Raw genomic sequence first — 72,089 nt, forward strand, 5'->3', positions numbered from 1 at the left:
CCTTTTATATTCTTTTTCTTGTGGGCGGAAACCCCTTTGTTCTTCTGTGCAAAGTCACAGCAACAAGATGGAGTTTGTAGCCACCTGGGCAAGTCACATGTCTATGAATGATTCAGCTTTTTGGAGGCCAGTGCCATTGTTTACATGTTAGTTTGAACAGTCCTAGGAGAGCTCAGATGTGGATTGGCGTCTCTGAAAGTTAATTGTCTGTTAAGTGTTTCTTGATTGGGCACTTACTGAGAATAGTCCTTTCTCAAGAAGCTGACCAAATGCTTCACTGAGGCTACTTAGAATCAAACACACTGAGAAACAAGTACATAGCCAATATTCATAACTTCCAATATGAAAATGATACACACATATAGACAGCATAATCATAACCAGCAAACTACAACCTTTCCACAGACACCCCATTTGACCTCCTCTGTACAAGACCTGGTGCAACCATAGGACCCTGGTTGCAACAATGATCTATACGGTCACAGTTCATGTCAATAACATCACAATATCCAAGAACAAAACTTAAGGGGAAGGGCTCCAACTTTCGCCAACATCAAATTGGTGCTTTGACCCACTTCATGTCAGAAAATCTTGATACAAGGGCAGTCCTGGGTTATTACTTTTTGCAGATTGCACCTTGACACAGGGGAAAGGCATGTGCGTTCCAAGGACCTAATAGCTATGCCAGCAGGAGTTTTAACCCCTGGCAGGGCCAACCAAACTGGACAAGTCCCAGGGTAGGGAACAGAATAAAAGCAGCCCACTGGTCCTCCAAGTTGGGGTGTGGGGGGGTGTGAGTGATAGACCAAGTACCTGGCTTCATAGAGCATTTGTTATAGAAACACAACAAGGTGGCCATCCCTGCAAACTGCATGGTAGACAGGGAGAGCAGAGCCTTCTTTTTACTGTCAGCGATGTCTGATGGCATGGTGGGGATTAAGATGATAGTGGCTTGAGGCCCCAATGGGGATTGGGACCCCATTGTGCAAGCACATCACAAGAGATGGGCCCTGCTCTGCTATCTGACACAATTAAAGCAGACAAGATGGACAAAGGGGAAACTGAGGCACAAAGTGAGGCAGTGACTTGCCCAAGGACATGCAGCAGGTCAGTTGCAGAATTGGTCACAGAACCCAAGTCCGTGTTCTAACTACTAGGCCATGCTGCCTCCCCAGTTAGTTGCGGTGGGCATCACAGCAACACGGAATCTTCAGTGGGAATGTGAATAAGTGGAAGCTGGGGGCAATTTCTTCAGCCCATCTCATCCCGTGCTGGATTCAAGTGATTTTCTTGGGTATTGTATCCCACTGTTAAACCCTGGAGCATCCAGTCCCACAGAACTTGGATTTATAGAGTGTTTTTATATTCAGACTGTAACACAAAGCACTTAGCAGAACGTTGGGCTAAATTGTCCTCTTACGTAGGGGCTGCTCCTGCAGCATGAAAGTCCATCTGAACCCTGCTGGTGACTTCAATGTGCGTAGGATCAGGTTCATGCGGCAGTGCAAACCCAATGACTGCAGTGGCGTTTCAATGCTCTGTCTGGAAAAGGAATTCCTCTCAGTACTCACACACCACATTGGGACTCCTCTTCTGGACAGAGCATGCCTTTAGCACTACCCAGACACACTGTGGGCCATGGCTCCTACCTCAGAAGGGGCCTGGTCCCATTCCCTCACTCTTCTGAGTAGCCCTATTGAAGCCTTCCCTTTCCTCAGTCTCTCCCACCTCCAGAGGAGTCCAACAATCTATCCTTGGAGGAGACCAAGAACCGCAGCCCAGTTTGTGTCCAGAGCTTCCCTTCCCCCAGGGCATCCCGGCCAATCTGTCCTGCTCACCCAGGGGTCAGCCGGTCTGACTGAGCCTTCCCATCCCCTGGTCTCACCAGCTGGATGCCACCCTCAGGCCGGTGACCCTGGTCCACTAAAACACACAGAAGACTGTGAGGTGCTCAGATACTATGGCAGTGGGGGTATGTAAAGGTACAAAGCATACCCTTCCTTTAGGATGTGAGGCCTGCCTGGCTGATTAGCCCCATCCGCTGCACCTGAGAGGAGAGTGGGACCCTAATTAGATGATCCTTACAAAAGAGGGCAGCAGAAGCTGGAGGGAGAAGATGTCAGCACCTTCTAGAAAACAGAGGGGCTGTGTTCCCAATGGATGGCTCCTGGTGCCACTGCAGAGAGGAATTGCTCCAGAAACCAGCTGGACAGAAGGGAGACTGTGGAAAGTCCTTGGTTTCTGAGGACACAGGAATTTGGGGTTGCTGAAGGTATGGGTGTGAGAGGCAGACCTGGTGGGGGGGACTAGTCATCAGCCCATATAGACTTGAGGGAAGAATCTGTGAGGTTGGGTTTATTAGGAAGGGTTTAAAAAAAACAACTAACCCAGCTGGAAACTGCTTGCCTGGATTCTTTGAAGAGAGCCCAGACAGAAATACCCCAGGGTGTGAGCTGGCTCATCAAGAGCAAAAGCTTGCCCAGGAGCAGGAGGGTGCTATAATATAGGCCCTGATCCTTTACAGGGCCATAGATGTACCTAAGGTAGTGAGATCTATGTATGTATGTTCCTCAGATAAGAATAGCTGTCCTGAGGCCCGCCACCTTCCCCTTCAGAGCCTGGTTTTCACAGGGAGGGAGCTCCGTGCTTTCTGAGACTCGATCAGTCCCTCTTACGACATCTCCAGTAGAGTGCCCTAAATCTCTAGTCTTTGAAGTCTTGGCCTTGGTGGTGTTAATATAAACTTGTGCAAGACTGTGGTAAACCAAACCCAGCGGAGTAACAAACCCGAGCCCCTGCCCCAGCCCACCAAGACCTGAAGGGAAGGGATAATGAAATGCTGCCACATGAATGCCTATGGTCCTCCAAGCCAAAGGAGCTGGTGGTTGTGGTATATCGTGTCGCCTGGGGGTCAGACCTTGCCAGGTAACGATATCAGCTTGGCGCTGGCTGATAATTGCTACGAGCTGAGGCGTGTTCAGAGCCTGGCGCTTTGCGGGTGAGGTGCTGGTCTGGTTTACAGCAGACATCAGAGCTACCACAGTGACTGCTCTTGCTGGCGCTCTTGGCACCAAGGAGTGAACGAGCCATGGGGACTGAAATAGTCTCTCCCCTCTAAGAGGGGAGGGCTGGGGGAAGTGTGTTGGGGTTGCGGGGTGGGGGTGGGGATTTCATTCTCGCACCTCCCAGCCTGTCCCTGTTCCGCAAATGAACCGAGGCTCTCAGCCTTGCTGGTGTCAGTTCGGCATTTTCCTTTACCACTACCCTCCCGCTAACAAACGGATGGGAAATCTGCTCCCGGTCCTCGCTGTTCCCTTTCTCATGAGCCATTTTGCAGACACAGATGATGGATTATCAGGACTGTCCCTGGGCCGTCAGCAACGGGCCACTGGGCTGAGTGACAGAACCTTTCCAGATGTGTTACACGAGACCTTGGGAGACAGGGGAACCACACAGCACACGCTCAGGCCAGATCTGCTCTTATTTAATGAAGAGTGAACAACATTTCTAATACACAATCAGGTTGCTGCCGCCACTCTTCCTGTGCGGGTGGAGACCGCAGTGCTCTTTACCCTTTCTTGGGGTGGGTGCAGCAGTTCAGGTGTTTGCAGTCGTAGGTTTTAGACGCCACTTCGTGTTTGGCACATCCCTTGGCACAGCGACCGGGACAGCCGCCCTTATGATACCCATACTGCCCGTAACCTGCACCAGAGAGGGAGAGTCCAGGGTTAGACAGGAGCTATGCTCATGGTTGGTGCCCACAAGAATGCCCCCCCTGCAGTGACTGATGTGGGGCCGTGAGGCAGGGGGAGCTGGGCTTTGGGCTTCCCCAACAGCGTCACAGCAATTATTGAATGTTCACATTCATGCCCAATCCCAAGAGAGGAGACGGACTGGGAAGCTGAATGGCAATTTCTTGCCCTAGAGGAGAAGGGCTGCTCACCATGGTGGGGGCTGCCTTCCTCTTCTTGAGGTCTCTGCCTCCACACACTTAGCATCCCCCTGGAGAGCGCCAATCCCAGCCCCTCCAGGGTGAGATCTGCCCCTACAGGTACCAGGGCTCTAACGGCCTCCTGCCTGATGTCCTGAGAGACACCAGAGTCAGTTATGGGGGGAGGAGCATTGGGGGAGCCCTTGGAAAGTGGATTCCTGCCATTCCCCGAATTTCCAAGGGTGACTTACAGGGAGGCCATCAGTGGCCAGGGGCTGCTGTGTGTGAGTCCTAGGGCAAGTGAGTTCAGGCTGCAGCAGAATGGGGTGATGGTGGGAGGGGAGAGTGTGTGAGGAGTAATGGAAAGGGCTGATGGCGAGAGAGAGAGAGAGGGAGTGATGTGGATGGAAGACAGCCTGGTGGTTTGGGGGAAGGTGAGGGCACAGAGATGGGGGAGGGGAGATTTACGTCTGTGGAACCAGTGACTGGCAGAGCGTGGCACTACACAGCATAATGGGGGACGGGGCAGAACTCAGCTCTTGCCCATATGCACAAACAATTCTGGGAATCTTGTGTACAGGCTGGACACATAATTGCACTGGCTGATGCGCAAAGACAAAACTTCATTGAGTTGAATGGGAGAAGCACTTCCCATGGCTCTGAGAACTATCATTTCAGGCTCTCTGCAGACTCAGAAAGACAACGTTGCATTGAATAACACCCAGTTCATGTTTCAGAGATTGCCCTTAAAATCATAAGGTGAGTAATTCCTTCTCTAGCCCTCCCACAGCGACTCTATGGCTGTTGGGTCTGATCCGTGAGCACACTCTGAGCTGCACTATCCAAGCAGGCTGCTGGAACATTTTTGGCTTACACCCTAATTCAGGCTGAATTTTTGGGAGTGGGAGGCTGGAAGGGCAGCATGGATTCTTTTCTCAGAAGCAGAGACCTCCCTAAAACCAGAGTCCACAAGACACCCCCTGTTCAGTCCTTCTCTTTAGAATCTGAGGCCAGCGTTCTCACACTCGGATGCCTGCTGTCAGGCTCCTAAATCCATATCAAGGCACCTACATAAAAGTGGCCTGATTTTCAGAAGGAACCCAAAGAAGCTGGGGGTGATCAGGGCCTCTGGAAATCAGTTTGGTTTGATATCTGTGCCTAATGTGGATCCAGGTGTTTAACGTTAGGTTCCCAGCCAGGTATGAGAGTGCTGGCCTCGGGTGCCTGAGCTCTGATAGCTGGAGAGAGGATGGAATTCTCTGCTCATCCTTATGGGAAACCTCCTCACACAGAGTCCCGTAGTGACTCGCTAGAGAGGAACCCAGAGAGCCAGATGCTCAAGCCTGTCTATCAGCATCTGCACATCTAAAAATGCACAGACAATTGGGCACCTAATTTGTGCTCCCAGTTGTCGTGTCACAGATTGTCCACAAAACATGCCCCACCACTGAATACAGCCTGAGAGCCTTAGTCCTTAATGTTATCCTCAGATCCGTCATCTCACCTGGAGTGGCCAATGAGACTAGCAGGAGAACAGCAAACACAAGGTAGAGGATCCTCATGGCTGGAGGTCGGCTGGGATCTCAGCAAGTCTGGAGAGAAGAGAAGCAGAGAGAAGCTGGATCTAGGAGTGATGAGGCTGGGAATCCTGGGGTTTTATAGAGAGTTTGCTGACAGGCAGCACGGTGCTGGTGGGGCGGGGGGTAGGAAGGGCCATGTCCAAGGGCCATGTCCATGTTCACTGATGTCCAAGTACATGATGTTGTTTGCTGCATGACAAGCTGTAATGTCGCTCTGGCCCAGTGGGCCCACTCACAATGATGCCAACCTGCCACGTACTCGGGGGCCATTGTTCACTGCCCATGCCACTGCCCCTCATGTGGAATGTGCATGGTTCCCTCCCCCCATCGCCTGGACGTGAGGGGGAGTTCACCCTTCCACACATCTGGCTCAGTAGAGTTAGTTCACAAATGAACAAAAAGCCATGAACCAGAGAATGGGGAGTGTCAAACAGAGTGGTGTGGAGTGGGCTTCTGGGTCAGAAGGATCTGATGGAGTTTTTAAAATTGAATTTGATGGGGAGGGAATCAGCATCCCTAATGCAGGTGTTTGTCTCCTTTCTCTCCACAACAGAGAATTGAGCAATTTTCATATTCCAGGGTCTAGGCTACTGTTCTGTCTGCATTGGCCATTATCCATGAAACATTCTCCCAGAGAGTCATGTCAAGGAAACAAGCTAACTACTGTGTTAGGTACTCAGATTCCATTGAGATGGGCATTGTACGTAAGAACAGCCATACTGGGTCAAACCAAAGGTCCATCTAGCCCAGTATCCTGTCTTCCAACAGTGACCAACACCAGGTGCCTCAGAGGGAATGAACAGAACAGGTCATCATCAAGTGATCTATCCTCTGTCGCCCATTCCCAGGTTCTGGCAAACAGAGGCTAGGGACACCATCCCTGCCCATCCTGGCTAATAGCTATTGATGGACCTCTCCTCCATGAACTTATCTAGTTATTTTTTGAACCCTGTTAGTCTTGGCCTTCACAACATCCTCAGGCAAAGAGTTCCACAGATGGGCCTGTGTGTTGTGTCGGGAAAAAAAGCTTTTTGTTTTTAAACTTACTGCATAGTCATTTCATTTGGTGACCCCTAGTTCTTGTGTTATGAGAAGGAGTAAATAACACTCCCTTATTTACTTTCTCCACACCAGTCATGATTTTGCAGACCTCTATCATCTCCCCCCTCAGTCGTCTCTTTTCCAAGCTGCAAAGTCCCAGTCTTATTCATCTCTCCTCATACAGAAGCTGTTCCATACCTCTAATCATTTTTGTTGCCTTATTCTGAATCTTTTCCAGTTCCAATGTAGGAAAGCTTATAAATAAAATAAACAGTAAGAGCTTTTGTTTTCTTCTGAGGGCTTGACCCTGGTGAGGGTCTTTGATATTGTTCAGGCCAAAGAGTGACTCCAAAATGAATTCACACATTTTCAGCCGCAATTCTGAGCGTGGGTGTTGCTGCATTGCAGCGAATGCCTGCTGTGACTCCTAATCCATTTCACCTCAGGCTCGCACAAGTTCACATCCCGTTTGCCATGGAATTAGCCCTCAGGCAGCCCCGTGTCTACAACAGGGCAGAAGCGTTTGTTCCCACGTACGTGTTTACAAGGTTGTGTACATGAAGTCCCTGTGCTGTCACCCCATATCTCCGCACTCCTGAGGGGTGTGGGTGGAAATGCCTAGCCCATTTTCTGAAGGCTTTGGAAATAAAAGGGTAGAATGCCACCTTTTATAGATTTCCTAGGCTGTGGGACCAGAAGAAGCAGTAGGATCATCCAGCCTGACCTTCTGCTTAGCACAGGCTCTGCAATTCCACCCAGCGATTTCCCCCATCAAGCCCGCTAACCGCTGGTTGAATGACACCGGGCCCCTTAGCAAGACATCCAATGCTGATTGAAAGACTGAGCGCAGACCTCCTGGATCTGGCACCTCACAAAAGACAGGTGGAGGTGAGGTGGTCAGGAGAGTGCGGTTATGCCTATTGGTTCGGGCAGGCTGTTAATTTTAACGGAATAAGTGGGCTCAGGCAGTCCTTGCAACCGGCACTCACCTGGAAGCAGGGAGATCCAAGCCCCTGCTCCATTGACTCCTGCAAGAACACTCCAACAGGAGAGTGAGAGAGACCCACCCCGCTAAAGCTACCAGTAGCTCAGAGGTCAGAGCACTCACCTGGGTAGAGGAGACTTGCTCTACCTGCTTTGGAGCAGGAGCTGGAATGCACATCCCAGTGAGTGCCCTCAGCACTGGGCTACTCGCTTTAATGGTCTCCTCTCACTTTCTGTTTTTCATGAGCAAGTTCTGGGTTTCAGCTGCGAGGGCACCTGCTTTAGTCACTGAACGGCAGGAAAGGGTGTGCAGCTGAAAAACCTGAGCAAGAGCAATGCCTCCCTGTGGCCTGTCAGTCAGGGGCCTTGAGGCTCAAGTCAATGAGAGGTAAGGACCTAAGGGCAAGTCTTGACTACAGAATTAAGTCAACTTAAGTCACGTTGACATACAGCCACTGCAGGAATTCAATTGGTTTGACATGTTCACACTAGGTCCTTCTGGCAGCGGTGCCTGTCCTCACCTGGAGCGCTTGCACTGATTTTACTGACCTGGTGGGGCACTGAAAGCAGGAGCCGCACCACCTGGGAACCGTCAACGCAATGTCTACGCTGACACTGCGTCGACCTAACTACATCGACTTAAGTGCTACACCTGTCCCGGAGATGGAGGTGTTGGGTTGGTGTAGGGGGTGACTTCCAGCAGCAGGAGAAACATTGTAGTGTAGATGCTTGGCATTAAGTAGACATAAGCTGCCTTATATTGACCTAATTCTACAGCATAGACCAGGCCTACGTCCTTTGAGGTGTGGGGTTTCCTTTGCATGGCACTCCTGGTTATTTTAGGCAGCTCAGTTTGTTGGCTGCTGAGAATCCCTTCTTTAGGCATCTAACTCACCCACTGCCTTGGATGGGGAGCCTAGTGTGGGGCTGGGGATTCTATGGGGTAGGAGGGGGAGTCCAACACTGAGTGTTGCAATACCTAACTACCTTTGTAGATTTCAAGACCATGGTCATGTGTATTTTATTTGGTTTAGGGTCTTTTACCGTGCCCATCTCCATGGCATCTGAGAGCCTGAGTCACCTCTACTGCTTCTGGCTTCCATATTGTGATGGCTAATCACTTCTTGACTGTAACGGCAGCTCTTATCTGGGGTTTCTATTCTGCAGGGCAGGAGCTAACATGGGACAATGCCCCTGGAACGTGGCCTTAGGCATGCTGGAGCTGCTGCTGCTGGCCAAACCAGGACTGTGTAATGGTCACATCCTGCTATTCTGTGCTTGTTGGACAGGCCCCAAAATGTTGCTGAACAGAGTGAAATTGTTCCATGACAGACAGAACAAGAGCGATCCTCTGCATTCCTATGTGAATCTTCCTCTGCTGAGTTCACCTATGTCCTTCCAAGTAAAACAGGATTATCTGTCCTGTCCTGACAACAAGCAGGAGCATAGAATTCCTGTGTGCTTCAGCCATGATTGCACTGGGCAATTTGGAAATGGCTTGGCAGAGAGGTGAATTATGGCACAGATCAGAGGGAATTCTGGGCATTTAACCCCAAATACCCATAATTCCCTAAAACACCAGCTGATATTTCACAGAACAGGGCAGGTATCTCCCAGTGCACAATTGCCCCTGGGGCAGTAAGCCTGCAGTCTGTGTGGATGACAGTGGGATATCTACCCCCAGTGCACCCCTCTTGGATCAATACAAAGTGCTGTGGTATAGACACAAGCATTGCCCCATGCTTGTGCACTTGTGACACAGCATGAATGCCCTCTGCCAAAATGTTTTTTCAATTGTCCTATGTCAGCAAAACTTATACGCATGCAACTAGCAGGTGTATCGCAGCCCTGAGGTGAACAGAATGAGCTTCTTGCTCTAGGGCAGCATTTCCAGGCTTGAATTATCCTTCTGGCTCTTCTCAGAATGCTCTCCAGTTTTTCAACATCCTTTGAAAAGTGTGGACACCAGAACTGGTCACAGTATGCGAGTGATTGGGTTACCATGGCTGTACAGAGACGTAATATCACCTCCCTGCTCTTCCTCGATATTCCCCTCCTTCTACATCCAATGCTTGCGTTAGCTCTCTTAGCCACAGTATCACACTGAAAATTTCATGTTTAGCTGGTTACTCACCACGATCCCTAAATCCTTTCAGGGTCCTGGCTCTCCAGGCTACAGTCCCCAGTCCTGCAGCTGTGAAACTACAGTCTTTGTTTCTAGATTTAGGACCTTGCATTTGGCTGCATTAAAACACATTTTGTTTGATTGTGCCCAGTTTACCCAACTTGTACAGCACGCTCTGTAACAGTGACCCGCCTTCAGCATTATTTACCCACCCCCCAAAAAAATAAGTTCAGTTTTCCTTCAAAAAATGAGAACATCACTGAAATTCTTAATACAGTACAATTATTTGTCTTTAAAATTTTCCACAAAAGCTTTTTAGTATTTTTGACCAGCTCGGTTACGGAGGAATGGGAGCTCCTGCCTGGTCAAAACCCTTGGATCTTTCACACTACTGTGTTTAACATAGTTATCATTGACTCGGAAGAAAACATAAAATCATCTCTCATAAAGTTTGCAGATGACACCATGCTGGGGGGAGTGGTAAGTAATGCCGAGGACAGGGCACCGATCGAGAGCGATCTGGATCACTTGGTAAGCAGGCAAAACAATATGCGTTTCAATAACGCCGAACGTAACGTCTTTTATCTCAGAACAAAGAAAGCAGGCCACATTTACAACACTGACATATGCATCTGTAATCCACACACCTCCTGTACGTGATGCTCTGTCCCATGCGGTGGCACCAAGACCACTTAGCTAAGGCTGTCTGAGGCTCATTAATCTCTAACAGGCATGTGGCATTCAGCTCATGCACTAAGCTCCAGATGTCCCAGATTCGAATCTGGCCACGGACTACCAGGGTTCGTTGGTGTTACACATAGCTGGCTCACTTGTGTGAGCGTTGTTAAAATAGGAATTAGATTTAAAAAAATGTGTTTAGAGTCTATGAAATGTTTGTGTGTTGCTGCATGCCTTAATCTCACTCATAATATCGGTATCACATGTCATATGGTAATATTGAAGTGCTTGCTCAGTAACTATAGAAGTACTTGCTCTGAAACTGTAAACCCAGTCAGGAGAGAAGCATTACCAAGTGTGAAATACTAGTTTACCAGAAGAGGGGTCATCTCTTGTCCAACAAAAGAAGGCCCACAGACACCGGAGAAGCCATTGTGGAACACCAGCGGACAAGACTTTGATTGCTCCTTCCACATCCATGAAGAGGAGATGAGCACATGCCCTCGTCCCATCAGCTTGAACTCTGGGGGAGGAGTGGGAGGGAATAAAAATGCTTGTCAAGAAGAAATTGTTATCTCTATGCTGCTGGAACTCTGAGGGACAAAGATTTCTAAGCATAAGCAAGAGTTCCTAGGTGCTTGGCCTGGGTTAGCCCTGAAGGACATATAGACCTTGCTTATTACAGAAACTTCTATTACCTTTTGGAACCTCAGACTGAGTAAATAACTCACTACTTTTCCTTAGTTAATAAATCTTTAGGTTACTTATTATAGGAGTGGTGACAAGCATTGTTTATGGTTTCAGATGTGAGGTACAATTGACCTGGGGTAAGTGACCGGTCCTATGGGACGAGGAGTAACCTGAATATTGTTAGGTTTCAGAGTAGCAGCCGTGTTAGTCTGTATCCGCAAAAAGAAAAAGAGTACTTGTGGTACCTTAGAGACTAAATAAATAAATTTATTAGTCTCTAAGGTGCCACAAGTACTGAATATTGTGATTTTTAGTGTAAGGGACCATCTATCACAAAGGCAGGCTTGCCGGTGCAGCAAGATAGACCGCAATGCCCAAAGGGACTGTCTGTGACTCCATGTTAAGGCTGTTGTAGAGCCTTTGGTGTTTAACACTTGGTACTTGATTAATGAAATCTAAGTCTAGAACTCACAACCGGTGTGGGGTTTGTGCCCTGCTAGTGTGCCCTAGCACTCATGCTTGTGAGCTACTCCAGGCAGCTTGACTGTGTCCAAACGGGTTAATACAGTCCTTGGATGCATGAACACGGGATGAGTGAATAGGAATAGAAAATTTGTATTACCTCTGTATTTGACCCTGGTGAGAGTGCTACTGGAATGCTGTGTTTAGTTCTGGTATCCACAATTCAGAAGGATGTTGGTGTACGGGAGAGGGTTCAGAGGAGAGCCACAAGAAAGAGTAAAGGATTGGGAAAACATGCTTTACAGTGAAAGACCCAAGAAACTCAATCTATATAGCTTTAACAAAAGAGAATGTTTAAAGGGGTTCTTGATCACATTCTGTAAGGCCAAGGCTACACTATAGACTTATATTGGTATAACTACATCATTCGGGGGTATGAAGAATCCACACCCCTGAGCTCTGTAGTTATATCAACCTAACCCCTCCCCACTCATGTTATGTCAGTGGGAGAGCTTTTCCTATTGACATAGCTACCTCCTCTCCTGGAGCTACAGCGGCCCAGCTGTGTCAGTGCAGTGTTTTAAGTGTAGACCTGCCCTAAGTATCTACATGAGGAAGAAATGTGGTAAGAGAACTCTTCACGCTCGCCGACAATGGTATAACAAGGACCAATGACTGGATGTTGACACTAGACAAATTGTCTGAAACCGTGTGGAAATATTTAACACCGAGGGTAACTTAATTGTTGGAACAATTTGGGCTGTGATGGGTCTTTTTCCATCACTGGAAATCTTTAACTCAAGACTGGATGTTTTTCTAAAAGAGCTGCTTAGTTCAAACAGGAATTAATTCAGGGAAGTCCTACGGTGTGTCTGATGCAGGGGCTCAGATGAGATGATCAAAATGGTCCCTTCTGCCTTTATAATCTAGGAAGTCAAGGAAGTGGCACAGGGGTAGGAGTGGGGCCATCATACACGTCATTGGGCCAGTACACTCCTTTATAAATTGTGACAGCTACCATTTTAGCTGACATACCAGGGACCTCTAGAGATAATTAGCACAAGTCTCTATAGCTTGAATTGTAACACAGTGTGATCCTCTGAATAGGGTACAGTGGGGGATGCATAACACACAGCAGCAAGTGGGTTATATAATAACCAAAACAGCCTTTATAGACAGATAAGATATTGAATACCAGCACAGGGGTTTCGTGTGTGAACCCTTGATATATATTGTTTATAACAATGGACAGATCTTCACCTGGTGTAAATCAATGTAGCTCCTTTGACTGTAATGGAGTTGCATCAGTTTATACCAGCTGTGGTCCTGGACCACGATTATACATGAGAACAAGTTTCTCCAACACCTCCAGACATTTACCTTCCATGAACACTAATTCCACTGCAAAGATGAAATTTGAAAATTAACGGCTTTGAGTTACGTGAGGTCACTGAAATTGATGGACATAACGGACCATGGTGATCATCCAGTCTGGTCTCCTGCATCATGCAGATGAGAGAATTTCACCCAGTGATTCCTGCATCAAGCCCGATGACTTGTGATTCAACTATAGCCTGTAGAACAGAGACATCTCTGAACATATAAAGCTGGGAGCTGATGCTTTGAATGGAAGTCTGGGTCCCTCTCCAGCCTTCCCCTCAGTAGGGATCCCAACTGTGGAGAAGCCTTGTGAAGTCAACATGTTGCTCTTAGGAGATATTTTAAATATAGGCTTTTCTATCATACTCATCACTAGAACATATGACGATCAAGCAGGGTATTTAGCTACGCTCTCTGTCCCTTTGGAGACAGCTGTTCTGCAGTGTCATTCATTAATAATGGCCGGTGGAACCAGGACACCAGCCCAGACCTATGGCAAAATTTCTCTCATGGAGGAGAAATACAAAGGCCCTCGCATTTGTGATGCTGATCCCTTCCCCCATTGCACTCATGCCTACAAATCTCCATCAAGCCCTTCTGACCCAGCAGCCCACTCCAGGTCACCCCTCATCCATTAGCGCTACAGTGGTGGTGTTTTGTTTATTTAGGAGGGAATGTGACATTTGTTAAATTCCCTCTAACCCCAGAGAGCCGGATGTGAAGGATGGTAAATTCCACCTGCACGTCCGGGTGCTGTAGGCAGGGAACTGTGCATGTTCCACGTGGGGGACAGTGAACAATGGGTCCTGAGTACGTGGCAGGTTTGCATCATTGTGAGTGGGCCCACTGGGCCAGAGCGACATTACAGTGTGTCAAGGAGTGAACAACACGTACTTGGAGATCAGTGAGTTCATGTTCCTCCCTCAGCACCCTGCTCTCTGTCAGCAAACTCTCTATAAATACCAGGATTCCCAGCCTCACCTCTTCACCACTCCTAGATCCAGCCTCTCTCTACTTCTCTTCTCTCCAGATTTGCTAAGATCCCAGCCGACCTTCAGCCATGAGGATCCTCTACCTTGTGTTTGCTGTTCTCCTGCTGGTCTCCTTGGCCACTCCAGGTGAGATGTCAACCTGTGTGGAGTGGAAATAGGGATAATGGAGGGGATCTGAGGGTAACATAAAGGATTCAGACTCTCAGGCAATATTCAGCGGTGGGGCATGTTTTGTGGACAATCTGTGACAGGACAACTGGGAGCACAAATTAGGTGCCCAATTGTCTGTGCATTTTTAGATGTGCAGCTGCTGATAGATAGCCCTGAGCATCTGGGTTCCTCTCTAGCAAGTCACTATGGGACTCTGTAAGGAGGTTTCCCATAAGGACAAGCAGAGAATTTCACCCTCTCTCCAACCACCAGAACTCAGACACCTGGGCCAACTGTCTCACTCCAGGCTGTGATCCTAATGTTAAACACCTGGATCCATATTACTCACAATGATCAAAAAGGCCTGATTTCCAGAGGCGGTGATCACCACCAACTCCTTTGGGTTCCTTCCGAAAATCAGGCCACTTTTATGTAGGTGCCTTGATATGGATTTAGGACCCTGACAGTGGGCATCCGAGTGCAAGAACACAGGCCCCAAATTCTAAAGAGAAGGACTAACCAAGGATGCTCTTTACTGCACTCAGGGGTGTCCTCTGAGCTATGATTTCAAAGCTGTCTCTGTTTTGGAGAAAACAGATTAATTCTAGCAGCCTCCTTCTCCCAAATTCATCCTAAATTAGGATATAAGCAAAAATGTTCCAGCAGCCCCCCTCCCAGCAGTTCAGAATGTGCGCATGGATCAGATCCTGCTTCTCTAGCATCACTGGGGAGGGCTAAAGAGGAAAAGTCTCTCTTTATTATTTTAAAGGTAACGTCTGAACCATGATCTGGGTGTAATTTAATGCACTGCTGCCATCCTGAGTCTGCAGAGAGCCTGAAACAGTGGCTCTAAGAGCAATGGAAGTTCTTCTCCCATTCAGCTCAATGGCGTTTTAACGATTATCTATTTTTGTTAGACTTGAAGAGCTAGTTTTTCAATTAATACAATTGTGTGTTTAATCTGCACATATGTTTCCAGGAATTGTTTGTGCAGCTTGAGTTTTCATAAGTTCAAATGGGCTGGAGCTGGATTTTGCCATCTCTGTTGTATTTCAGTGTGACAAACTCTCTGCCATTGGTTCCATAGATGTAGTTCTCCCCTCCCCCATAACTTGGCCCTCTCCTTCCCCAAGCCCCCATTGTCTCCTCTCTGCCCACCCGCTGCCCTTCCCCCTCTTCCATCTCGCTTTCTTCCGTTGTCTCCTCCAGCCGCTTCCACCTCTCTCTACTCTTTCTCCTTCACTCTGCTGTCCCCTTCCACCTCTCCCTCTCCCCACCAACCCGCTCCCATCTTCTTTCTTCCCTCTTCCCGGACTCCTGACCTGTCACCATCCACACTGAACCCCTCCCCCATCTTCATTTCCCCTTCCCTTCCCACCCACCCCCAGATCCCTCTCTTCTTTTCACAGTCCTTTCCCCTTCTAGCTCTTCTCCTTCTTCTCTCATTCTTCCCACCCCAACACCCCTTCCTCCCCAGACCCAGATCCTACAGCCACCCTCTTCCTCTCTCCACCAGCCCCTTCCATCACTCCTTGCTTTCACTGTCTCCATCTCGGAAGTCCCTCCTGCTTTTGCCTGTAGCCTGCTCTTACCTGCCATGGGACCCTCACACACACCAGGCCCCTGGCCAGTGAGTCTCGCCTAGTGAGATGCCATCGGACCTACAAGAACCCACTTTCCTTTCCAAGGGGCTCCCTCATTACCCCTCCACCCATAGCTGACTCTGGTGTCTCTCAGGACATCAGGCAGGAGGCGGTTAGAGCCCTGGTACCTGTAGGGGCAGATCTCACCCTGTAGGGGCTGGGCCGGTGCTCTCAAGGAGGACGCTAACCCTGTGGAGGGAGAGGCCTCAGGAAGGGAAAGGCAGCCGCTGGCATGGTGAGCAGCCCTTCCCCCGTAGGGCAAGAAATTACCATTCAGCTTCCCAGTCAGTCTCATCACTTCGGACTGGGCATGAATGTGAGTATCTGGGAATGGATGTGATGCCGCTGGGGAAGAAACCGGGCTCTTGTCCTATGTGGACTCAAGCCCAAAGCCCAGCCCTACCCATCAATGCTGTGTATGAACCGCTGGGAGGGGTGTGTGTAGTGGTGGGCACTGACTGTGAGTGCAGTTTCTTTCTCTTACCTAACCCTGGACTCTCTCTCTCTCTCTCTGGTGCAGGCCATGGGCAGAAGAAGGTCTGTCCTGGTCGCTGCACCCTGAAATGTGGCAAACATGAGAGGCCGACATTACCCTATAACTGCGGAAAGTACACCTGCTGTGTCCCCGTGAAAAAGGGGAAATGAGCGCGGAGGGCTTCACCCGCCCTGGAAGAGGAGCGGCTGCAGCAGCGGGTTCCCGACTGTTTAGCGGAAATGTTGTTCACTCCTCTCATTAAATAAGAGCATTTCTGGGCTTGGCGTGTGTTGTGTGGGTCACGCGTCTCTCAGGGGGTCTCGTGTGGAGCATCAGGGAAGTCCTGTTCTTTAGCCCAGCCCAGGGGCCCAACAGGACTGTTGTTGACAGCCCAGGAAGGTCTCGATAATCCCTGAGCTGTGTCTGCAAAACGTCTCATGAGAAAGGAAACAGCAGGAATGGGGAGCGGATTTACCCTCAGTTTGTTAAAGGGAGTCTAGTGCTAAATCCTCAGTTTATTTTCAGAAGAGGGACAGGTCAAGAGGTGTCAGAATGAAATTCCCCCTGTGCCCACTAGCCCTCCCCGGTTGGGCCCCTCCCTAGAAAGGAGAGAATAATTCAGTCCCCATGGCTCATTCAGTCCTTGGCCTCTGCCAAGTGCACTGAGTGTAGTCACAGGATTTGGGGGTGCAGTCCAGACCAGTGAGGGGTTGTTTCACCACCTGCCTTGTAACTAGGGTGGCCACTTTCTAAAGTCTGAAAACCGCCCCCCCCCGACCCTGCTCCTCTTGCCCCCGAGGACCTGCCCCCTGCCTCGCCTCTTACCTCCCCCAAGGCCCTGCCCCCTGCAACCCCCTTCTCGTGAGGCCCTGCCCCCCCCCGCTGGGTCCTCTCCCCCACTTCCTCCGCGCCACACCCCCACCCCGTCGTTTGCTGCTCTCCCCACTCAACAGTAGCATGAGCAGACCCAAGCGACTTGCAAACCCCAACTCCAGCAGGCCGCCTGCGGTGCAGGTCAGAAGAGCGCTGCGGCCACACAGGAGCAGCCAGGCAGCCCCGGACGAGCTAGGACACGGCCCTCCTGCACGGCAGCCCCGCGCCACCCTCAGCGCTGCCTGCCCAACCCTTCCCTGCCCATTTGAGCCCTCCCCACCCCACAGCTGCCTGAGAGTGTGGCCAGGGGAAGCGCCGGCTGGCGGGGCAGCTTGCATTCCTTCCTTCCTGGCGAATATCCCATGCCCACTGAGAGCCCTTTACCCCACTCGCCATGGGTCCCAGCACTCTGTCTTTCACCGCAGCCCTGCAAACCATACTCCTCAAAGGGGCTGCCTGCATGCTGCCACTTCAGGGTCAGGCTACAGACTGCCATTACCCCCCTGCCTACGGTAACCAGACTTTTAGTGTCCAGTCAGTACATCTGACTGGACACTGCCAGGTTCTCTTTCTGACCGGACTTAATAATAATCACGAATGTGTAATAGGCTTTCATAAAACACCTTGTTGGATAACCTGCTATAATGCAGTAATACTGTGTACAATCAGTTCGTTCAATTGCTTATCACTTGAGGTTCAGACCCCCTTGTCTCAATAGCCTAGATAAAGTTTCTCTTCCCTGCAGGAAGCTGTCTCCTGTCCCCCTTGTTAGCATGAGAGCTTTCAGAGTAACAGCCGTGTTAGTCTGTATTCGCAAAAAGAACAGGAGTACTTGTGGCACCTTAGAGACTAACCAATTTATTTGAGCATGAGCTTTCGTGAGCTACAGCTCACTTCATCACGAAAGCTCATGCTCAAATAAATTGGTTAGTCTCTAAGGTGCCACAAGTACTCCTTTTCTTTTCATGATAGCTTTGTTTACCTAATATGTAAATGGCCATTCATTGTCCCTGCCTGACACCTGGGCTGATCAGAGAAGCAAACACATATTCCTTTGTCTAGGGCAGACCCATTTACTAACTCCCCGGACTTTCCCAGCTTAAACACATTTTAATTATCATTCCAGCATATATCCATAACACTTAATGTCACACAGCCATCATGCAGGAATATTAATGATCAGTGAGTTAGTTTTCCAGTGACCTATTATTGCATAGTACACACAGGTAACAAAGCTTCATTAATGAGTTCTTGGGTTTGCTCATTCAATTGATGGGCAGTACTTTTGCGGCTACCTTTTGCTGAAATCCTTGGTCATGTTCCCACAGTGTTTTGGTTTTTTTTTTTTTTTAACACTAACTTTTAAAAAAAACACTTTAGAGCTTTTACTACCCAGGACTATTTAGTCCCCTCTGAGCTCTGAAGTGTTAATTTATGCAAAAGCTATGGGTTTTTTAGCAGGCCATACCCTTTTTTAAATTACTCACTTCAGGTTTTCACTATTTAGTAAAACACTTTTAAAGACCCTCATTAGCTTCTAAACTCTGGGACCGTATCTTTTCTCTCTTATTTTGTAGAACAACACATTTGTAGCCAACTTTTTCTCGGCAGCATGAAGCTTATTTTTTATGATTTTTGCACTTCTTTCTTAACTTCATACACTTTGCCTGCAAAGCCATACCCACTAAATACCGTTCTCGAAGGACAGCTGCTTTTTACTTTGGATTTAGGCAACCAACAGCCACGGTTTTCTCCCTGACCTCTCAGGAATCTTTTCCACTTCGTTTGTTTCCTCCTCTACAGTGCTGATTTGCTTTTTGAATTCATTTCTCAAGGTGGTTTGTACAGTTTTAGCCACCAGAAATACTCAATATGAAACTGCTGCTTCGATTTGGGCTTTCTTTGCCTTAGGATTAAAAAAAAAAAAAAAAAAACACCCTAGATATATTTTTCCATGGGTCTTATTTGTTGAAAATGTCAGTGGCATTCATCAGACCTCCACTGTGCTCGGCCAATAATTTATTTATTTATGGCATTTAATGGACCCAGGCCAGGCTCTACCAAGTATTTTTTTTATCTACTACCGCTCTCTGGAGTTCCTATTTCACCCCGTCCCAGTTTTCCCCTAATACTTTCCAACCCATTTGAAGGGGACACACAGCTCAATGAGTCTGCTGTTTCCCCAGATAAATGAAAGGGAGCAGAAGTGAATGATCTAAATTGGGCTCATAAGCAGTTACTTCCCCATACCATCTCCACTTAAATTCCTCCCCTTCTAATCTCCAGCCTGAATTTGTTTGTGGCCAGTTTATATCCATTTTTTGTTGGACCAACGTTGTCCTTTAGCTTAAATAGCTCTTCACTCTCCCTAGAATTTATCCCCCTAGCGTATTCATAGAGAGCAATCATATCCCCCCGACAGCCTTCTTTTTGCTAGACAAGCCAAGCTCTTCTAATCTTCCCTCATAAGATAGGTCCTCCATTCCTCTGATTATCCTAGAAGCTCTTCTCTGCACCTGTTCCAGTTTAAATTCATCTTTCTTGAATACAGGTGATGAGAATGTGCACAGTACTTCAAGTGCGCTCTTTTCAATGCCTTGTACAATGGCATTAATACTGCTCTATCTTTACTGGAAATGCCTCAACTAATACATTCTAAGATCACGTTTGCCTTTTTTCACAGTCACGCCACATTGGTGGCTCAGAGTCATCCTGTGATCAGCCCACACATTCATGTCTCTCTCCTCCTCTGTCGTTAACAACTGATGAGCCTCCAACTGGTAGCAGAAATTCTTATTATTAGACCATAAGTGCATGACCTGTTGCTGTCACTCCAGTCTTCAAGGTCATCCAGATCTTCCCGTATAATGTGCTGATTGTGGTCTGTATTGACGATACTTCCCAACTTAGTGTCATCTGCAAATTTCATTCCTACTTTTTTGTACCAAGATCATGAATAAAAATAGTGAATAAGATTTGTCCCAAGACTGGTCCTTGAGGAACTCCACTCCACACCCTCCAGTCTGATAATTCACCTTTCAGCACAACCTGTTGCCTTCTCCCCTTTTCTTATTCACCCAATTCCTTATTCACCTTATACTGCTTCTCATCTTATACTGATGCTCATCTTCCCTAACTTAACTAATAACTGATGTGGCACCATGTCAAATGCTTTACTGAAATCCAAGTATATTAGATCTACTGCACATCCCTTATCTAAAAAAATCAGTTATTTTCTCAAGAAGGAAATCAGCTTAGTCTGGATGATCTACCTTTGGTAAACCCATGTTGCACTGCATCACCTTTATGATTTGCCTCTATGAATTTAATAATTCTTTCCTTCACAATTTGTTCTAAAACCTTGCATACTACTGAGATGCAACTAACAGGTCTGTAATTACCTGGCTCACTTTTCCTCCCTTTCTTAAATATAGATACAATGTTGGCTGTTCTTCACTCATATGGTACTCCCAATGAATAGACAGATTTATTAACGTAAGCAGAGTCTGAATGAGCTCTCCCCTTACATCTAGTGATGAGCTGGGGGAAAAGACGTCAGAAACAGGCTGTGTTTACATAGACACACCCACTCCACCTAGGTGCACAGCATGATGGAACTACTTTGCCAAAATGATCACTTTTGAGTGCAGAGGTAATGACAAGTTATCCTTATTGTATGAGCAAAGGGCAGTAGAACTGTACTTAGCCTGCCCTGAATGAGGAGGTCACCTTAAACTGAACCTCACTTGCTAAGCAGGGTGTAAGGATGCCAAATCCCAGCAAAGGAGACATAAAATTACCAGAAAATTCACGACAGGGAGGTGCTTCCAAGTATGACTATCATACCATGCCTTCTGTTTAGATAGTCCAGTTTTCAGATAGTCAGCATTTATTACATTTTCCAACCTCTTCCTGTACCAAAGTATGTGTTCAGATACAGGTTTTCTCTTCTCTTTAGTAAAGGTTCTTAGTTCATTTATGTTTTGGGGGCAATGGGGAGGACAGGGTGTAAGGAGACCTTGCATGTTACTGGCCAACTCCCTGTGGAGCTGCATGTCATCTCCAGGGCTAAGCCAATGCAAAGAATCAATCCATCACTCCTCCTGGGCTTCCTTTGTGTTTCTCACTCCCATTACTCAGCCTGGTAAATGGCTGCCTCCTCCCCTTTGTCAGGTGGGTCATTAGCATTTTCACTGACACCTGAGTTCTTGGAAAGACCCTCTACCTGCCTTAGAGAGACAGAGTTAGTTTTTACAAATACATCAGGAACAACATCTTGCAAAAGTGGGACCTGGATTGGGGTGCACTCGGTCATCCGTCTCGCTGTTCCCAAGAGGTCCATTGTATGACTGCTCCTCTCCAGGACGTCAGTTACACAGTTCCGTCTGAAGACCTGAGCCACTGGTAGGGTGCCTGGGAGCACAGATGCAGATCCAGAAAACTTCTCCTGGCTAAACCCTTCCAGATAATTAGTGAGGAGACATTCTTGTACTTCCCCACATCCCTGCGTAACTTCCCTCTCTGGGCCCCCCTCTAAGGCACACACCTTTGTGCTCTGTGGAGTGGTATCTATCCCCTGTGCAGCTGTGGGCTCACAGCTAACAGCCAGAACAGACCTTTCACTGGTAAGGACTGTACTCTCCTCCCTCTTCGAATTGGGCTTGCCTCCAGTTACAGAGCCCATGGAATCTTCACCCGCCACAGCAGTCTCTAGGATTCCATCACCCTCCTCTAGGGTTCCCTCTAGGACACATATCCCTATGCATTCTAGAGCGAGGTCTATTCCATGCTTAACTGCAACCTCCTGGTGGCAGCCAGTAACCTGGACAGTCTTCTTACAGTCAGGAAAAACATTCCTATCTCCAAAGGAAATAGCCACCAGGTATAGGAGCTGGTCTCAACCACACCCACCCTTGGTAGCAAACTGCTTTTCACAGCTGCAGAGGAATTAAAGAGACAATCTCCTATTTCCCTAGCAGTTTCTGTGACTTTACTCTTTCCCTCTGGGGCTTCAGAACAAGATCCCTCCTTGTTGCTGACAGACCCCTGGACAGCCTGAGCCACATTGAAAAAGATGTTCCCCAATAATATTTTGGTTGGGTTATGGGTAACAGCAGCAACTGTTAATTCAGATTGCAAAGTCTCAGTTTCCATGTGCACTTTAGCCAAAGGCACAAGGATTTTGTGATCTCCTACTAACAAAAGCTCTGCCATCTGTCCTGGCAGTATGTCTTTCTCCGGAACAAGGTCTCTCCTGACCACAGAAATTTCTGCACCAGTATCTCTCCATCCAGGGAGCAATTTGCCATTTACTTTGACTGCCTTTATGTGCTTCTTGCCAGTCTATGCAGTGGCAATCTTTACAAACCCTGTATGATAATTGGCAGTTGCCTCGGTGTAGGCGTGCAGGAGGGTGCAGGGGAGGGAGCGGGGCGCGGCATGTTAAAGTCCATTCACTGCGGGTGGTGCCTCTTCCTGGCCATCCTGGCAGAGGTGCCAACTTTCTAATCGCACAGAACCGAACACCCTTGCCCTGCCACCTGCCTCGCCCTTTCCCCGAGGCCCTGCCCCTTCTCTAAGGCCCTATCTCCACTCACTCACCCTTGCCAGCTCCCCTGCCTCCGTCACTCACTCACCCCCACCCTCACTCGCTTTCACTGGGCTGGGGCAGGGGTACAGGAAGGGGTGAGGGCTACAGCTGGGGATGTGGGCTCTGAGGTGGGGCCGGAAATGAGAGATTCGCAGTGTGGGAGGGGGTGAGGGCTCTATCTGGGGCTGTGGGCTCTGGGGTGGGACTGGGGATGAGGGGTTTGGGATACAGGAGGGGGCTCTGGGCTGGAGCCAAGCGCTCTGGAGTGCGGGAGCGGGCTCAGGGCTGGGGGTTGAGGTGCGGGAGGCAATGCAGACTCTGGCTGGGGGTGTGGGCTCTGGGGTGGGGTCAGGGATGAGGGGTTTGGGAGGGGGTGCAGGCTCTGGGAGGGAGTTTGGGTGCTGGAGGGGGTTCCAACCTGGGGCAGGGTGTTCAGGATGCAAGGTCTGGGAGGAAGTTAGGGTGTGGGAGGGGGTTCCAACCTGGGGCACAGGGGTTGGGGTGCTTAGCCCCACTGTGCCACCAACTGGGAGCTGCCTGAGGTAAGGCAGGCTCCCTGCCTGCCCTGGATCCACACTGATCCCAGAAGCAGCCGGCACGTCTGGCTCCTAGGCAGAGGCATGGCCAGGTGGCTCTGTGTGATGCGCTCTACCCGTGCCCTCAGGCGCCACCCCCGCAGGTGCTGCCCCCACAGCTCCCATTGGGCTCAGTTTCCGGACAATGGGAGATGCGGAGCCAGTGCTCAGGGCAGGGGTAATACACAGAGCTTCCCTGATCGCCCCTGCGCCTAGGGGCCAGGCATGCCAGCCACTTCTGGGAAGCTCCACAGAAGCAGGGCAGGCAGGGAGCCTGCCTTAGCCCCACTGTGCCATCGACAGGATTTTTAATGGCCCTACATCCTGGCGATTAGCTTTGACAGGCGTTGCAGCTCCCCTCTGATGGTGTCTTCACCCATCTCCTCGTCTCTCCTCTCTCCATGTCTCGTCCTGCAGTGGCCCCTTCCATTCCAGGAACTTCAGCCTCCTCTTTGTGATTCAGCCCTCTGGCTAGGTCACAATACATGTTCCCCTTCCAGGAGGATGTAATAAAGTCTTTCCCAGACAAACTGTCCCAGGCTGTCCACTGTCCACTTCCTGACCTGTGCCATGTCCACAGTGGCTGGTAAGGAAACCCAGGATGGCCCTCTACTCTGGGTTCCAGCTCAGGACCCTCCGGTCAGCAGCCAAGGCCTGCATAGTCCTATCTTGCTGCTTTCCCTCTGAACCTTCTCCTATCTTCCTGGCATCCCCCCCTCTCTGGGTACACCAGACTCCCCACTCATCTTCCAGGGAGTAATTGTGGACTACCCTCTGTATCCCAAACACACCTCCCTCCTCACAGGGAGTGACTGCATCCTATTTCCCTGCAGCCCCCTTCTGTTGCCAGCTTCCTGGCTTTTTATAAGACCTGACTGTTCCTCCTCAGCTGAACGCTGTCAGCAATTAGGTCCCAGCTCTCCCTGGCTTCTCCTCCAGGTGCAGCCTCGGCAGTTAATCAGCCTACCCGGCCACCTTAACCCCTTCCAGTCTTGCATGGGGTAGAGCCCGTATCACAGACTTTCACACCACAAGGTGAGAAACTGAGGCAAAGGACACTGCCCAGTGTACTGTGGGGTTGGTGTTTGCTCATGGTCATATGCTTTCAGATCATGGTTGTGGTATTGTCCCAAATTAATGCTGGGTTCCTTTTCCCTTTTAATTAGAAGTTTTCTTTGCTATACACAGATTCAGTGCTTGCGAGAGGGGAAATATTACCTCTGAGAGGCACCCAGGGGTGGTGTTTAATTTTCCCGTATTACTGGGTGTGGGCTTAAGCCAGTTCTATGTTATATTGTCAAGAGGAACCCCTAGATATTGAACCCAGCCTTGTTGCTGCCAACTCCACTTGGCAGAAGGGTTACAAAATCATGGAGCAGGTCCTCAAGGAATCCATTTTGAAGCACTTGAAGCAGAGGAATGTGATCAGGAACAGTCAACAAGGATTCACCAAGGGTAAGTCATGCCTGACCAACCTGATTGCCTTCTATGATAAGATGATTGGCTCTGTGGATATGGGGAAAGCAGTGGATGTGATATATCTTGACTTTAGCAAAGCTTTTGATACGGTCTCCCACAGTATTCTTGCCAGCAAGTTAAAGAAGTATTGTTGGACTATAAATGGACTATAAGGTCTATAAGGATAGAAAGCTTGCTAGATTGTTGGGCTCAACAGGTAGTGATCAACGGCTTGATGTCTAGTAGGCGGCTGGTATCAAGTGGCGCACCCCAGGGGTCTGTCCTGGGGCTGGTTTTGTTCAACGTCTTTTTTAATGATCTGGATGATGGGATGAATTGCACCCTCAGCAAGTTCGCAGATGACACTAAGCTAGGGGGAGAGGTAGATATGCTGGAGGATAGGGATAGGGTCCAGAATGACCTAGACAAATTGGAGGATTGGGCCAAAAGAAATCTGATGAGGTTCAACAAGGACAAGTGCAGAGTTCTGCATTAGGAAGGAAGAATCCCATGCACCGCTACAGACTGGGGACTGACTGGCTAAACGGCAGTTCTGCAGAAAAGAACGTGGGGATTACAGTGGATGAGAAGCTGGATATGAGTCAGCACTGTGCCCTTGTTGCCAAGAAGGCCAATGGCATATTGGGCTGTATTAGTAGGAGCATTGCCAGCATATCGAGGGAAGTGATTATTCCCCTCTATTCGGCACTGGTGAGGCCACACCTTGAGTATTGTGTCCAATTTTGGTCCCCCCACTACAGAAGGAATGTGGACAAATTGGCGAGTCCAGGGGTGGGCATCAAAAATTATTAGGGGGCTGGGGCACTTGACTTACGAAGAGAGGCTGAGGGAACTGGGCTTATTTAGTCTGCAGAAGAGAAGAGTGAGGGGGGATTTGATAGCAGCTTTCAGCTACCTGAAGGGAGGTTCCAAGAGGATGGAGCTAGGCTGTTCTCAGTGGTGGCAGATGACAGAACAAGAAGCAATGGTCTCAAGTTGCAGTTGGGGAGGTCTAGGTTGGATATTAGGAAACACTATTTCTCTAGGAGGGTGGTGAAGCACTGGAATGGGTTACCTAGGGAGGGGTGGACGCTCCATCCTTAGAGGTTTTTAAGGCCTGGCTTGATAAAGCCCTGGCTGGGATGATTTAGTTGGTGTTGGTCCTGCTTTGAGCAGGGGATTGGACTAGATGACCTCCTGAGGTCTCTTCCAACCCTAATGCTCTATGATTCTATGACTAAAAATCCTTGCTACAAAACTAGCAATCTCAGGTGCCAATCTCTTCACTGTTCTCGTGTGGAAGTTATCCAGTCTCGTGTGGAAGTTATCCATATGAGCACATTAAGTTCTTTAAATTTTTCTTCCACCTCAGATGTGGGAATTTCCATTTCTCATTTTCACCCGCATATTGCCCGCATGTACATGGATCATTGTAATTGAAAACCAGGCAAAGTTTTCGTTTAGATTTTGGGCCATGCCTAGATTATATTTAATCTCCTTCCCATCCCACACAACTCTCTCCCTGAGGAGAGGATGAGAGAAAGAATGAACCACACATGACACTCGTTAGTCATATGTGGTGTTGCTGTAGCATATTGGTCGCAGGATATTAGAGAGACAAGGTAGGTGAGGTAATAATATTGAGATCAGAAGAAGAGCTCTGTGTAGCTTGAAAGCTTGTTTCTCTCACCAACAGAAGTTGGAGCAATAAAAGATATCCCCTCCCCCACCTCATCTCCGATGTTAGTCATGTCATTTAATGAGTTGCTGGAAGGTACTCAGATACTACAGTGATGAGAATGGTAGAACCTACACAAACTAGAATACCAATGCGGTTTACACATCTCTAGTACTTCAGTGGTCAGTGACAGAGACTTGGATTCACTAGGCACAGAGATAATCTCTGCATTGCAAATATTCCTTTCAAGGGTCCAGAGAAAATTAATTGTGTTTTTTCCAAATTATCAGGATTAAAACTATCTATTTTCCACATGCAGATTGGAATTTGCAAAGTCACCTCTTAAGAGCTGGCCAATGTCCTTTTGGGCCTGCACATGCCTATATAACGCAGGTTCATAGGGAGAACTGTGCTTTTCTGTATGTGGAGTATAAGAGGGTTCAAAAGCGAGGGAAGTAGAAAGAGCAAAGAGACACAGGGTCTGGGAAAAGGGATGATGGTCATGTGCAGACATCCCCTCACCAAAATACCTCTTAGCCAAGGGAAAGGAGAACTGGGCTGGGAGCCAGGAGAACATGGGTGCAATCCCGGCCCTGTCAAAGTCAATGACAGAAATGCCCATTTATTTCAATGGGACCAGGGTTTCTCCCCTGGGGTTCTATTCGGTACTGATGCAGGGGAATAATCACTTCCCTCTATCAGTTGGCAATGCTCCTACTAATACAGCCCAATATGCCGTGAACATGAGCATATAGAAATGGTGGAAGAAAATCACTGAGCTGACACAGTGAAGACAGATTTGGTGGTCTCAGCAGAGAGGCCAAGCACTGAGTAAGCCATGGAGATGGAACTAGCCTCTCCCTACTGGAGAGGAGCCCTCTTGAGGAGAATTGGGGCACTTTGGGGGGCAGGTGGGGAAGCATGTACCTGAACTCTCCTGGCCTCTATCCCCACAGTGCAACTGGCAACCTTGTTGGGGGGCCCAGCAGGGCAGTGAAGGCCTGAGTGGGCTTTGAAGACTGAACTCTGCCCTGTGCCCTTGAGGTGATCCCACCGGGTTAGAGCCCAGGCACATTGGGCGGGGGCAGGCCGTGTAAGGGAGCTTTTCCTCACACAGCCTCTGTCCATCCAGCGCCTTCCACCAGCACCACGTTCATGGAGAGAAAGTGAGGGGACAAAGCCCACAAGTTGTTTTTCTTTCCCATGAGCCATTTTGCAGACACGGATCCGGGATAAACTGGCCCTTCCCTGGGCCATCGGTAACAGGCCTGTTAACGGGCCATTGGGCCCACTCTGCGCAAGACCCCTGAGAGACGCGTGACCCACACAACACACGCCAAGCCCAGAAATGCTCTTATTTAATGAGAGGAGTGAACAACATTTCCGCTAAACAGTCAGGAGCCCGCTGCCGCAGCCGCTCCTCTTCCAGGGGCGGGTGAAGCCGTCCACGCTCATTTCCCCTTTTTCACGGGGACACAGCAGGTGTACTTTCCGCAGTTATAGGGTAATGTCGGCCTCTCATGTTTGCCACATTTCAGGGTGCAGCGACCAGGACAGACCTTCTTCTGCCCATGGCCTGCACCAGAGAGAGAGAGAGAGAGAGTCCAGGGTTAGGTAAGAGAAAGAAACTGCACTCACAGTCAGTGCCCACCACTACACACACCCCTCCCAGCGGTTCATACACAGCATTGATGGGTAGGGCTGGGCTTTGGGCTTGAGTCCACATAGGACAAGAGCCCGGTTTCTTCCCCAGCAGCATCACACCCTTCCTGGACCCTCACATTCATGCTGAATCCCAAGAGATGAGACTGACTGGGAAGCTGAATGGCAATTTCTTGCTCTAGAGGGGAAGGGCTGCTCACCATGCCAGCAGCTACCTTCCCCTTCCTGAGGCCTCTCCCTCCACATGGTTAGCATCCTTCTTGAGAGCACCCATCCCAGCCCCAGCTCCTCCAGGGTGCGAGCTGCCCCTACTGGCTGGTGGGAGGGGTTTGGGGATGGAAGAATGAGAGAAAAGGGGGAAAGGTGGTGAGGTCTAAGGTGGAGGAACAGGGAGTGGGAGGGGGAAAGGAGAGGAGGCTGACGAGAACAGACTGCAGTTAAAGCAGGGGGGTCTTCAGAGATAGAGACAGAGCAAGGAGTGATGGAAGGGGCTAGTGGGGAGAGAAGGGAAAGAGAGGAAATGGTGGGGGTCCCAGGGCTGGTGGGAAGGATGTTGGGATGGGAAGAATGAGAGAAAAAGGGGAAAGGTGGTGGAAAAAGAAGAGGGAGTGGGAGAAGTCTGAGGTGGAGGAACAGGGAGTGGGAGGGGGAAAGGAGAGGGGGCTGGTGGGGAGTGGGAGAGATGGAAGATGCCCAGAGTGAAGGGGAGAGAGTAGAGTGAGGTGGAAGGGGTGGAAAGGGTGGAAAGAATGGAAAACAGGGAGCTGGAAGAAGGGGAAGGACAGTGGGTATGGGAGAGAGGAGAGGATGGGCAGGGTTTGGGGGAAGGCGGAGCGATGTTGGGAGGGGAGATTCACTTCTGTGGAACCTCTGGCAGATCTTGGTACTACCAGCACAGTGATGGTGGCAGAACCCAGCTCCTGCCCATTTGCACAAACACTTCTGGGAATCACGTGGGCAGGCTGATCATATTAAGTGAGGCATAAAGTTAAAGCTCCATCCAGAGGAATTGGGGGAGGGGGGTCCCCATGGGTCTTACAGCTGTCTCAGGGTCTGAAGACACAGTGAGGCAGCATTGTTACACCTGGTTCGAGTTTGAGATGTTACCTTTAAAATCATAAGGCGAAAAATTGCTTCTCTTGTGCTCCCCCAGTGACTCTATGGCTGTTGGGTCTGATCCGTGAGCACACTCTGAGCTGCACTATCCAAGCAGGCTGCTGGAACATTTTTGGCTTATACCCTATTTCAGGCTGAATTTTTTGGGAGTGGGAGGCTGGAAGGGCAGCACGGACTCTTTTCTCTGAAGCAGAGACCTCCCTAAAAGCAGAGCCCACAGGACACCCCCTGTTCAGTCCTTCCCTTTAGAATTTGAGGCCAGCATTCTTGCACTTCAATGCTCACTGTCAGACTCCTAAATCCATATCAAGGTACCCACATAAAAGTGGCCTGATTTTCAGAAGGAACCCAAAGAAGATGAGGATGCTCAGGACCTCTGGAAATCAGGCCTGTTTGATCTTTGTGCCTGATGTGGATTCAGGTGTTTAACGTTAGGATCACAGCCTGGGGTGAGAGTGCTGGCCCTTGGTGTCTGAGTTCTGATGGTTGGAGAGAGGGTTGAATTCTCTGTTCGTCCTTATGGGAATCCTCCTTACACAGAGTCCCATAGTAACTCACTAGAAAGAACCCAGAGAGCTAGATACTCAGCTGCACATCTAAAAATGCACAAATAATTTGATACCTAATTTGTGCTCTCAGTTGTCCTGGCACAGATTGTCCAAAAAACCTGCCCCATCACTGAATACTGCCTGAGAGTCTGAATCCTTTATGTTACCCTCAATTCCCCCTCCATTGTCCCTATTTCCACCCCACACAGGTCGACATCTCACCTGGAGTGGCCAAGGAGACCAGCAGGAGAACAGCAAACACAAGGTAGAGGAACCTCATGGCTGGAGGTCGGCTGGGATCTCAGCAAGTCTGGAGAGAAGAGAAGTAGAGAGAGGCTGGATCTAGGAGTGGTGAAGAGGTGAGGCTGGGAATCCCGGTATTTATAGAGAGTTTGCTGACAGAGAGAAGGGTGCTGAGGGAGGAACATGAACTCACTGATCTCCAAGTACGTGTTGTTCACTCCTTGACACACTGTAATGTCGCTCTGGCCCAGTGGGCCCGCGCACAATGATGCAAACCTGCCTTGTACTCAGGACCCATTGTTCACTCCCCATCATGAGGAACGTGCATGGTTCCCTCCCACACACGCACAGCACCCGGACATGCGGGGGGAATTCTCCCTCCTTCACATCCGGCTTCCAGAGGTTAGGGGGAATTTGACAAATTTTGCGTTACTTCCCAAATAAACAAAACGCCACCAACTGTAGCTCTATTGAAGTGGTGGAGGCAGGAGGTAGAGGGGGGATGGACAATAGGGAGCTGTTTGGAGCAGACTGCTGGGTCAGAAAGACCTGATGGAGATTTGTAGGTATGACTGTGATGGGGAAGGAATCCGTGTCACCAGTTCAGGGGCCTTTCTCCTCCTTCACCTCCGTAAGAGCAACTCAATCAGTCCATGTGTTACAGGCCTGCGTTGCTATGTTGGCTGTGTTCACCGTTGTTAATGGTGGAGAGACTTTCCATGGAGGCTCTGCAGGGCTCTGTCCTGGTCCCTTTCACATCACCTTTTCTCTGGGTAATGTCCCCCACGAACACAAATTCATGTACCAATTCTAGGCTCATGACTCGCAGATCTACCTCTCTGCTCCAGACCTGCTGTCCAAAGGCACATCTTGGCCTGTCTCTTCGACATTGCCTCGGGGATGTCTGTCAGCTCAAGCTAAATGTGACTAAATCAGAGCTTCTAATCTTTTCCCCAGTACTGTGCACAACATCACCATCATGCTTGGCATTCAGGCCCCAAATCGGGGAGTCAGTTTTTGACTCAGGCCTCTCTCTAGATCAGGGGTTCCCAAACTTTAACAACCTGCAAACCCCTTTCACAAAAATATCAAATCTCGCGAACCCCCACCTAAAAATGAATATTTCCAGGGATTGTCTCCTTACCTGAGCAAAAACGATAGAAGCAGTGATCTTGGAAATAATTTTTTTTTTATTACACGCTTATTGCACACTATTTATTAGTACATTATTATTTATCATAACATTATTAATTTTATTACATTATGAAAACGACAACACTCTTCCAAGATTTCACTTTTGTTGTTCATATCACTTCGATTAAGCCTCCTACATGTTTCATCAAGGAGTACCAGATGTGAAACAGCATGAAGGTATTTAAGAAGCCAACTCAGTTAAAGAATTCCTTCCACAAACATACGGGTCTTGAGCAGTCCAGGCAAACAACGCACGACTACAACAAAGCTTAAACTTGTTCTGCCAGGAATTCATGGTCCCAGGGCTTGGGCTGCCAGCCTCCACAGGCCTCGAGCTGCCGGCCCTCATGCCTGGGGTCCCCAGGGATGGCTCTGTCCACCATTACAGAATTTTTTTCTGAGAACCTCCTAATACATCCCCAGTTTGGGAACCACTGCTCTAGATCTTCCCATCTGGGCTCTGTCTAAATCCTGCCAATTCTTTGTGAATAACATCTCTATGATACAGCCTTTCCTATCCATCCACACTGCTAAAACTCTCTGCATCTCACACCTCAATCACTGCAACATCTTTCTTCCTGGCCTCAATAAAAGCAATCTTGCCCTGATCATCTCCATTCGCAATGCTACTGCAAAGATCATGTTCCTAGCTCGTCACTTCGACCACTCCCTCTCTTGGCATCCCTCCATGGGCTCCTCCTTCTTTAGCCCATTGAACATATGCTGCTTGGATTCACTTTCAAGGCCCTTCATAGTCAATCCCAAGCCTTACCTATCATCTCTCATTCACTATCAAGATAATCAACTCTTGCCTCCGATCAACCCGGGTTGCCAGCCTCCATCATGCACTTGTTAAACTTATGTGCTTTTTCCCACGCTGCCCTTCACACTTGGGAGGAGCTCCCTGTAATCATCTGGAAAGCCCCCTCATTAGCCACCTTCAAATCCCTCCTCAAACACTCTCCTTTGCCATGACACCTAAAACGGTTACGCTGCTGGTGTGAAGAGACTGCTGCCTGTCACGCTGATCGTTACTGTCTCATTGTTTCCTTGTATCAGAGGGGTAGCCATGTTAGTCTGTATCCACAACAGCAAACTCCCTTCTTCAGATGGGGTTTTTTTACCCACGAAAGCTTATGCCCAAATAAATCTGTTAGTCTTTAAGGTGCCATCAGACTCCATATTGTTTCCTTGTACTCCGCAATCAGACTATCTGTTGTCTCTTGTCGGATACTTAGATTGCAAGCCCCTTAGGGTAGGGACAGTCTTTTTGTTCTGTTTGTACAGCACCTCAAACAATGGTCTGTGACTGGGGCCCTAGGTGTTAAGCTAGTAATAATTAATTAATTAATGAATAGTAATAAGACTCTCAAGCTGTGACAAGGGGACAGTGCGTGTAACTAGTTTTCAAATCCTTTAATCTTTCTCCTGGCTCTTCTCTGAACCCTCTCCAATTCATCAACATCCTTCTTGAATGGTTGCCACCAGAACTGGAGACAGTATTTCATCAGTGGACACCTCAGTACCAGATACACAGGTTATTTTGCCTCTCTTCTTTCACCCTATTTATGCATCCAAGGATTCCAGGAGATCTTTTGGCCACAGCATCAGACAGGGAGCTCTTATTCAGCTGACTGTGTACCATGAACCCCAAGTCTTATTCAGAACCATGGCTTCCCAGGACAGAGTCTCCCGTCCTGTAAGTATGGCCTGCATTCTTTGCTCCTCAGTGTGTATACATTCACACTTAGCCATATTACAACATTACTGTTTGCTTGTACCCAATTGCCCAAGCAGTCGAGATCCCGCTGTATCAGTGACCTGTCCTCTTCATTATTTACCACTTCCCCATCAGTGTGTTACCTGCAAACTTTGTTTTCTTCCAGGTCACTGATGATGATGTTGAATAGAGTGGGATCCAAGACCAGAAGTGCATGGCCAGGCTGGAAATCCTGCCCCACCACAGTAGGGCTAGTCAAAATTAGTAAATAGATTTGGTGAATTTTTAAAAGTATCCACATTTTCAGTGATTTTTCTTCATTTTTTAAAGAAACCCGAAAACAGAGCTTGGAGAGCCTGCAGTCTAAGAGAAATTAGAACACCTTAGAGGGAGGGTTTTAGGGGGAAACAGTGACCGTTGGTGGGGAGAAAGCTGTGACCCAGAGGGGAGGAAGGAAGAGTGGGAGGGGAGCAGAGGGATGCAGCCATGGAGGCTGAGGATGGTGGGGAAGGAAGCAGGGACCAGCAGAGTGTTGAGAGGCATAGTGGTTGTGGTAACCATAGATGGAGGGTGAACCACCAGCTGGGGAAGGCTAGCCCCTGGCCACCCCATCCTGCCCGAGGACCCACCCCCCATCTCCCCTGGAGTCCCTCCTCCCTGAGGCTGCCAGCCCCCGCCCAGCCCCAGAGCGCTGGGCGGGCGGTGCGCAGCCCATGAGCACAGGGTGGGCGGCACGCAGCCCCTGAATGCAGGGCGGGCAGGGTGCGGCCCCCCAGGCCGCCGAACACAGGGTGGGCGGGTGACACGTGGCCCCCCCCCGCCCCCACAGCCCCTCAAGCACAGGGCACGTAGCCCCAGCGCCTCCAGCCCCCCGCCCCCCGAGTGATGGGCAGCGCAGCCCCAGCCACCTCAAGTCCCGGCCACCCTAGCCCCAGCCCCAGCACGCCTCCCTGAAGAGCAGCCTGCCTGGGCCGGGGCGAAGGGCAAGCAGGAGGGGACTTTCGGGGAGGAGCATGGGTGGGGCCACGCCGGGCTGTTTGGGGAAGCACAGCCTCCCCCAGCCTATGAGACACACTGCCCATGGTGGTAACAAGAACCCAGAGGGGAAGGGGGAAGTGGTGTGTATGTCGGGGGGAGGGGGAAGCATCAGCTGCCCGAAGGGTTGGTGGGTGAGCGAGTGGGAAAGCAGCAGGGGTTGTGTGAGGGGAGAGGAAGTAGGGACTTGCAGGGCCATGGAGCGTTGGGGTGGGGGGAGGAAGCAGGGACCTGGAAGAGGGAAGTGGGTGGATGGAAGCAGCGACTTGGTGCAGGGGAAGATCGGTGGAGGAGCTGGGACAATTTCCCGTGAACTCTGGGTTTAATCCGTTTAACCTCCCCGAATACTGACGCTGGAAGGAGACAGCGGGGGGATGAGGGGGCAGCGATTCCCAGCCAGGGCTTGGTGGTAGTGGTGAGGGGCGTAAAGGAGGATTCGGAGGGAGACGGGGGAGAAAAGAGTACATTTCTGGAGTCAGGTGGGACGGGGATGGAGGGCAGGTTAAAGAGTAACTGGAGGATAAAGGACTGCGCAGTTCTGAGTTCAGTGGATAGATGGTATCTATAACCTCACCATAAACCCCATCTCCCCCCAGCCCCGGTACCCTCCCCTAGTCCCCACACATCCCAAACAGCTGTCGTTAGAGGACTCCCTAGTGCCCCCTGCTGTTGCCTACGCACATTGCAGGCAGCAGCTGAACATGCGACTCTCTCCCACTGGGTGTACCGCTCGTATGACAGAGGCAGCCAAGCATGCAACTGGCTAGGGATTCATATAATTACAGGTTTCAGAGGAACAGCCGTGTTAGTCTGTATTCGCAAAAAGAAAAGGAGGACTTGTGGCACCTTAGAGACTAACCAATTTATTTGAGCATGAGCTTTCGTGAGCTACAGGTGTCTCTTTTTATAGTGCAGGTCTCGATGAGTAGAACTCTATTGTACTGGGCGCAGTAAAAACGTATTTCAGCTAAGCTACAGAGAGGCTGGGGGAACTGGGGTTATTTAGTCTGCAGAAGAGAAGAGGGAGGGGGGATTTGCTAGCAGCCTTCAACTACCTGAAAGGGGTTTCCAATGAGGGTGGAGCTCGGCTGTTCTCAGTGGTAGCAGATGACAGAACGAGGAGCAATGGTCTCAAGTTGCAGTGGGGGAGGTCTAGGTTGGATATTAGGAAAAACTATTTCACTAGGAGGGTGGTGAAGCACTGGAATGGGCTACCTAGGGAGGTGGTGGAATCTCCTTCCTTAGAGATTTTTAAGGCCCAGCTTGGCAAAGCCCTGGCTGGGATGATTTAGTAGGTGTTGGTCCTGATTTGAGCAGGGGATTGGACTAGATGACCTCCTGAGGTCTCTTTCAACCCTAATCTTCTATGATTCTATGATTCCTTACTGTCCATGTCCTCCACCCCACCCCCTTCTCCCTTGTCAGGCTCCTGGGCTCTAGATAGTTTAAGAAGGCACCATCCATCTCCGTTGTATGAAAAGTCCTCCAAGATCTCTCATAGCTCCTGCCTTATCTTTAGGTTGTTATTCATTGGGAACTCTTGGTAGGTCACGTGGTCTGCTGTCCCTGGGGCAGCTGAGAGACCATCACACTGTGTAAGACAGCAGCGTTGCCAACCCCCCCAGGGTTCCAAAATCATAAGTCTGAGCCCACCACAAAAAATCATGAAATTGTCACAGAAACCATGGGGTTTGTTACATGATTATATTGGATTTTCAGTCCGTCAGTTGACTTTTGAACTCCCACCTTGCCCCGCGTGTGTGTGACAATAAGTGTTGCCAAAGCTTCCACGTTTATTAAGGTGATTTTGGCCTCCGTTGTAGGAACTCTCACCCCCACGTCTATCGGTCCCCCTGCCCAGCAATTCTGCCCCTCCCCCAATCAATTCCCCTCCCCACCTGCTCTGCTCCTTATCTCTGCTCCTCCTGTAGCTCTTGGGGGGTCCCCTCCTCCAGGCCCTAAGGGGTGCTGCTGTGGGGTCCCCTCTCCCCATTCCTAGGAATGATGGGAGCAGAGGAGCCATCCCATTGCTCACAGGAGATGGGGGAGGAAGGAGTGGGGGTGCCCTGAACTGCTGGCTTTTTCTGTTCCCTACTGCTCCCTCCCTCATGTGAGTATGGTACTAGCATCAGAGGAGAGGAGGGTGATGATAGCTCTGCCTGCCTCCTGCAGCAGCCTTGATTGGCTGCTTTTCCCCAGGAGGCGGGGCAATCGTGAGACTATCTCCAGCCCCAACCAAAATCCCATCACTCACTAAAAAAAACATGCAAGTTGGCAACCCTGAATAGTCCAATTTTGTGATATTATGGGGATCAGCTGGCGCCAAAGCAGACACACACAATGGGAAATAGCTCATGAACAGATGGGTGCATAAGTTACATTAGGTTATGTGCTATTGCTCCTGGTCCCCGCCTGGGTGACTCACGAAACTAACCAAGGCGGTGCCAGTTTCCAATTGGGCGATCAAATATACAATATTGACATTGATGTCTGGAGAATAGTAATGACTTCAAGCTGTGCATTAACCAATGTTATTTGCTCCTGTGAATAAAACTGGTAAATAATGGTGCAGGCAGGTCACTTTTACAGAACAATCTGCATAAGTTTGGTAAGATGGGCCCATTCAAATAAAAGGTGTTTTAATACTAGGGTAGCCAGTTTTGCTTGGACGTATTCCTGGAGGTTTCATCCCATAAAATTAATCTTTAATTCCTGGAGGGTTGGCAACCCGATATAATACAGCTAAATGAAAGGTCACAAGTCTAGGCGCAAAGACCACTGGTGACATATACGGGATGGGGGATTGTACCCTGTAAAGAAGTGACTCTGAAACACACGTAGGGGTCGTGGTGGGTAACCAACTAAACATGAACTGTCCGTGCGATACCGTGGCTAACAGGGCTAACGTGATCCTTAGATGTACAGTATAAGGAAGTGAATATCAAGGAAGAGGAGGGTGGTGCTATTACTTGTCTGAACAGCATGGGTGACCCCCATCAATGGAATACTGTGCTGAGTTCTGCTGTCCACACTTTACAACAGAAGTTGAACAATTGGATCGAGTTCTGAGAAGAGCCACGAGAACAGTTCAAGGGCTGGAAATGCCATCCCAGTGTGAGAGACTCAAGGAGCTCAGTCTACTTATTTTAAGGCCTGGCTACACATGGAAGTTGCACCGGTATAAGATAGACTGGTGCTTGCAAGGTGGAACCAAGCTTCTTAAAACAAAAACAGAGGTGACTCAGGTGTGCACATACCATGGTGCTTGGCCCAGTGTAAGACCTGGATAGACTGGACCATGGTGTCTAACCGCTACATCCAAGAAGGTCTATAGATGCTGCAGTGTTCAGTATTGCAGATCCTAAGTCTTAGACACCCTCCCCCATGACACTACACCCCATATTCTTCATAGAAATATTGTTATAATATGATTATGGCATAACCATGATATGTTTTGTGCAAGATAAGTCATATGAGATATCATTGGAAAGGTTATGATTTTCTGAATGTGATTATCCTATTTGTATACGTGTATCATTTCTGTATCTAAAGTCAGGAATATTGACTATGTATCAATTACAAAAGTGTTTGCACTTGGGGAACACCAATCAGACAAAGTGCAGTCAGTCTGGCTGGTTAGCTGGGGACAAGTCTTGGAGGAGAGGAAGCTGATCAGGAACAGCAACATGGATTCACCAAGGGCAAGTCATGCCTGACCAACCTGATTGCCTTCTATGATGAGATAACTGGCTCTGTGGATATTGGGAAAGTGGTGAATGTGATACCTCTTGACTTTAGCAAAGCTTTTGACATGGTCTCCTACAGTATTCTTGCCAGCAAGTTAAAGAAGTATGGACTGGATGAATGGACTACAAGGTGGCTAGAAACCTGGCTAGATTGTCGGGCTCAATGGGTAGTGATCAATGACTCGATGTCTACTTGGCAGCTGGTATCAAGTGGAGTGCCCCAGGGGTCAGTCCTGGGGCTGGTTTTGTTCAACATCTTTATTAATGATCTGGATGATGGGATGAATTGCACCCTCTGCAAATTTGCAGATGAACTAAGCTGGGGAGAGGTAGATACGCTGGAGGGCAGGGATAGGGTCCAGAGTGATCTAGACAAAGTGGAGGATTGGGCTAAAAGAAATCTGAGGAGGTTCAACAAGGACAAGTGCAGAGTTCTGCCCTTAAGATGGAAGAATCCCATGCACTGCTACAGGCTGATGACCGACTGGCTAAATGGCAGTTCTGCAGAAAAGAACGTGGGGATTACAGTGGATGAGAAGCTGGATATGAGTCAACAGTGTGCCCTTGTTGCCAAGAAGGTCAATGGCATATTGGGCTGTATTAGTAGGAGCATTGCCAGCAGATCAAGGGAAGTGATTATTCCTCTCTATTCGGCACTGGTGAGGCCACACCTGAAGTATTGTGTCCAGTTTTGGTCCCCCCACTACAGAAGAGAAGTGGACAAATTGGAGAGAGTCCAGCGAAAGGCAACAAAAATGATTAGGGGGCTGGGGCACATGACTTACGAGGAGAGGCTGAGGGAACTGGGCTTATTTAGTCTGCAGAAGAGAAGACTGAGGGGGGATTTGATAGCGGTCTTCAACTACCTGAAGGGGGGTTCCAAAGAAGATGGAGCTCGGCTGTTCTCAGTGGTGACAGATGAAAGAACAAGAAGCAATGGTCTCCAGTTGCAGTTGGGGAGGTCTAGGTTGGATATTAGAAAACACTATTTCACTAGGAGGGTGGTGAAGCACTGGAATGGGCTACCTAGGGAGGTGGTGGACTCTCCATCCTTAGAGGTTTTTAAGGCCCAGCTTGACAAAGCCCTGGCTGGGATGATTTAGTTGATGTTTGTCCTGATTTGAGCAGGGGATTGGACTAGATCTCCTGAAATCTCTTCAACCCTAATCTTCTATGATTCTATGAAGTTAATGAACCATTAGGGGGGACAATAGGTCTTTGAAGATGCTAATCTCCCACCTTTCTGAGAAGCTTCGTGGGATGCTACAAATGCCCTTTGACTCATGGCTGCAGGGTCATGTGATCTTGTCACACAAAGGATTCCCACCATATGTAAATCCTATTTAAAGGAGGGAAGGGAGTTAATCAAGGTTCATTCTTCACTGAATCCCCACCCAGGATGATTGTTGGAAACATCTAAGAAACAAGGACAAAGGGTGGGGAGGACTGAGCCCAGGCCTGTGAAAGAAATACCTAGAGTTTTTGAGCTGCAAGCAAGAGCAGCTTGTCTTTAAGAACCTCTGCAAACTGCCATAAAACAACATTTAGGGTGAAAAATTACTACTTGTAACCAATTTCTTTAATGTATAAAGCTTAGTTTGTGTGTTTGTTTTATTTGCTCAGTAATCTGCTTTGATCTGTTTGCTACCCCTTATAATCACTTAAAATCTATCTTTTGTAGTTAATAAACTTGTTTTTGTTTTCTCTGAAACCAGTTTGTTGAATTCATAACTAGGGAGGGGGGGCAAAAAGCTGTGCATATCTTCCTCCACATTGAGGGAGAAGGCGAATTTCAATAAGTTTACACTGTATAGTTCTCTGTGCAGCGCAAGATGATATAATTTTGGGTTTGCACCCCTGAGGGGGACTGCACTTGAGAGCTGGGCAATTCCCTAACTTCCCATGCAGAGCTGATTTCAGTGTCTGTGTCTTTCTGTAGCTGGGTGTGTCCCTGGGTGTGCAGCTCGAGGAGGCTTGAGGGCCTGGCTCATCAGGACAGTGTAAGGGAGCCCAAGCTGATGGAACAGGCAGGCTCAGTGGTACCCCAGTATATCAGGTGGCACCCTGGAGGGGGGCAACCCATGACACCCCCTTGCCACCTCCTGGGATCCTCATCGTAAATTAGGCACCAAGGCTCCCTGCCCAATGCAGGGAGAGAAGTAGGTCACAGGAAGGGACTCCCAGAAGACAACAGACTGAGCTATGATATGCCTACACTAGCCAGGACTGAAATGCAGAGGAAAGGCCTGGAGCCTAAACCCGCCCCTGGAAGGGGCTGCATCCCAGCTGTTCAATGGTATTTAAGCATCTAACTCTCATTGAACCAAAGGGTGTCAGGTGCCTAAATACCTTAGAGGGCTTGGGTCTCTAGGCACCTGAGTGCCTGGCCAGAGGGCAGTATCTGTCTCAGGAGGGATTCTTAGCCATGAAGCCTGGTCCTCCTGTATCCTAGTAGATAAGCCAGAGAGAGAGAGAGAGAGAGAGAGAGAGAGCTCCATCTCCTTGCAGCCAATAGCTCAGTGGGAAGGGCACTCATCTGAACCTCTTTCAAGTTCTGCTTCAAATCAGGGACTTGAACCCAGGTCTCCCACGTGAGTGCCCTGCCCACCGGGCAATGGGCTGTGCTGGGGTGAGTCTCTCCTGTCAGAGGTGTTCTACTTTGCATAAATAAATAAACTTTCCTCAGAGCAGGGACTAGACCTTGCATATCCCCCTCTCCTAGGTGAGCGTCTGTTGTAACAATTCTCTGGGCCCATTTAGTCCCTTGAAATTCAAACAGCCTTCCCTAAACACTAGGCATGTACACATACACTCTCCTGACCTGCTCCCCTCCAGCTGTCTTTTGAGACAGGCCCACTCCTGTAGGAGTACTCTGACTACGCCTACAGGAGTGTTCCTCCCTGGAGAGGTAGGTGCGGGAATACCTAGCCTCAGAATCCTACTTCAGCTTCAGTGAGTTCTCCGAGCAGCTGAGTCACTGTAGGGGTGGCACCAGCGACTTAGACGACTTTGTGCATGTATCCGGTGGGAATTTAGGTGGCAGCAGAGCATTGGTTTGGGGGATGTTGGTGGTGCCTTAATGGTGGATTTAGGCACTGAAATGCCTCAGTGGATCTAACTCTCAGGACCTACACAGTGAGACCCTAGCCAATGCCAGAGGGCTCTTTAGTCTAGCAGACAGAGGCACAGCATAGCAAGGTCCAGTGATAGGAAGTCGAAGGTAGAAAGATTCAGACTGTAAATAAAGCAAATATTTGAACGCTATGGATAATTAACCAGTGAAGCAACCTACCTAGGTGTAAGGGTGCGTTCTCAATAATAGAATCATAGATTTTCAATCCCTTGAAATCTTTAAATGACTGTTGGATGTCTTTCTAAAAGGCACATTGTAGGTCACCAAGAAGTATTTAGGCTTGGTGCAGGATTCAGTGGGTGAAATTCTCTGGCCTGTGCTAAAGAGGCAATCAGACAAGACGATCACAATGGTCTAGCCTACCCTTTCAGATGATCTCCAAACGCAACTTGTGCAACACAGTCACCATAAAGCTGGGATATGCTTCTCAAACCCCACCCTTAATCCCGAGGATTTCATGTACACAACCTTGCAAATATGGTTTATAATATTATTTTTTGGGCACCAATGTTCTTCTCACACATGACAGACAAGAGCCTGCCTGAGGGCTAATTCCATGGCAAACGTGATGTGAACTTGTTTGAGTTTGCAAATGGAATGGATTATGAGGCACTGGAATGCACCTGTACTGATGCTAAGAGCTGCAGCTAAGAGCATGTATGAGAATGGGTTGTCGGGTTATCATTCAGGCCTGAATGATATCAAAGAGCTTCACCAGGGTCTTTATTTATCAGCTTTCCTACAATGCCCATCATGATATGATCTGAGCAGCCAATATCATAGTTAGCTCCTTTCCTTCTGTTCCTTGACATGACTGTCTTGGAATCTCTTTCATTGATAATGGCCAATTCAGACAAACATTAACCCAGACCCTGTAATAAGGAGATTGCTCAAGTCTCTGTTATGGAGGGACGAGAAGAGAAATATACCTGCATGAGTGATGCTGATCCCCTACCCATTATATTAAAATTACAATTTCCATCAGGTCCTCCTGACTCAGAAGCTCATTGCAAACTGCTGCTTACTGCCAGATCCCCATTCATCAGCACTTCAGTTAGTGGCTTTTTGTTTAATTAGAAAACACAGTGTAATGTGTCAAATTCCCCCAAAATCTGGGGAGCCGGATGTTTGGGAGGGTGAATTCAACCCACACATCTGGGTGCTGGGGGGAGGGAACCATGCACGTTCCACATGAGGGCAGTGGAAGGGCAGTGAACAATGGGTCCTGAGTACATGGCTGGTTTGCATCATTGTGAGTGGGCGCACTGGGCCAGAGTGACATGACAGCGTGTCAAGGAGTGAACAACACGTACTCGGAGATCAGTGAGTTCATGTTCCTCCCTCAGCACCCTGCTCTCTGTCAGCAAACTCTCTATAAATACCGGGATTCCCAGCCTCACCACTTCACCACTCCTAGATCCAGCCTCTCTCTACTTCTCTTCTCTCCAGACTTGCTGAGATCCCAGCTGACCTCCAGCCATGAGGATCCTTTACCTTGTGTTTGCTGTTCTCCTGCTGGTCTCCTTGGCCACTCCAGGTGAGATGTCGACCTGCGTGGGGTGGAAATAAGGACAATGGAGGGGGAATTGAGGGTAACATAAAGGATTCAGACTCTCAGGCAGTATTCAGTGGTGGGGCAGGTTTTGTGGACAATCTGTGCCAGGACAACTGGGAGCACAAATTAGGTGTCCAATTATTTGTGTATTTTTAGATGTGCAGCTGAGTATTTAGCTCTCTGGGTTCTTTCTAGTGAGTTACTATGGGACTCTGTGTAAGGAGGATTCCCATAAGGACGAACAGAGAATTCAACCCTCTCTCCAACCATCAGAACTCAGACACCAGGGGCCAGCACTCTCACCCCAGGCTGTGATCCTAACGTTAAACACCTGAATCCACATTAGGCACAAAGATCAAACAGGCCTGATTTCCAGAGGCTCTGGAAACCACAGCTCCTTTGGGCTTCTTCTGAAAATCAGGCCACTTTTATGTGGGCACCTTGATATGGATTTAGGAGCCTGACAGTGAGCATTCAAGTGTGAGAACACTGGCCCCAGATTCTAAAGGGAAGGACTGAACAGTGGACTGTGGACTGGTTTCAGGGATGAAATTCAGTGCTATTCTTCCAACCTCCCTCTTCCAAATTCATCATGAATTATGATATCAGCCTAAAATGTCCTAGGCACCCCATGGATAGTGCAGTTCTGAGTGTGTTCATGGATCAGATCCTGCTTCCATACTGTTACTGGGATTTTAAGGGTAACATCTCAAACTCGAACCAGGTGTAACAATGCTGCCTCACTGTGTCTTCAGACCCTGAGACAGCTGTAAGACCCATGGGAACCCCCCTCCCCCAATTCCTCTGGATGGAGCTTTAACTTTATGCCTCACTTAATATGATCAGCCTGCCCACGTGATTCCCAGAAGTGTTTGTGCAAATGGGCAGGAGCTGGGTTCTGCCACCATCACTGTGCTGGTAGTACCAAGATCTGCCAGAGGTTCCACAGAAGTGAATCTCCCCTCCCAACATCGCTCCGCCTTCCCCCAAACCCTGCCCATCCTCTCCTCTCTCCCATACCCACTGTCCTTCCCCTTCTTCCAGCTCCCTGTTTTCCATTCTTTCCACACTGTCCACCCCTTCCACCTCACTCTACTCTCTCCCCTTCACTCTGGGCATCTTCCATCTCTCCCACTCCCCACCAGCCCCCTCTCCTTTCCCCCTCCCACTCCCTGTTCCTCCACCTCAGACCTCTCCCACTTCCTCTTCTTTTTCCACCACCTTTCCCCTTTTTCTCTCATTCTTACCATCCCAACATCCTTCCCACCAGCCCTGGGACCCCCACCACTTCCTCTCTTTCCCTTCTCTCCCCACTAGCCCCTTCCATAACTCCTTGCTCTGTCTCTATGTCTGAAGACCCCCTTGCTTTAACTGCAGTCTGTTCTCGTCTGCCCTGGGACCCTCACACACAGCAGGCCCCTGGCCAGCAAGTCTCTCCCAGTGAGACACCATCAGAACTACAGAAACCCACTTTCCTTTCCAATGGGGCTCTCCCAATACCCCTCCCCCTATCTCATCACTGACTCTGGTGTCTCTCAGGACATCAGGCAGATAGAGGGACAGATCTCATGGAGGGGCTGGGCTGGTGCTCTCAATGAGGACCCTAACCATGCGGAGGGAGAGGCCTCAGGAAGGGGAAGGCAGCCGCTGGCGTGGTGAGCAGCCCTTCTCCTCCAGGGCAAGAAATTGCCATTCAGCTTCCCAGTCAGTCTCCTCTCTTGGGACTGAGCATGAATGAGAGGGTCTTGTCCTGAGTGGACTCACGCCCAAAGCCAAGCCCTACCTATCAGTGCTCCACATGAGCCACGGCGTGGACTGTTCAGGTGGGCACTGACCGTAGGGTTTCCAGGCGTCCGGTTTTCAGTCGGAACGCCCGGTTGAAAAGGGACCGTTAAAAGTCCGGTCAGTGGTGCAGCAGGGCTAAGGCAGCCTCCCTGCCTGCCCTGGCTCCACATGGCTCCCAGAAGTGGCCAGCATGTCCCTGCAGCCCCTAGGCACAGGGACGGCCAGGGAGGCTCTGTGCACTGCCCCGGTCCTGAATGCCAGCTCCACAGCTCCCATTGGCTGGGAACTATGGTCAACGGCAGCTGCGGGGGAGGGGCCTGAGGGTGCTGGCGGTGTGCAGATCTGCCTGGCTCTGCCTCCGCCTAGGGGCTACAGAGACTTGCCAGCCACTTCTGGGAGTTATCTGAGGTATGCACTACCCAGAGCCTGCACCCCGAATCCCCTCCTGCATCCCAAGCCCCTGCCCCAGCCCTGAGTCCCTTCTCACACCCAAACTCCCTCCCAGAGCCCGCACCCTGCACCCCCTCCACACTTCAACCACCTGCCCCAGCCTGGAGCCCCCTCCTACACCTTAAACCCCTCACCCCTGGCCCAGAGCCACCTCCTGAACTCCAAATCCCTTATCCCCAGCCCCACCCCAGAGCTCGCACCCCCAGCTGGAGCCCTCACCACCTCCTGCACCCCAACACCCTGCCCCAGCCTAAAGCCCCCTCCCACACTCTGAACCCCTTGGCCCCACCCTCCAGCCTGGAGCCCCCGCCTGTACCCCACACCCCTCATCCCCAACCCCATCCCAGAGCCCGCACCCCCCAGCTGGAGCCCTCACCCCTCCCACATCCCAAACCCTTGCCTCAGCCCAGTGAAAATGAGCAAGGGTGGGGGAGAGTGAGCAAAGGAGGCAGCCGGGTGGAGTGAGTGGGGATGGGGCCTTAGAGAAGAGGCGGGATGGGGGTGGGGCCTTGGGAAAGGGAAGGGCAGGGGCAGGGGCAGGGCCAGGGTGTTCAGTTTTCTGCAATCAGAAAGTTGGCAACCCTAACTGACTGTGAGCGCAGTTCCTTTCTTCTTACCTAATCCTGGACTCTCTCTCTCTCTCAATGTCTGGTGCAGGTTATGGGCAGAAGAAGGGCTGTCCTGGTCGCTGCACCGCAAAATGTGGCAAACATGAGAGGCCGACATTACCCTATAACTGCGGAAAGTACATCTGCTGTGTCCCCGTGAAAAAGGGGAAATGAGCGTGGACGGCTTCACCCGCCCTGGAAGAGGAACGGCTGCGGCAGCGGGCTCCCGACTGTTTAGCGGAAATGTTGTTCACTCCTCTCATTAAATAAGAGCATTTCTGGGCTTGGCGTGTGTTGTGTGGGTCACGCGTCTCTCAGGGGTCTTGCGCAGGGTGGGCCCAATGGCCCGTTAACAGGCCTGTTACCGATGGCCCAGGGAAGGGCCAGTTTATCCCGGATCCGTGTCTGCAAAATGGCTCATGGGAAAGAAAAACAACTTGTGGGCTTTGTCCCCTCACTTTCTCTCCATGAATGTGGTGCTGGTGGAAGGCGCTGGATGGACAGAGGCTGTGTGAGGAAAAGCTCCCTTACACGGCCTGCCCCCGCCCAATGTGCCTGGGCTCTAACCCGGTGGGATCATCTCAAGGGCACAGGGCAGAGTTCAGTCTCCAAACCCCACTCAGGGCTTCACGGCTCTGCTGGGCCCCCCAACAAGGTTGCCAGTTGCACTGTGGGGATAGAGGCCAGGAGAGTTCAGGTACATGCTTCCCCACCTGCCCCCCCAAAGTGCCCCAATTCTCCCCCAGAGGGCCCCTCTCCAGTGGGGAGAGGCTAATTCAGTCCCCATGGCTTACTCAGTGCTTGGCCTCTCTGCTGAGACCACCAAATCTGTCTTCACTGTGTCAGCTCAGTGATTTTTGCTATAAACTCAGACCAGAACCTCACTGTTAATGTAATGGCCAACAAACTCCCATCTGATGCTAGCTTTTATCAGCCACTGTCATTTAGGCCAGAGTCAACCTGTCAACAGAGAGGGGAGAGACTCCTTCTCAGCCCAGTGCAATGAGACAGGCCTCAATGTCCCCGTTGTTCCTCCTTAACAATAAGCCAATAATGTGTCAGATTCGGCCATGTCACTAGTCTCTTTCCAAGAACCTTGTTTCAGGAGGGGATTGTCATTAGATGCCACCCTACTCTTTGCCGCTCCCACCCTCTATCCATGCCAGACTGGGATCTTCTCACCCTTTGTGCAAACGACTCTTGTCAAGAGGTTCCCTTTCCGCAGGCTGTCCAGTACGTACACTAGCGGTCAGCAGAGCTCTGGCTTGGGGCATGGTGGGCGGTTCTCGTTGTCCTCAGCTGAGAGCATCAGAGCAGATGGGAGAGAGAGATGAAATGAAGGGCAAAAGTAAATAGATCATTCTAATGGATAAAAGCCTTGGCTCATTAAAGGTGGCTGAAAAATTTTCATCAGCTCCAAAACCTACAAGAAATCACTATTTACAGCATAGGACTCCAAAGGCAGCAAATGGCAATGTTAAACCTGTCTGGGCAACCTTAACGCCTCTCCCTCTTGCATATGCATCTGAAGACAGTGTCCTCAGTGGGAGAGGTGTAGAACCCCTGGGCTTTCCCTGGCCCTATATAAATCAGTGGGAGTTTTTTCATTGACTTTGGCAGGGCCACGATCGCACCCTAGTTCTCCTTTCCTTTGGCCAGGAGGCGTTTTGGTGAGGGGGTGTCTGACGATGACCATCCTCCCTTTTCCCAGACCCCGTGTCTCTTTGCTCTTTCAACTTCTCTCACTGGAGAAGAGTCATTTTTGTTTTCATGTATTGAATTATTTTCTTAACTTTCCATTTGACAAAATCCCTCTGATGCAGGTAGCTGGATCTGAAGCAGGGAGAATTGTTCCTGCATAGTGCTGGGACTGTGAAAATTTCAAGTGACTATCCAGCCATTGGATCTTACTACACCTTGTCTTCTTGACTGAAGAGCCCCTCATCAATGTTTTCTTCCCCATGTAGGTATTTACGGATTGTGATGAAGTCACCCCTGAACCTTCTCTCTTTTTAGCTCCTGATTGAGCTCCTGGGGTCTGTCAGACTTGTTTTCCAGTCCCTTAATAATTTAATAATTTCTCTGAAATCTCTCCAATTTATCGACATTTCCTTAAGAACAAAAGGGCCCAGCTCCTCAAAGGTATTAAGACACCTAACTCCCATTGATTTAAATGGAAGCTGGGTGCCTAAATTCCTTTGAGCCGAAAGACACATGTAGATCCACCCTTTAGCTGAATTCAAGCTGCCCTTCTATTCCCAGGACACGTGGTGTCTAGTCACATGCTCCTAGCACAGAATCCTTGGACTCAGAGATTTTTAAGGCCAGAAGAAACCTTTAGATCTTTTGCAAATCATCTGGACACCTAGCAGATATTAGCATAGACTTGCCAGGGGCGTTTACACATCTAGCTGTCATCTGCGCATCTTGAAAATCTCCCCCCCCCCCCCCCATTTTCCCATAGACAGCTAAAAACTCCCTTCTAGTTCCCCCCACAACCTGTTTCTTGTGTCAGTGGCACTGTGCAATGCCTATGGGAACCCAAATGGACCCTTCACCGGACCCTGCCCAGTTTAACTGGCTATGACAGGAACTGCAATGAGGCTGGACGGCTCAGAAACATTGGGTTGATTCAGCAGTTCCCTTCTACTCCAGGGGGAGCTTAGGTCCACGGAGTCTCCTTCCCTGGCTCAGTGGAGCTGAAAGAATACAGCTGAGTTCCAAGCGTGTCACGGTCGGAGCCAGCAGCTAAGCCCCAGAATGTAAGCAGTGGGTTACAAGAAGGCAGGTTACCTCAGGGGTACAGAGACCGGGGCATCTCTGCAGAGAACAGGTGGTGGGTGAACAGCTCCAGAGTCAAGCTGGAGCTCAGCACGTGCCCAGGGTGTGTATCCTGGACAGCCAGCCCTTGTATCATAGATTCATAGATTCATAGATATTTAGGTCAGAAGGGACCATTATGATCATCTAGTCTGACCGCCTGCACAACGCAGGCCACAGAATTTCACCCACCCACTCCTGCAAAAAAACTCACACCTATATCTGTATCCTTTGTTTGTGTGACTTCCCCAAAGGCTGAGGAATGCAGGACTCAGAGACAAGCCCACTGGCAAAAGCCTGAGGAAGGACAGGACTAGAACCCTGCACCAAGAGCAGGGAGCCCAACTAGGAAGGCTGGGGGTGGGGGGATGTTCCCTTCTGAACTTTCTATTAACCAACCAGACCCCAAGGAGGGGTGATATTTGACACATAAAGGCCTATGGGAAGTTGTGGGTGAGCCCAAGAGGGTGAAAGCAGCAAACAGACCTCAAGCCAGGCTGGATAAGTCCCTGCTACACTGCCCCTCCCCAGCTCCACTGTCAGAGTTCCTTCCCCACTCTGAATTCTAGGGTACAGATGTGGGGACCCGCATCAAAGACCCCCTAAGCTTATTTTTACCAGCTTAGGTTAAAAACTTCCCCAAGGTACAAACTTTGCCTTGTCCTTGAACAGTATACTGCCACCACCAAGCATTTTAAACAAAGAACAGGGAAAGAGACCACTTGGAGACGTCTTCCCCCAGATTATCCCCCCAAGCTCTACACCCCCTTTCCTGGGGAAGGCTTGATAATAATCCTCACCAATTGGTACAGGTGAGCACAGACCCAAACCCTTGGATCTTAAGAACAATGAAAAATTAATTAGGTTCTTAAAAGACTAATTTTAATTAAAGAAAAGGTAAAAGAATCACCTCTGTAAAATCAGGATGGAAAATGCTTTACAGGGTATTCAGATTTAAAACACAGAGGATCCCCCTTTGGGCAAAACCTTAAAGTTACAGAAAACAGGAATAAACCTCCCTCTTAACACAGGGAAAATTCACATAAAACAAAAGATAAATTAATCCACCTTGCCTGGCTTACCTATACTGGTTGCAAAATTGGAGACTTGGATTAGGATGGGTTGGAGAAGATGGATTTCTGTCTGGCCTCTCTCAGTCCCAAGAGAGAACCAACACGTAAACAAAGAGCACAAACAAAAGCCTTCCCCTCCTCCCAAGATTTGACAGTATCTTGTTCCCTTATTGGTCCTTTGGGTTAGGTGCCAGCCTGGTTAGCTGAGCTTCTTAACCCTTTACAGGTAACAGGATGTTGCCTCTGGCCAGAAGGGATTTTATAGCACTGTATACAGAAAGGTGGTTACCCTTCCCTTTATATTTATAACATCCACAGAATCCTATTGGGAGGCACATATAATTAGGCTGCAGGGACCTACGGGCACAGATATCCTAATGAGGGCAGCCTCCTGTACGTGTGTCCTGGGGGTAGGGAAAGGGCAGCCCACCCATCTCAGTGCATCTACACCAGGGGCAAACGTTTTGGCCCAAGGGCCACATCTGGGTATGGAAATTGTATGACGGGCCATGAATGCTCACGAAATTGGGGGTTGGAATGTGGGAGGGGGTGAGGGCTCTGGCTGCGGGAGCAGGCTCTGGGGTGGGGCCAGAAGTGAGGAGTTCAGGGTGTGGGAGGGGGCGCCGAGCTAGGGCAGGCAGTTGGGGTGTGAGGGGAGGGGAGGGCTCCAGCTGAGGGTGAGGGCTCTGGGGTGGGAATGGGGATGGGGGGTTGGAGGTGCAGGAGGGTGCTCCAGGGTTCAGAGGGGGTTCAGAGGGTGGAAGGGGCATCAGGGCTGGGGCAGGGGGTTGGGAAATGGGAGGGGATCAGGGGTGCAGGCTCTGGGCGGCACTTACCTCAAGCAGCTCCCGGAAGCAGTGGCATGTTCCCACTCTGGCTCCTATACGGAGGCGCAGTCAGGAGGCTCTGCGCGCTGCCCCATCTGCAGGTGTCGCCCCTTCAGCTCCCATTGACCATGATTCCCGGCCAATGGGAGCTGTGGGGGCAGCGCTTGGGGTGGGGGGCAGTGTGTGGAGCCCCCTGGCTGTCCCTACACATAGGAGCCAGAGCGGGGACATGCCACTGCCTCCGGAAGCCACATGGAGCCATGGCATGCATGGAGTGGGGCAAGCCCCCGACCCCGCTCCCCGGCTGGAGTGCCGGAGCAGGACAAGCCCCAGACCCTGCTCCCCGGCAGGAGCTTGAGGGCCGGATTAAAATGTCTGAAGGGCCAGATGCAGCCCCTGGGCCATAGTTTGCCCACCCCTGACCTACATTGTCCTAACTGGGGGCTGATAGTCTGTCACTCATAAAGATTTAAAACTCTTGTGATCTCTTCCCCATACAGCAATCTGCAAGGGGATTTGAACACGAATAAATATCCCAGGTGATCCTCCCCCCAGGAGAGATTTTCCCTCCCCTGAGTGGATGATTAAAGGTACCTTCTTTAATCACACTTTAGAATAACTGCAGGAGCTTCTCGGATTAGATTTAAAAATGGTGTTATCTTAATATCTATAGAATCAGAGTTTGTCAAAACATCAGGCAAATTCTCATTTCCAAGATGTCCCCGGCAAGTCGTTAAATAAATCAGTTGTGGGATAATCGCATCTTAATGCATCCCCAGTGCTCCTAACAGTTGTATGAACAGTGATAGGGAAAATGGGACTACGAACAAACCTGCTCTGCTATTCCGGACTTTGCAGCCTGATCTAACGCTCACTGAGTTCAAGGAGAGGCTCCCCTTCACTGCAGTGGGCTTTGGATGGAGCCCATCTGTCTGTAATTGTAATAAACCTCACAGAGCTGATGTTCAAAGGCAGGTAGGCCCCTACCATATGGCCACTAGTTTTCAATGGGAGTAGACACCCAGAGCTAGATCCACAAAGGGGACTTGGGCTCAGCATTGCAGTGCCTCACTTTCGGCATCCTGCCGCCTAACGCAGGCCGGAGCCCGGACACAGGTGCTCAGGCTCCCTATATAATACATGGGGAGAGTTAAATCCACAAAAGCCAGCAAGCTGAATAGAGAGCTGCCTAAGATAGACAATAGGTAATACAGAGCAGAGGGGTGTGGCCTAAGCTCCACCCCTCAAAGGGTTTTAGGGGTCCGAATCCAGGCTGGAGAGGCACACCCATCTCTGCTCAGGATTCACAGCCATGAAACCTCTCCTGGAATTAGGCACCAAAACCCTGGGGGGAAAAAAGAAAAAAAGGGATACCTGTAGTGCCCCTTTTAGCCTAGAGGCTACTGCACTCACCTAGAGTGCAGCAGGTTCAAATCCCACCTCGGCCTGACTTGGAACTGCAGTCTCCCCCATCTTGGGAGCATGCCCTTGCCATGGGACTGTGAGCTACTGCAGAGATCGGCTCTCCTGTTGAAGCTGTTCCTCTTTGTATGAATAATTAAATATTCATTGGGCCAGAAGGAGAGTGAGAATGTCTCCATAACCCGGTGGCTACGGCACTTCCTAGCAAAGTGGCAGGTGTGGATTCAAATCTCTGCTCAAAATCAGGCCAAGGATTTGAAGGTTGGTCTCCCACATACTGGCTGAGTGCTCTGACCAGTGGGCTAAAGATCAAAGAGCAGACTCCTCCTCTGCTTTATGCAGGGTGGATCTATTAGGTGGTCTCTTAGAAATCCTACTGGATCAGGCCCCACAGGTGAGAGAGGCGGGGGAATACATAGTGTGACAATCCCACTGGGGGTTAGGCAGGATATGGGTACTGGGCATCAGGACATAGGCAGATATACATGCGCTCATGGATAGATTTTTAGGGACTTCATTGGTGGAAACACAGATGCCTAGAGAATCTAGGTACCTACAGTATTAGGGGGTAGCTGAGCAGGGGTTTGGAGGAACTAAATTTTGGATTTAGGTGCCTAGAGTGGTAGTGAGCTGCCTAAATGTCTCTATAACTGCCAATTGTGCCTTTGAAAATCTCCCCTGAGTCATCTGGGTGGAATCTCCTTCCTTAGATATTTTTAAGGTCAGGCTTGACAAAGCCCTGGCTGGGATGATTTAGTTGGGGATTGGTCCTGCTTTGAGCAGGGGGTTGGACTAGATGACCTCCTGAGGTCCCTTCCAACCCTGATATTCTATGAAATCAGAGAAGTGATGGTCTTTAATACAACACAGTCACACTAGAGCTCCTTGAGGTCTCAGCTTGAAGAATTATTATTATTAAATATATTATGAACTTCAATTAAGGATCAGGACTTAGGGGGCTGAGATATATAAATAAAGCAGAAACGGGTAAAGTAAATACAGTCCCTGAACAAGAGGGTCTGTGATTCTGAGAAGATGCAAGAGGTGGATAAACAGACACATATGCCCATCTGGCCACCAATGGCGGGAGGTTCTGGTGGCTTCAGCTAGAGCCCCAAAATCATCAGATCTATGTTGGATTATTTTGTGATTAAGGACTCTGACTGTTTTTAGTATTAAACCCAGCCTAGAAAAGGGTGCTATAAGCCACAACAAAGACATTCTGTACTTCTTAAAGGACCCTGAAGATGGGGGGAAATAGAAGCAGGGTTCTGTAAAGGCAACACACACACACACACACATGCAGCCTGAACATATTATTGTTCTCTGGCAGCTGAAAAGTTTAAGTGGAAAATCACCCAAAAATTTTATTTTACCAAAAATTATTAGCTTTCAATTACTTAAAACTGCCTATTTTTCAGGTTTTGTGTTTCATTATTTTACAACAAACACTTGAAAAATCTCTTTGACAATGGACTTTTGTCAGGCATATATCTATTTCAACAAGTCAGCCATTTTCTATTGACAAAACTTTGTGATGGAAAATGTTCAACCTGCCCTAGATGGTGTCACGAACCAGGACATGGATGGTCAGGCCTGGTGGTTAGAGCAGGAGTCAGGAGCTGGAGCCAGTGCTCAGAATGGAGTCAAGGAGCCAGTAACCAAAGCCAAGGGGTCAGAGCCAGAGTCAGGAACTCAGCCCTGAAGCAGGGCTGGAGCAGACTGGGCAGGACAGAAGCAAGGCTGGGAACAAAGCAGGATCAGGTCTGGAGCAAGACTAGGAGCAGGGCAGGCATTTGTGTTGAGCAGCCAGCAATCAGTTGCTGCTGGTGGGCTTAAGAGCAGACCTGCTGACTTCTTTGGCCAACCAGCTGTGGCCCTGCTGTGCTCCGAGGCTGCCTGGAGACTGGGCAGATGCCACTGCCAGTCCTCATCCCTGACAGATGTCTCCTGTGTGGAGGGCAGAGGAGGAGGAAGGGGCTTGGACACTAATGCCTTCTCCCTCATGATCGTACTCTGCAAGTCTCCTGCATTGCCCAGTAGCACCATGACAAAGTGTGACCCATTTACACCCTTCATGTTACAGGCACAATTTATGTTGCTGTTGTTTTAATACAGAGGTCCCCAAACTGTGGGGCACGCCCCACTGGGGGTGTGTGGAGAACCGTTTGGGGGGCATGACTGGGGCCATGGTCAGCCCCCACGGGAGACAGGGAGGGAGCACCACCCAGCTCCGCTACTGGCCCCGGCTACTGGTCCTGCATTTGGGGTCCCAGCTGCCAACCCCATGCTCCACTGCCTACCCAACGCCTGGGGCTCTGCTGCCAGCCCTGCGCCTGGGGCACTGCTCCCGGCCCCGGCTCAGGGGAGAGGGCATGGACAGGGGTAAGGGGGGGCATGAGGTAAAAAGTTTGGGGACCTCTGTTTTAATGGGAATCAAATTTGCAATTTCTCAAATTTCTCCAACTCCAGAGAGCCGGATGTTCAGGAAGAGCATTTCCCCTACTTATCCAGCTCCCAGGGGATGGGGAATTGTGTGAATGTCACATGGGAAGGGCCCATGAACAATAGATACTGAATAAGTGGGAAGTTTGGATTGAAAGCTGACTCGGATCACTGGGGCAGAGTGACATTAATGGGTAATCAGCTGCTAACAATGTGTAATTCAAAATCAAGTCATTTATTCTCATTCCTGCACCCTGCTCTCTACTGGGAAACCTCCTATAAATACAAGGACTTCTCTGCTTCATCCCTTAAAGACCTTCCTTTCCTGACTCACAGAGACTGCTGCTGGCATCCAGCTATGCAGGTCCTATACCTTGTGTTTGCTGTTCTCTTACTGGTCTCCATTGCCACCCCAGATAAGATAAAAGTGTATCAAATGGTAAACGTGGAGTCTAGAGGGGGGTTAGGATAATACATTATGATTTATTCCAGGAGTGAATGAGAATCCCAAGAAGTATGTCAAGTGGTCCATATCCTGTGAACTGTCTGTGCTCATCTAAGGTGAGTCACGTCATGGGATTGTAGTGAAGGAGGTTAGCTACATGGGCAGGTTAGGGCCAAATTCTCTTCTGGTTACACCAGCACAACCCCCATTGACATGAGTCCATGTAACAGAGAAGAGATTTGGGTCCATCAGTATTAAATACAACTATGCATTCCTGCGTCTCACTGTATACTGCGGTGTCAGTTGTCTCTGAGTTAGGAACTTAGCTTGGGACCCACAAATGTACTTAGGTGCCTAAACTCCAGACATAGGTGACTAAAACTCAGGTTTAGGCTACTGCAATCAACAAACTCCTGCCAAACCTCATAGGCATCTAAACTCACTCAGCGTCTAAGTTTTCAGTGTAAAAGTTCCCTCAGAGCCTCAGTTTGTGCCTCTGGGCATGTGTCCTGCTGCCTCGCTGTAGGCACCCAGGTGCCTGTCTCCTGCCCAATCTCCAGAGCAATCAATGAACCAGGAGAAGATGGGCATGTACCCGCCTAACTCACAGGCCAGGCCCAATCAGGGAGCTGTGCTCAGAGGCTGACTACTGGATTGGGTCCCATTCAACACCTGGCTGCTGCAGGAGAAGGAGGCAGTGTCTTCTGGTGGGATAATTGGGTCTACAAATTACTGTACCTGTGAAAGTTCATAAAGTGTCCCCATACCCTATGACAATAAATGTTGATGGGAAAAGTTGCAAAAGGGAGACAGATTAAATAAATCCAAACAGAAAGGCTTACTAATATAATTCAAGGACTGTGTTAAGTTTGTGACTGGTAAACAAGAACAGCGTGAGACCAAAAATCCATGAACCAAAATTGGTATGTCGGAAATTAGTGCTAATAAGGGGACACAATAATGAGAGGATGAGCTATTCTGCCTGTTGTGACCTTTTTGGGTCCTTAAAAACTTTGGGAAGAAAAATTGGCTCCTGGAGTGATCTTCACCATCATTGGTGCCACCCTAACCATTTCCTGGGACCCCAGACCTTCTTTGTCCTAACCCTGAGACAATGTACCTGACCAGACCTGGCCAGAGAGAGGGAGCCAGATGACATCACCACCTCCACACCAGCTGTGGCTGAATCCCGAACAACACCTGGGATGTGAAGTATCAGAGGGGCAGCCATGTTAGTCTGGATCTGTAAAAGTGGCAAAGAGTCCTGTGGCACCTTATAGACTAACAGACGTACTGGAGCATAAGCTTTTGTGGGTGAATACCCACTTCGTCGGATGCACTTTGTCACATACCCCAAACCCCCTCATGTATCCTTTTCCTTCCCTACCTTATTTCTTCTCTTTCCTAGCCTCTCCTTTTGCCTTCTGCTTAGCCGTCCAACACTGCATATTTTGCAAAAGTGCTGTGAGCCTTTGATCAGAGAGGTAGTTAAAAGCAATGCCTTAAACAGTCCAATGCTGGCGCAAGTTGGCAGGTCTCGGAGTGACTGATAAGGCCGTGTGTGTTTTTCCAGCAGTGAGGCTGCAAGTGAGAGTCAAGATCAGAGACAACAGCTGTATTTTCTATCTTTGCAGTTAGTTTCTTTCCCCTTCTGCATGTGTTTACCTTGTTTTGTCTTCTAGGAAATGGGAACAGACTTTAACAACAACAGCAATGACAGCTCCAGCCCATTTCAACTAATTTTGTTTCCCTAAAAAAGACAAGGAGTACTGGTGGTACCTTAGAGACTAACTAAGTGCCACAAGTCCTCCTTTTCTTTTTGCGGATACAGACTAACATGGCTGCTACTCTGAAACCAAAAAAGACAGTCATCATAATCTTTGATACCATCTAAAAGACTGTCAAACCAGGGGATATTTCCTCTAAAAACTCTAAAACTACTATTGAAAGAGGTTGTTAAAATGAAAGCCTTACTGAATACTTTACATTTCAAATGCTTTAACTGGTTTTCCTGTATCTTTAATAAAAGGCTAAAAGGATTTTTAATGGCGTGTTTCCCATGGTGCTAAGCAGGCTGATGTCTCTGTATATCAGCCCCCACACCTTGTTTAACATTGGTTATGTTGGAGAGTGACTGTGTTGACTCTTTGGGCCCCATTTATTTCATTACATTAAAACGCCACCACCTGAGAACTTTTAGCCCAATGGTTAGAACTTGTGGGAGACTCCATTTAACTCCCTCTCTCTGGCTGATGGGAGAACGGACTTGAAGAGGGCTCTCCCACCTCTCAGGAGAGTGCTCTAACCACTGAGCGATGGGGTCTTCTGATGCAGGGCTCCCTCAGTCTCTCCTGTTGAAACTCTTCCTCTGTGAATAAACAATGAGCAGGTGATGGGAGTCGGGGGATGGACCCTGGGTCTCCCAACCACTGGATACAGAGTCTTTCTCACTCTCTGAGCCCATTGACTCTTTAAGTACGTGTCCATAGTGGGATGGCGAGAGACAGAGAGAATGACTTCCTTGAATCAAAGTAGTTACTCCAGATTTCATTAAGAGACCCAGACTGCAAACATCTGCCTACCTTTAGCTCTCACCTTAGAGATCACCTGAACAACAAATCAAAAAGAGTCACCAAGAGATATAGATGACTTCAAATTTTCCTCCCTGATCAGATCCTTCCTATAATCAGGGCCTGGGAGGAGGCTAGAGAAGGATCGTATCTGCTGTCTATGAATGGGACTGAGCTGAAGCAGCTGGGGTACTTTGAGAACCATCCCAACATGAGCATCAAAGAGAGAGGGAAACTCCAGGCATGACAGGTTTGTGGGGAGCTGCCAGGAGGAATCCCCCTGCAGTAGAAGGGCAGCTGTTATAAGCAACTCTGAGTTACTGCCCTTTCCCCCATCTAAATGCTTCATAGTCATTCAGGCTGCTTCTGCTCACCAGGGCACAGGCAGGGATCTAGCTCACAGGGTATTAAGTGAGTAGGTAAAGACAAAACCTCTTCTGATTCTCTACCTCCTCATTGGGATCTGTCATATTAATTTAGAGGGAATAAATGTGTCAAAGGTGTTACTATAACCCAGTCACTGTCCAACATTAAACAGTATTAAACAAGGTTTGGTATAGAGAATCATAGACATGTAGGGCTGGAAGGGTCCTCACGAAGTCATCATGTCCAGCCCCATGTGCTGTGGCAGGACCAAGTAAACCTAGATTATCCCTGACAGGTGTTTGTCTAACTTGTTTTTAAGAACCTCCAATGATGGGGACTTCACAGCCGCCCTTGGAAGCCTATTCCAGAGCTTAATCGCCATTACAGTTAGAACGTTTTCCTAAAATCTTACCTAAATCTCCCTTGATGTAGATTATGACCATTGTTTCTTCTCCTTCATTTAGTGGACATGGACAATAATTGATCACAGTCCTCTTTATAACAGCCCTTAACATAGTTGAAGACTATTATAAGGTCCCCTCTCGGTCGTCTTTGTTCAAGAAAACATGCCCAGTTTTTTAACCTTTCCTTCTAGATCAGGTTTTCTAAACCTTCTATCATTTTTGTTGTTCTCCTCTGGACTCTCTCCAACTCATCTATGTCCACCTAACGTGTGGTGCCCAGAAGTGGACACAGTAGTTTGTGATCCACTATATCCCCCAGATCCTTTCCAGCAATGCTACCACCTAGCCAGTTAGTCCCCATTGCGTAGTTGTGCATTTGATTTTTCCTCCCTAAGTGAAGTACTTTGTACTAGACTTTGTTGAATGTCATCTTTTGAATTCAGACCAATTCTCCAATTTGTCAAAGTTGTTTTGAATTCTAATCCTGTCCTCCAAAATGCTTCCAACCCCTCCAAGCTTGGTGTATTTGAAAATTTTATAAGCATACTCTTCACTACATTTCCAAGCCATTAATTAAAATATTGAATAACACCAGACTCAGGACCAACCCCAGCAGCACCCCACTAAATATGCCCTCCCAGAGAGGAAAAGACCTCAGCCTGCTTAGCACCATGGCAAACGTACCAGTAAACGTCCTTTTAACCTTTTTTTAAAGATAAAGAAAAAAAGGAAAAACAGATAAAGCATTTGAAAAGTAAAGTATTGAGTTAGGCTTTCATTTTAACAACATTCCTTGTTCTCTTTTGTTTTAGAGCCTTTCAAGGAAAAAACTCCTTGTCTAATGGTCTTTTACATGGTATCAAAGATGTTCATAACCATCCTTTTAGGGGAAAGGAGAAGCAGTTAGTTGAGATGGGCAGAGCTGTTATTGTTACTATTGCTGTTAAAGTCCAATCCTGTTTCCTATGAGGACAAAACAAGACAAACACACACACAAAAGGGGGAGAGAAAAGAACTGCAAAGATAGAAAATGCAGCTTTTGTCTCTGATGTTGACTCTCACTTGCAAACTCACTGCTGGAAACACACAGGCACAGCATACAATCTTATCAGCCACTCGGAAACCCAGCAAACCTGTGCCAGCATCAGGGGGCATCTTCCTGGTCACAGGCTCACAGCACAGTTGCAAAATGTGCAGTCTTGGCCAGCTAAGCCAGACTCTTATTAAACAACAGGCAAAAGGAGAGGGATAGGAAAGAGTACCAACAAGGTGCGGAAGGAAAAGGACACACAAAGCGGGGGTGAGGGACATGGGACAAATCTCACATGCCAGGTCATGTTTGGGATTCAGCTGGAGCTGATAGAGGAGTTGATGTCATCTGGGTCTCTCTCTCTGGCCCCTCTGGTCAGGGCATCTCTCAGGATTAGGATGAAGAAAGTCTAGGGTTGCAGGAGATGGTGGGGGTGGCAGTCATGAGGGTAAAGTTCACTCCAGTAGCCTCCATCTGATCTTCTTCATTTCCCCCTAAAAATCTCTTTTGCTAAGGACCCCAAAAGGGAGTGATGGGTGGAATAGCCCATCCCCCACTATTTTGTCCACCTAGTTTCCAACACACCAATTGTGGTTCATTAATTTCCAGACCCACATTTTCTTGTTGACCAAGCATGATCTCAGCACAGTCCTTGTGTTGTATCAGGAGGCCTTTTTGTTTGGATTGATCCAGTATGTCTCCCTTTTGTACCTTTTCCCATCAACCTTTGTTATTATAGGGTATTGTGTCATCTTATGAACTTTCACATACTTTTTACAGTTAAACTCACAATTAGGGGAAATTTGTAGGCCCATGTAACAGGACAGGCTCCTCGCCCACCTGGGAGTTCCTCACAAACACCCTCAGATGCTTTTTTGGTTGGTTATCACCCGTGCGAGTTTCATTTACTACCCTTATCCTATCACCATCATAACCCTGTGCAATAAACCTATTTACAGCTTTTTCGAATCCTCGGCCCTTTCTCCAGAGAGAGGAACAGGCAAAGATCTATCTCACCACCCTGACACCTTTCCTCCACTGGGCTTTGCTAGCCTGCATCCCTGTGCATTTCCTTCCTGTGTTTTTATCTAGCCTCTCCAGCTGGTGGGATACCTAGCTCCTATTCTCATCAACCCCATGTCTGCTACGGCAATAAGTACTCTCCTCCTCCATCAGGCTTTTCCTGGTACAGCTAATTAATGCTTGAAGTGATCAGAGTGCTGTGCCAGCTACTGACTCTCAGCACCACATCACAGTCCAATTATCGCAAACGATCCTGCACATTCTAGAGCCTTGGAGAGAAGAAAAGTATCCACAATGGGGAGCAACACATCCTGTCCAAGGCCAGAAGTGTCCCCGGATTGAGATACCTGGGAAACAATAGCATCTACCCTGAGCTACCGTGCATATCCAGCATGGTGTCACTGTGCCTCAGTGGGTCACAGCTGAGAATGCTATATTCAGGACAAACTGCTGAGAAATAGGGCAGATTCATCCCAAACAGGTGGTTATTCTATCATTAGATTATACCAAACCAGTAACAAAAGTAAACTTCTGTCTCACCACGCTGGTTAACAAGAAGTCAAAAATGCAGTCTCTTTAGGCATCACAGTCCTTGTCTCACCACCCAGACACTGGACTCTCCGATGAGTGGTTACTGAAAACCAATCTCATCAAATATAGGGCCCTTCCAATCTCAAGAGATCAGCCGTGTAGCTAGGTCAGTAGATAACTCAGATCTTACTCAATAATCATGCTAGTGCCCATCCTTTAGTAACTAAAAGCTAAAGGTTTAATAATAAAAAAAAGAATAAGAGAGTTAATAGTGGTTAATAGAGCAGATACATATAAATAATTGCAAAGTCCTTATATCAAGTTTGTAGCAGTGATGGTATAGACTGCTGGCTTGTAAAGTCTCTCTGTTAACTTCCAAAAGATTAGAAGGTCCTCAGTCCATAGTTCAAAATGCTCCTTTTAGTTGTAAATCCATAGTCCGGAGACTCAGGGCAGGAAAGAGGCAAAATGGAGGTGTCTTGTATCTTCTGCCATGTGCCTAGAAATTGACTGTCTCAGACAAAGCTCACAGTTACCTGAGCATATCACATGTCTTTACATGCTTTGATGACTCACGGGGGCAGCCATTGCCCAAACTCTTGCTGATGTGTCCACAGGAAGGCTTATTAGGCAGGACGAGTTTCTTCTATGGCCCATTGTTGTCCTTAATGGGCCATCAACACATAGCGGTCTAGCCTTGACGTAAATCTTATCTAGTGGGTGTTACCCAGAAATGCAACACATGTGGAAGATAGAAATCCACACCCAATATTCATAACTTTAGATAGAAAGATGATACATGCATATAAACAGGATAATCTTACTGAGCAAATCATAACTTTTCCATCGACACTTTACATCAGTGGTTTTCAAACTTATTTTCTGGCAACGCAGTTGAAGAAAATTGTTGATGCCCACAACCCAGTGGAGCTAGGGATGAGAGTTTTAGGAGGGGGAGCAGGGCTGGGGCAGAGGGTTGAGGTGTGGGGGTGAGGGCTGCAGGGTGGGGCCGGGAATGAGGGGTTCAAGGTATGGGAGGGGGCTCTGGGCTTGGGAAGGGGGATGGGGTGCAGGAGGGGGGTCAGGGCTCTGGGCTGGGGGTACAGGCTCTGGGGTGGGGCTGGGGATGAGGAGTTTAGGGTGTAGAAGGGGGCTCCAGGTTGGGGGGGCCTCAGGGCTGGGGCAGTGGGTTGGGGAGCAGGGTTGGGGCATGGGCTAACCTCCAGTGGCTCCCGGTTAGCGGCGCAGCCAGGGTGCAGAGGCAGGCTTCCCACCTGTCCTGGCACCATGGACCGTGCTGCGCCCTGGAAGTGGCCAGCAGCAGGTCCGGCTCCTATGCAGAAGTGTGCAAGTGGCTCTGCATGGCTCCCGCCTGCAGGCACCACCACCCCAGCTTCTATTGGCTGGGAACCAGCCAATGGGTGTGTGGAGCCTGTGCTCGGGGCAGGGGCAGTGCATGGAGCCCCATGGTCCCCCTGCCTAGGAGCTGGATCTGCTGCTGGCTGCATCCAGGATGCAGCATGGTGTCAGAACAGGTAGGGACTACTAATTTTTACTGGCCGGCTGCCGGGGTCCCTGGGTACTGAGCAAGGTGACCCAGTGCCTTGCATTCCGCAACCCAGTATTGGACCCGAAGTTTGAAAACCGCTGTTCTACATGATATGCTTTGTACAAGATTTGTTGCAATTGTTTAATAGTGGCAATATCAACAATATAAATGGTCACATTCAATCACAGAGCATCACCCTGGGAAAAACAAATTCACTCCCCTTTCGGCTCAGTTGTGACCTTTGAGCCAATGGCCCACATTGAGAGTGGGGTGGTGCTGCAATTGCCCCAGGTGGACCAATAGCGAGCATTGTGCATCAGAGAGAGCTGCGCGTTCGCAGAACTGCCCAACATGCAGGGCTTGTGCACCTGCTGTTATACCCCCGCGTGGCTGACAGGCTCTGAAACGCCACTGCAGAGTAGGATGTTGTGGCCTCTACTCCTCTCCCTCTTTGGAGTATCTAGTGCACTTGGAAAATAAGAGAGACGAGCCCCTTTGCTCAGGAACCCGGGGTGTGCCATTCCACCTGGCCTCTCTATCACTTCATCCCTGTGCCATGTCATACTGCAGCTGCCTGTAGAATCAACTGAGCGAGCCCCTTCTGTGGACTGTGTTTACGTGTTGCTCTAGTATCTAAAGGGCCATAATAATTAACTGTGTATTTCCTTTCCCTTGGACAGGCTACGGGATACACCTGGACACACGTGACTGCCGGAGGAGACGTGGTATCTGCCGTACATTTTGTGAAGACTCTGGACTTGTACTTGGAACCTGCAGTAAGGGGGCGCAGCAATGCTGTGCATGATGGTCTTGAGCCATGGGGAGTCCTGAAGAAACCCAACCCAGGAGGCATCAAATCAACGGAAGGTGCGGCTGCACTGCGTGACCTTCAAGCCACGATTAAACAAGAAGCCACGATGTGGCCTTTATGTGTTCTGTGTGTTTATCACCCTCGTCTGCAGAAGAGTGTTACAATAGCACTGTGGAAGAAAACTCAGTCTTCGCTCTTAGGTTATTTGCAACAAGTCAGAGACAATTTATTCATCCAATTGCAGGGAAGACAGCAATTGGACAGAGTGTCTGTCCTTAGGCAAATCTTCAAAGTACAAACAATATAAAGCAATATTTATACCCTTTCGTTACATATAGCAGTGTCCTGTTTATACATTTTTCTTCCCATTATCTTCATCAACACTGCATTCCATTCTTATCTTAAGGCAAGGTTCCTTGTAGTTTTCCCATCCGCCTCACACAAACCCCGCTTCTACAAATCTCGCGTTATTGGGGTTAAGGTTGGCCTGTTTCTTGCCCTGTCTCTTAATCAAACTAAAATAACTGCACACAAATCCTCTTTTCCCGTTCACACTTCCACAGCACCAAGTGAAATCAGGGACCCATTGTTCTAGGCACTTACTGACACATAGCAAAGGTACACCCAGAGGTGGATAAGGGGTTTGTGCGGCCCTGGGCCAGAGCAAGTAGGGGCCCCTCCCCACCCCTTCTGCCTGCAGTCTCCCCCACCTCCCCCGACACTACACTCCTGCCAAAAAAATGGGGTTAGGGTGTGGGGGATTGCCCCCCACACACACACACCTGGCATTCCTGCAGGGGAGCGGGGTCGGGATGCAGGGGCTCCCCGGCAGGAGCACCAGGTGGGCAGAGTGGGGTGGGGCATGGGGGTGCCCATTTTTCCGGGGGCCCCCCCAATTGACCAGAGCCCCTGGGCATGGGTCCTATTGGCCCACTGGATAATTCGCCACTGTGTATACCCCAGCCCTCAAAAGCTATAATCTCAGCAGATAAGCATGGGAGAATCATAGAATCATAGAATATCAGGGTTGGAAGGGACCTCAGGAGGTCATCTAGTCCTACCCCCTGCTCAAAGCAGGACCAGTCCCCAACTAAATCATCCCAGCCAGGACTTTGTCAAGTTGGGCCTTAAAACCTTCAAAGGAAGGAGATTCCACCACCTCCCTAGGTAACGCATTCCAGTGTTTCACCACCCTCCTAGTGAAAAAGTCTTTCCTAATATCCAGTCTAAACCTCCGCCACTGCAACTTGAGAACATTACTCCTTGTTCTGTCATCTGCTACCACTGAGAACAGTCTAGATCCATCCTCTTTGGAACCCCCTTTCAGGTAGTTGAAAGCAGCTATCAAATCCCCCCTCGGTCCTTTTCTGCATAACTGCTGCCTAGCCACTCAGTCCCTAGTCTGTAGCGGTGCATGGGATTTTTCCATCCTAAGTGCAGGACTCTGCACTTGTCTTTGTTGAACTTCATCTTATTTCTTTTGGCCCAATCCTCTACTTTGTCTAGGTCCCTCTGTATCCTATCCCTACCATCCAGCATATCTACCTCTCCTCCCAGTTCAGTGTCATCTGCAAACTTGCTGAGGGTGCAATCTACACCACCCTCCAGATCATTAATGAAGATATTGAACAAGACTGGCCTCAGGACCGACCCTTGGGGCACTCCACTTGATACCGGCTGCCAACTAGACATGGAGCCATTGATCACTACCCGTTGTAGAGAAATAGGATCCTGGACCAAATAAAGTGGTTAGCAGGGGGCAGAGGCACAAGCTGTTCTATACAGGGCACCAGCTTCTCTATGCAGGATGGGGAGCTCTGGGGAGCCTGGTCCTTCCAAGCCTTAGTGACATGAGTATGTAAGCAGAGTCAGGATGAGCTCCACTCTGACATCTGGTGGTGAGGTGTGGCAAGTTGTGGAAATGAACTTCAGGGGCCGATCTCATTTGCATAGGCACACCCACCCCGCCTAGAATGAGGCCATAGCTGCCCAAATGGTCACTTTGGCTGCTGTGAGATCCCCAGTGTCTCTGTTATTGGGGCAGGAAGAATAAATTGTTATTACCCTGATTATGGGAATCAAGGACAGTGGAACTGTACTTGGCCTTTTGTTATGATGGAGGGACTCGCCATCAACTAAGTAGCACTCGCTAGGCAAGGGACATGGGTTCCAAAACTCTGTGAATTGAAAGAGAGGCTGGGGATAGGTATTAATACTTGGTGGTATGGGCCTGCTGGTGGGGGCCTTACAGACTTATTGCACTTCCTTCTCTCTCCATTGTAGAATATCAGAGCTAATTTTGATTCTATTAGGAGTCTAGTTACAGGCTGCTGAGTTGAATTCACTTTGGGCTAATGGTGCACCAGCACTGAGGCTCCCCTACTACAAACTGAAATCACAAAAGAGCTAAACTTACTAAGAGCTGAAATCACTGAGTGTTGTGTTAAGTATTGCGGGAGCCTGAAGATATATGGCGGAGCAGTTTGTGGGATGGCGAGCAGAGCGGCTGGTGGAGCAGAGCAGTTTGTTGGATGCCTAGAGCAGCTCATGGGGTGGCTGGCAGAGTGGAACCCCATGGAGAGGTGGGGCACTAGCTTTGGACCATGTAAGGTGCCCCTTAACACACACACATACATCCCATCTCCACCCAGGTTGGGAGGTAAAACTCTGCAGATAAACTTTCGAACTCTGGGGCTGCCCTGACCAGGGACAGAGACTTTTGGGTCGTTGGACTTCTGGGTGATTTTGGGTTGCTGGACTCAAGAACCAAAGGGAAAGGACATGCCCCAATTTGCTTGGGGTGGGTTTTTTGCTCATGGGTTGTGTTATGAATCCTGTTGGTGGTGTTTCCCCAACATAATGCCACATTGTTTCTCTCTGTTATTAAAAGGCTTTTTGCTACACTTAGACTATGTGCTTGCAAGAGGGGAAGTAGTGCCTCTTGGAGGCACCCAGCGGGAGTGGTATATATTTGTCCCAGGTCACTGGGTGGGGGCTTGAGCCGGTTGTGCATTGTGTTATTGGAATGGATCCCCTAGATACTGAACCCAGCCCTTGTTGCTGCCAACCCTGACAGGCAGAAGGGTTACAAGTAAATCAACTAAGGGAAGTGGTGGATCCTCCATCTCTTGCTGTCTTCACATCAAGACTAGATACTTTTCTGGAAGAGATGTTTTAGACAAACACAAGTCGTTGGGCTCATTACAGGGATATTTGGGTTCAGTTCTCTGGCTTGTGATATATAGGAGGTCAGACTAGATAATGCAATGGTCCCTTCTAGTATTAAAATCTATGCATACAAGGGTGATGTGAGAGGAGCATGTGATGAAGAACCAGGCCTGCTGGGCAATATAGGGGCAGCTTGAATTCAAGCAGAGTGATTCTTCAAAGGAACCCAGTCAAGGGTCTGGGCGGCGTGGTCTGCAGGGAACAGGAACCAGCCTAGAGGAAAAGGCTCAGCAGGGTCAGGAGTAAGATCCCTGCCCTAGTGGTTGTGAGCCAACTAGGAAGGCTGTGGGCTAGTTTGTGTGCTTCCTTGTAAACTTCATATTCACAAACACAGACCCCAAGGAGCGGTGGTGTCTGACACATTCAGACCTAGGTGAAGGTATCAAGGAGCCCCTGGGGGAGACATCGAGGCAGTGGATGGACCTGGAGCCAGGCTGGGTAAGTCCCTGGTACAATGTCCCTTCCCTAGCCCCAGGGAATCTTGTGAGGCAGCTATAATTAGACTGCAGGGACTTGAGGTTAGAGGTATGCCAGCAATGGCTGTCTCTTCTAAAAGTGTCCTGAGGGTAGCCCACCCCAATGCACCTGTAACCCACATACCTCCTGGGTGTCGTGTTCTGTCCCTGCTAGTGGCCCCGAGACCACCTAGAGATTAATAAGTCTGCTACAATCTTAGCTAAGAACCATGTGCTCGTGCAGTAGAGGCTCCTGCATTTAGCTCCAAAGGTCCCAGGTTCGATCCCACCCACCGATGCCCAGGGTCTGATGGTGTTACCCACCTACACTGTCCTAGTTGGGGATTGGTGCTCAGCAATTCATAATATCAAAGAGCTAGTGACACCCACCCCCCCACGCCGCCCCCACACAACAATTCAGAAGGATGTTTGGCCATGCCAGTTAGATAACCAGTATCACAGGCGATCCTCACACCAGTGGAGATTTTTCTACCACTTAGTGGATAAATAAGAACATGCCTTTACTCGTGTTGTTGGAATAACCACGTGCCAGACCAGGGCCGCTCCCACCAGCGAAGTAAGACTTTAAAAATGGTGGGGATTATTATCATAATCAGTAGAATCAGAATGGATCAACAATTACAAATATTGAGGCTGCTCAGTAATGGAGCAAACCCCTAAGGTATGCCAGCACTCAAAGGCAAGCATGGTTAGTTGCCTCAGTAGCTAGGCCTTATAGCTGCTAGGCCTGGTGTGTCCCAGTAACCACTTTTGGACACACGGCTAAGGGAAAGGGTGTTTTACTAGGGCTGGCAGGAACGGGGAAAGTTGCATACTCTAGGTACAGAGGCTTCAACACTTACAGTTCCAAGGAAGTCGTCGCGGTAAATATTTGGGTCCCTGGGGCAGTCTAAGAGAGAGTTAGGGACTTTCAGGCCCAGTGCTGAGAGTGGAGGAAGGGGATGTGCAGTAAGGAGGGCACTCCTGGGAGCTGAAGTCCCCTGCATAGCAGATCAGTCACAAAATCCTGTACATTCTTATTTCCGAGACAGCGCCAGTAATTTGTTAAATGGTTGTACGATTATCATGCCGTGTTGCATCGCAGCGAGTTGTCCAACCAATTGAGGGGGAAATGGTATTATGAACAAAGTTGTTCTAATACAGGGTTTCTTAACTCATGACCCACAAAGGGTCCCCAGAATGTGTGAAATGGTCACAGTGGGGTCGGACTCCCGGCAGCACTGCCATGCCAGGTGCACATGCATACATTGGACCCAAGGCAGCATTCCCGCACCAGGCTGCGTCTGACATTGCTGTCGCACGTCCAACCCTGCCTGCATTGCTGTCATGAGCCCGCCTCTGCTCGTGTGCACCACAGCCTGGCGTTGCTGTGACATGCACGTGCAACGAGTCATGACAACCCTCTGTGCACCAGACAGGCCCACAGCTGGACTCATGGAGCCAGACTCAGGTCAGCTCCAGGCAGACTCACAACTTTCTGCGGCTCACTCCTGGAGTGAAGGATCTGTGGCACAGGGAGCTCTCCTCCTCCCCAAAGAGGCCCCGAGAAGTAGGTGAAGAGGATGAGCTGATGGATGGTCACAGACGCCATCGGTGCCAGCCCACGGCGGAGACAGATCAGGTCGGTGCTTGGAAGAGAGATCTGGGGAAGGGGCAGGAGGCTGGCAGCAGGAGGGAGATGCCCATTAGTGAGGTGTCCGAGGGCACTGTGACAGGCACCCCAGCCTCTGGATTGGAATGAGAGATGAGGCAGCTGGCCACAGGTAGTGCTTGGCGCGGTGGGGTGGGGGAGACATCTCCATGGACACCACAGCCCCTGGGGATGGAGAAGGGACTGGATTTCCTTTGGAGCAAAGGGAACCCTGTCCCATAATCTGGGAAGGGGGGCCCCTCCAGGGAAGGACTCGGCCTGGCTCCCAGTGCTGGGGACTGTTCCATGGTTGGGGAGCTGGAGCAGGTCGCTACGGAGCAGTGGGCTGCCATTTCATAGAATCATAGAATCATAGAATATAAGGGTTGGAAGGGACCCCAGAAGGTCATCTAGTCCAACCCCCTGCTCGAAGCAGGACCAATTCCCAGTTAAATCATCCCAGCCAGGGCTTTGTCAAGCCTGACCTTAAAAACCTCTAAGGAAGGAGATTCTACCACCTCCCTAGGTAACGCATTCCAGTGTTTCACCACCCTCTTAGTGAAAAAGTTTTTCCTAATATCCAATCTAAACCTCCCCCACTGCAGCTTGAGACCATTACTCCTCGTTCTGTCATCTGATACCATTGAGAACAGTCTAGAGCCATCCTCTTTGGAACCCCCTTTCAGGTAGTTGAAAGCAGCTATCAAATCCCCCCTCATTCTTCTCTTCTGCAGGCTAAACAATCCCAGCTCCCTCAGCCTCTCCTCATAACTCATGTGTTCCAGACCCCTAATCATTTTTGTTGCCCTTCGCTGGACTCTCTCCAATTTATCCACATCCTTCTTGAAGTGTGGGGCCCAAAACTGGACACAGTACTCCAGATGAGGCCTCACCAATGTCGAATAGAGGGGAACGATCACGTCCCTCGATCTGCTCACTATGCCCCTACTTATACATCCCAAAATGCCATTGGCCTTCTTGGCAACAAGGGCACACTGCTGACTCATATCCAGCTTCTCGTCCACTGTCACCCCTAGGTCCTTTTCCGCAGAACTGCTGCCTAGCCATTCGGTCCCTAGTCTGTAGCTGTGCATTGGGTTCTTCCATCCTAAGTGCAGGACCCTGCACTTATCCTTATTGAACCTCATCAGATTTCTTTTGGCCCAATCCTCCAATTTGTCTAGGTCCTTCTGTATCCTATCCCTCCCCTCCAGCGTATCTACCACTCCTCCCAGTTTAGTATCATCTGCAAATTTGCTGAGAGTGCAATCCACACCATCCTCCAGATCATTTATGAAGATATTGAACAAAACCGGCCCCAGGACCGACCCTTGGGGCACTCCACTTGATACCGGCTGCCAACTAGACATGGAGCCATTGATAACTACCCGTTGAGCCCGACAATCTAGCCAGCTTTCTACCCACCTTGTAGTGCATTCATCCAGCCCATACTTCCTTAACTTGCTGACAAGAATACTGTGGGAGACCGTGTCAAAAGCTTTGCTAAAGTCAAGAAACAATACATCCACTGAAACAATACATCCACAAGAAGATGGATTAAATGGTTGTACGATTATCATGCCGTGTTGCATCGCAGCGAGTTGTCCAACCAGTTGAGGGGGAAATCCTCATCCACAAGAAACAATACGTCCATTTCCTCCAGCTCCAGCCCACTCTAAGGTGGTAACCCTTTCCCATGCTGATCATCATCCCTGGCTGGATCGGGCCTCTCTCTGGGAAATGCCAGAGCCCAGCAGAGGGAAGTGTGAGGGAATGGAGTTGTGCCTACATCCTCCCAGGCCAACAGAGCTAAATGGAGGTTAGCCACCAGTGTCATTGCGGATTAGGCTGCTGTTTGGAAAATCAAAAGAGGCCCTTTCCACCCCAGCAGGACCCCCCTCCCCCATTCTCTCTTTGATTTCAGAATCAGGACATCAGGATTTCTGCACTGTGACCCCGCGCCGGCCAAACCTGTGATTCTTGTGGCAGAAGCTCTGTAACAAAGTCATTTGAACAGCAACAGTCCAATGCCACATGCCAGCATGTCACTGTAATCTTGTAGTAGAGAAGATGGGGGGGGTATGTTAGTCAGAGACGTGAGCCTTGCGGTCAGTGACAGAGACATTTTTAAACTGTCGGGTTGCAAATGGCGGTGGTAGTGGGAATCCTGCACGAGGTGAGAAAGAAAGTGATCGCAGGTACAACCTTGCTTACTGGGTTTTCATGTCTCGAGGACTGAAAGGGTGAACTCAGTGAGTCCACTGCAGGGAATTGTTAGCTAAGAATGGGGGAGTTGATTATTAGAAGTACAGAGAGCTAGGGTTGCGGTGACCGGGAGAACTGCTTGGTGAATTGCCTCCTGGGTGGCAAGATTGTGGATCTCTCAAGACACCTAGACAGACTACTGTGCAGTGCTGGGGTGGACCTGGTGGTCATGGTACATGTAGGTACCAATGACAGAAGGAAGGATAGGAGAGAGGTTCTAGAGGCCAAATTTAGACTGCTAGGTAAGAGATTGAAGTCCAGGACCTCCCTGGTAGCATTCTCTGCAATGCTTCCAGGTCCACGCGCAGGGCCAGTTAGACAGGCAGAACTGCAGGGTCTCAATGCGTGGATAGGACAATGGTGCAGGGAGGAGGGTTTTAGGTTTATTAGGAACTGGAGAATGAATGTCTTCGGAAAGGAGGAGCCTATACAGGAAGGATGGGAACCAGATTCTTGTGGCAGAATGGAACCAGATTGCTGGCACTTAAAATTAAAAAGGTCACAGAAGAGCTTTTAAACTCAGAGCTGTGGAAAGCCAATAGGTGCAGAGGAGCACATGGTTTGGACAGAGACATCCTTCAGGAAAGATGTATTAATGGGGATTTTCTGTATCTTAGTAAAGAGGAGAGGATAGAAGTGGATAATGTACAGGTAGGAGCTGAAGAGAAACAGCCAAATGAAAGAGTCCCATTCAATTACATCATATTTAAACAACTAAATATTGACAAATGGTTATAAGTGCTTGCATTAGCAGTAAATACTAAGATGGGTGAACTTGAGTGTCTGGCATTAAATGGGGATATTGATATAATAGCCATGATGGAATGGTGATAATCAATGGGACATGGTAATACCAGGGTACAAAATATATAGAAAGGACAGAGTAGGTCATGCTGGCGGGGAAGTGGCACTGTACTTGAAAGAAAGCATAGAGTCAAATATAGTAAAACTCTTAAATGAATCAAACTGTACCATAGAATCTTTATAGATAGAAATTCCATGCTTGAATAATAAGAGGATAGCAGTAGGAATATACTACCTACCACCTGACGAGATAGTGACAGTGATTGTAAAATGCTCAGAGATTAGAGAGGCTACAAAAATAGAAAAATTCAGTAATAATGGGGGCTTTCAATTATCCCCATATTGACTGGGTACATGTCACCTAAGGATGGGATGCAAAGGTAAAATTTCTAAACACCATTAATGACTGCTTCTTGGAGCAGCTAGTCCTGGAACCCACAAGGGGAGTGGCGAGTCCTGAGTTAGTCCAAAGTGGCACACAGGGTCTGAACGAAGAGGTGAATATAGCTGAATCGCTTGGTAAGAGCAACCATAATGTAATTAAATTTAACATTCTTGTAGGAGAGAAAATACCAAAGAAGTCCACCACAGTAGCATTCAACTTCAGAAAGGGGAATAACAAACAATGAAGAAGTTAGTTAAATGGAAATTAAAAGGAATCACAAGAGAAATGCCTGCAAGATGCTTGAAAACTTTTTTAAAACACCATAATACAGACTCAAATTACTTGTATATCCCAAATAAAAAAAATATAGTAAAAGGATCAGAAAAATGCCACCATGACTAAACTGCAAAGTAAAAGAGGTGGTTAGCTGCAAAAAGGCATCCTTTTAAGAACTGAAAGTCAAATCCTACTGAGGAAAAGTGAAAGGAGACTAAATTCTGGCAAGTCAAGTGTAAAAGAATAATTAGGTAGTCCAAACAAGAATTTGAACAGCAACTAGCAAACGACAAAACTGAAAAACTAACAGCAACATTTTTTTTTAAGTACATGAGAAGCAGGAATCCGGCCAACAAATCATAGAATCATAGAATCATAGAATATAAGGGTTGGAAGGGACCCCAGAAGGTCATCTAGTCCAACCCCCTGCTCAAAGCAGGACCAATTCCCAGTTAAATCAATGGGGCTACTGGATGATCGAGGTGCCAAAGGAACATCAAGGAAGACAAGGCAGTTGCAGAGAAGCTAAACGAATTCTTTGCATTAGTCTTCACTGCAGAGACTATGAGGGAGATTCCCATACCTGAGCCATTCTTTTAGGTGACAAAT

The 72,089-nt window shown here is 49.0% G+C and overlaps 1 long non-coding RNA gene across 2 annotated transcripts; it reads right to left on the reverse strand.

The window, feature by feature from the left end:
• Nucleotides 1-3,579: 3,579 nt before the first annotated feature.
• LOC125634713 (uncharacterized) lies at nt 3,580-49,123 on the reverse strand. 2 transcript variants are annotated; one of them, XR_007356023.2, is made up of 3 exons: nt 49,003-49,123; nt 46,283-46,399; nt 3,580-3,702 (listed from the first exon to the last, which is right to left on the reverse strand). It is a non-coding gene; the product is annotated as an uncharacterized LOC125634713 (long non-coding RNA). The 2 variants fall into 2 exon arrangements; XR_007356024.2 differs by lacking the exon at nt 3,580-3,702 and adding an exon at nt 27,679-27,881.
• Between the last annotated feature and the right edge of the window lie 22,966 nt (nt 49,124-72,089).

The sequence above is a fragment of the Caretta caretta genome, chromosome 3 (assembly GCF_965140235.1).
Source record: "Caretta caretta isolate rCarCar2 chromosome 3, rCarCar1.hap1, whole genome shotgun sequence".
Lineage (NCBI taxonomy): Eukaryota > Metazoa > Chordata > Testudines > Cheloniidae > Caretta > Caretta caretta.